Source organism: Musca vetustissima, unplaced genomic scaffold, assembly GCF_032173495.1.
Source record: "Musca vetustissima isolate MV318-11 ecotype Yass unplaced genomic scaffold, APGP_CSIRO_Mvet_v1 utg2722, whole genome shotgun sequence".
Lineage (NCBI taxonomy): Eukaryota > Metazoa > Arthropoda > Insecta > Diptera > Muscidae > Musca > Musca vetustissima.
In genome coordinates, this window is record NW_026874406.1 from 96,634 (window position 1) to 163,850 (window position 67,217).

At 34.4% G+C, this 67,217-nt stretch overlaps 1 protein-coding gene and 1 long non-coding RNA gene across 2 annotated transcripts; both read left to right on the top strand.

Annotated features, from left to right (window-relative positions):
• The first annotated feature begins 35,586 nt into the window (after positions 1 to 35,586).
• Positions 35,587 to 57,826, top strand: LOC133333523 (dual 3',5'-cyclic-AMP and -GMP phosphodiesterase 11-like). The gene is made up of 4 exons (XM_061541843.1): positions 35,587 to 35,747; positions 36,369 to 36,512; positions 57,576 to 57,700; positions 57,744 to 57,826. The coding sequence occupies exons 1-4, from the start codon at positions 35,695 to 35,697 to the stop codon at positions 57,824 to 57,826; spliced, it is 405 nt and encodes a 134-aa protein (XP_061397827.1). The 5' UTR covers positions 35,587 to 35,694.
• A 25-nt stretch (positions 57,827 to 57,851) lies between these two features.
• On the top strand, positions 57,852 to 60,724 carry LOC133333534 (uncharacterized). The gene is made up of 2 exons (XR_009754453.1): positions 57,852 to 57,966; positions 60,672 to 60,724. It is a non-coding gene; the product is annotated as an uncharacterized LOC133333534 (long non-coding RNA).
• Positions 60,725 to 67,217: the final 6,493 nt, after the last annotated feature.

Here is a 67,217-nt window from a genome sequence, read left to right on the forward strand (position 1 = left end):
AATTTTTGAACATGTCAAATTACTGGACAAATCCAATTTCTGCCCTCCTTTTAATACACCCATGACCACTTAACGTTTATCCCAATGGCTAATGTGCATCACACATTAAGGACAACAACTACTCACATTCAATGGGCCGTAAATATTTAAGTGACTTTGGGATGGGTGTGTGCGAGTTCATGTGACTAGCATGGCTCAATAAATGGCCTAAAACTGACAAACGGAGAGAAGAAGCAGGACACAGAGGCAGATAGAAAGTAGAAAAAATACCATTGATAGCTTCATTGCTACGTCGTCATATTGCATCCGTTATTATGAATGTTTTTTCTCTCTCTTCAGAAATTGTTTCCATTTTTATGTTGCCTGTTCGAAAATGCAACATCGATTGCCTGGAAGCTATGGCAATTTTTTTCCTTTGCTTGGAATAAATACTTTCTGATTATGGTACTTTAACAGCCCAGCAATGATGCTTAATGTGCTATGTTGTTGTTGCTGCTGTTTTTTCGTTCTTGTCATATTCTCATTTGAAATTTTATGGCATTTTTTGTTGATTTTTATGCCTTTATGTGGGGTATGTATGTATGTGTGTGTGCATCAACATATGTCGTTGCAAATGCATTTTCAATTAGCGCTCATAGCCATTTAATGTTCGTTCGTAGTTTTTTGTTCTCGCAGCTGCATTTCAAATGGGCAATTTATGTTTTTTTTACGGATTCATGAGAGAGTGGGAGGCTGGAACTTGGGTGGATTTTATGGTTAAATGTTATGAGATTTAAAAATAAAATGATCGGATTTTATGAATATTGAAGGAAGATCTTCCTCTGCACTACTTAAAAAATATGTTCTGGCCTTCTAATTAATACCCGTGAAAGAATATTTTTAATAATCCACGCCATCGATTTTTTTGAAATTCACGCCTATTAATACCCATGAAAAAATATTTTTAGTAATCCACGCCATTGATTTTTTTTTGAAATCCAGGCCATCGTTTTTTTTAAATCCCCGCCTATTAAAAAATATTTTTAATAATGAAAAAAATATTTTTAATAATCCACGTCATCGATTTTTTTTAAATCCACGCCTATTAATAGTCGTGAAAAATATTTTTAATAATCCACGACTATTAATACCCGTGAAAAAAATGTTTTTAATATTCAACGGCTATTAATACCCGCGTCTTCTTAAAGAATACGTTCTGATCTTTAAACCAGTAAGGAAAGTTCAAAAGTCGGATGGGGCCGACTATATGATACCCTTCACCAATATGGGTACATGCAAGACATGTTAATATCTACAATATCCTGTTGATATAGAAATTTCGCAAACATTATTCGGGACCTAATTCGGTACTCTGTGCAAAATGTTGCTTCAATCGGAACAATATTGGGAGTTTAGTGCCAAATTACTTTAAATCGGACGAATCTATATATGGGAGCTATATCTAAATCTGACCCGATTTCAACAAGATTTCACATACATCAGTCGGGACTTAATTCAGTACTCTGTGCAAAATTTTGCTTTAGTCGGACCACTATTGGGAGTTCGGTGCACTATTTACATTAAATCGAACGAAAATATATATCTTAGCTATATCTAAATCGGAACTGATTTTAACAAAACTTAGCATATAACTATCTAGACCTAATTCAATACTCTATGCAAAATTCAATCGGATCACTATTGGGAGTTTGGTAAATCAATAAGTTAAAATAGGACGAAAATATATATGGGAGCTATATCTAAATCTGAACTGATTTTCTCAAATTTCAATAGGGTTCATCCTTGGGCCTATTAAGTGACCTGTGCCAAATTTCATCCAAATCGGATCATAAATTGGACCCGTACATGAACGGACGGACATGTATAAATCGACTCAGAAAGTGATTCTATGCATATTCTCAAAAGGAACCATGGGTCTATCTCGATTTGTTTGCCTGTTACAAACATATGCACAAAGACATATAACCCCCCTTTAATACCCTTCACCACACTGTGGTACAAGGTATTAAAAGGGGGTTATATGGGGACTACCCCTAAAAGGGGGCGAATATTAATAATTTTTGGGAGGGGGGTTTGTATACCACTACAAAAAACCAAATTACAAAGAATTTGGTCGAAAAACGGGTAGATTTGCTACCCAATAAGAACTAAAAGTACCAAATTTCTGTGAATTCGGTCGAAAAATGCGATCAAAACCCCCCAAAATACCGAAAATGGGGGGTACGCTTATATGGGGACTATCCGAAAAAATGGACCTATATATATATAATTTTTAGTAGGGAATTCAGTCAAAACGGACAGACGGACATGCATAAATCGACTCAGGAAGTGATTCTATGCATATTCTCAAAAGGAACCATGGGTCTATCTCGATTCTTTTTGCCTGTTACAAACATATCCACAAAGACATAATACCACAGTGTGGTGAAAGGTCTATATAAAGAAGACGGGAATGTATTCTTTTAGAAAACTTTTCTTATAGGTTGTCTTATTATAGAAAATCAATGGGTCTACTTATAAAAGACCCAGAAAGTCTTGATACTCATCCCTAAAAACGAACGACATTATTCTCGTACCAATGATGAGCATGATATTTGTTAGTGTCCGAAGCCAATGTTCTAAATAAAGAATTTCTTACGTTGCTATTGACAAAAACAAAGAACAAAAAAACAAGAAAAACACAAATTGCCACCATAGATGTGTGTAAAGATAGATATTGGCATTTACATCGAAGACATCGCATTGATGCCAATGATTCTTGATACTTAAAATATTCTGCTGGTGGTGGCAAGTTCATTGCACCATTTGAGATATTTTTGTCAACGAACATCCGCTTTTGTTAGATTTCTATTGGAGAGGAGTTGATGGGAAAAGCAAAAAAAAAAAAAAAAAAATCGAAAAAAGCTAAAAATTTCCATTGAAGTCAATGATACCAAAGTAGTTGGCTTCTGAAATTAAAACTCTTAAATGTATTTCTAGCCAACACCAGCCTTCATCGGAAATAGTATTCAATTTTGAAGTTATGTGCTCTTTTGGGGAATTCTTAAGAACGAATATTCTCAAAATATTATTTCAAATTAAAAAAAGAAAATGACATTCAAAAGCCTAGTCCTCCACAATGCCTTACAATTTAATCCAAAAAACAAAGTGCATTCCTTTTATCCTTAAAATGATGCCTCCTGCACACAATCGAAAGCCTAGAAGCCAAGTCAAGGTTTGTTTATTTTATTTGTGAGTGGGTGTGTGCTTATGTTTGTGGCAGCAATGTCATCACCACCACCACCACCACAAATAAATCCTTCAACAATACTGAAAACAATAAAGGTGAATGCCAAAAAGCCTTGCCATTTGCCTTTGGCAAATTGGAAACACCCAGAAAAAATGTGAATAAACGACACTGAATGCCACCATGCAGTTGAGAGGTCGTATCAGGCAATTAATATTTTTCAAAAGGTCCTCTTTTTTGTGAAAAAAACGTTTTTTTTTTCTTAATGGCATCTCTCTTTTGAAATTGTTCATTTGAATGTTAAGATCTTGAAATGATTTCTTTTGGGAATGGGAAAATAAATGTGTGCCGATTTTTGGAGATTTATGAAAGGCATCCTTAATAATCCTTATATTGAAAATACAGGTATATCAAATAAAGGGCAGAACAATATTCGCGACTTCTATATAACAGGACACCAGTAGGACTTTTGGAGACTTATTGACATTATTCAAACTTTTTCATTGAGTGTGTTTGACGTTTTTGAAGCTTTAGTGATCAGTATAATTCCCCAAAAATATCCTACATCAAATTGGAACCCGCATAAGTAAACTTTGCACACACACTTTACTACCCTCAATGCAAAGAGCGACACAATTTATACTAAACTCTCCATGAAACCGAACACCCATTTACACGTCACTTCTCCAAAAAATGTCTATATAATTGACTGTAAGTGTTCGCCAAACATCAAACACTGAAAGTGGGAGCATGATGTTGCTGCGTGTTCATGCTAGTTAAAGTGACGTCAAACTTCATTGCTGGGCAGGTGGTTTGGGTTTACAAACAAATGAATGGAGTGATGGGGGAGGCCGATTGTCTACAAACAGTGAAGAAAAAAATAAGCACGCCGGCCAAGACATTGTGGAAAATAACTTGTAACTAAAAATAGATGATATTGACCGAACGACAAAAATAATTGTATTTATTTAATTTGACCAACAACAGACATCGAAAAAATTGTCTGTTGATATTTGAAGTTAGGCAGAAATGGTAGACAATTGAATTTCCCTAAAAATAGGTGTTGAAATTAACTTGTAGGTGTATTGAGGCGACTATGTTTATCATATCATTGGCCAAGGTCGATATAAATTTATTCGAAATAAAAAAAGAAAAAATAATCATGGTCCACAGTTATTGATTTGTTAAAAACATACTAAAATATTATTTGGTTTGGCTTATATTTTTCTGAAAAATTTGAAAAAGATTGAGTAAGTTTTACTAAAAATTAGAAATTTAGAATAGAATATAATTTTCTTAGGCTTAACTTTTTCTGAAGAATTTTTCTTTTACTAAAAATTTGATTTTAGGAATAAAATATAATTTTCTAGGCTTAATTTGTTCTGAAAAAAAATACTTTTTTGACTTGCAAAAAATCTCTTGGCCTTCTAAAATAATAAAAATAAAGGAATCTAGAGTTGTACAGTTCACGAACGAACTAGTTCAAATGAACGATTCACTTAAAAGACCTATTGAACTAGTTCGTTAAAATAACGAACTGGAATAATCTTCCTTTTAGTTCAAATGTGAGCGTTTTACTGACCTAGTTCGATTTTTCTCTAAATGGAAGCGGCACCGATCGAGTTTTATTTTGCATGGGATATTAACAGCGATTTCATTTAGTAAACATATAAAATATGTTGTCTATCATTTATGCTCGCAGAAAATTTTCAATTATTCTGAAACTTTTCTTTAAAACTTCACACCTTACAAATCCGCTGAAACTGTTCTAAATTTTTTCTATATAATATACTCACCATAAATAAAACAAAATTGTAAAATTGTTTTTATTCACACATCACAATCTTCCATGAACACACACTATCAACTGAACGAATTGGAGAGCCATGAACTATAAAAAGAACGACCGAAGTAAAACGGCAACTGAATAAAAGAGTTTAATTGTGAACGATTGAACTACTGAACTAGGAGACCGAACTAGTTCAGTCAAAAGAGCTGAACTAAAAAGAGCGATCAGCTAACTGAACTAGATAGAACAACTCTAAAGGAATCCCTTGCTCTTCTATAAGAAACACCGAATGGAAATTTAAATATGAGACGCCCGAGTTGGAATGAGTTACTTCCTAATTCATTTTCCGGAAAATAATATTAAACTAATTTATTTTTAAAGATGTCCCGGCTTTCTAGCAACCTATTCGAAACATTTGCAACATTTTTATAGGAGACCAATATGTCTGCTCATACATGTCCGAACATTATTGCTAACTCATTTTCTTTCATAGAAGACTAACAAATTGAAATATTGTGAAAAATCAAATAAATACCAAGTATACTAAAAAACAGGTGCATACACTGTTGCGTATGACTATTGTCGCTAGTCATACGACACCATGTTCACTTGGAGTTCACATTACTCCAACTCCTAAAAATTTTAAAGTTCTATAAACCTCGAAAAGGATATCCATAAAATGAACACATTTTCACCAAATTCACGCAAATATTAATATGAAACGATATTATTTCTAATAATTTCCCGGGTTTTTAGCAGCTCACTCGTGGTCTTTGGAAAAAGCTTTTGCAAAATTCGAAGTAATTGTTTTAAATACTTTTAAAAAATAGAAATTGATGACCTCTTAAAATTATTTCAAAATCCAATATAATATTATTTTCTTATTAAAAATGCAATCCTATTTCTCCTTTAAATTCATTTTCTGTTGAAAAAATCGTTCGTCTTCAATTCAGTTATCTTTAAATAGATTTGCCATCAACAACATCAATATTCGTGCATTTTTTTATAAAACAAGCACCAAAAAGATTCACTTAAATTGTCGCCATTACAATTTATATTCAAAAAATATTTATTAAAACAAAAAAGTTTCTTTCTTTCCCATTATCGTTCGATAATTTCTTCAGTTCATATACTGCAAACCGCAAATGACAACGACGCATTTTTGATAAGTTGCCAAGAAGTCGTTTAAGTCCCATGAACACATACATACGTACACACATAAAGAAAATTCATATATAAGAAAAGAATCCTGTTCATATATGTGTTCATGTGTGTGCTAGTTGGGGAATCTTATACACTTGAGTGGTAGCGACACCACTACCATTGTCACATAGCGGTTATTATTTTATTTTTTGCAAACTTTTTTTGTTCCAAGGATGTCATCCAAGTCATGCGTAACACACAAAGAATAGCAAGATAAAAAAATAAGAGGACTTAAAAATATTGAAAAAAGAACACAACAACTACAAGATATAAATAAAAATTGATTTTTCTTGTAAACGTTTAAGAATATCATCGATGATGTCCTTAAAAAATCCAAAGGGTTCTCTGAGAATAGACTCACGATTTTCTTACAGAAAACTAAGAAGCCTTCCAAGTAAGGACCATATGATCTACCTACAAGAGATTAAAGAATATTACTCTTGTAGAAGAACGATATATATTCTTATATAAATCCAATAGAATTCTGGGGGTGATCTTATAAAATACCAAAGGGTTATGGTATATCAATTAAAGGATAATTATCGAACACCATAAGGATTTATTTTAGAAAATCTAAATCATTACGGGACCTTCATTTAGAATACCATAAGGTCATTATAATAAGACAAGAATATCTACTGATTTTAAATAATTAGGAGATCTCATAGAAGTCCAGAATGTATTATCATAAAATACCAGGTTTTATCATGAAAGTCCGGTAAGTTTTCTCATAGAAGAACACTTCGTTTTCTCTCACAGTAGTCCCATCTTCATCTACTCTATGAACAAGTTAAAGCCTTCTTATAGAAGACTAAAGGGCCTTTAGGAGGACTTCATAGAAAGCCATCAAGTACTCTAATAGGAACATAGTAGATCTTCGAATTGAAGACGAATAGGTCTCCTTCTTCTAGAATGCCAAAAGGTTTTCTCATAATAGACAATTAGGTCTTTTCATAGAATACCAATACGTTTTCCCATAGAAGACCAGTATATCTTCTCAAGAAAGTCGTAGAATTCCAGTAGGTATTTTCGTAGAAGAATACTAGTAGGTATTTTCGTATAGAAGAGCAGAATATCTTCATAGAAGACCATAAGGTCTACGGATAAATTACCACAAGATGTTTTTAATGAAGACTGTAGGTCTTTTCATAAGAAACCATAAGGTCTTCTCATAGTAGACTATTAGGTCATTTAATTGAAGACCAGTAATTTTTCTCAGTTAATTCAACAGATTAACAGTAAGTCTTCTCATATAATTTTCATAGGAGACCAGTAGGACTTTTCATAGATGACCAGAAGGTCTTCTCATAGAAGACCTGAAGGTATTCTCATAGAAGATTGGAATATCTTCTCATAGATGTTTTCCCATAGAAGACCAGAAGGCCTTCTCAAAGAAGACCAAAATATCTTCTTATAGATGACCAGAAGACCTTCTCATAGATGTCCATAAAGTCATTTAGACCAGAACACTAAAAGTTCTTACCATAGATGGCCAAATGTTGTTTTCATAGAAGACCCATGAAAAGTCCTACTAGTCTCTTACGAGAAGAACTCTTCTCATTGAAGACTTGTAGGTCTTTTCATTGAAGACCAATAGATCTGCTCATAGAAGACTCATATGTCAGTTCACAGAAGGAACGGTGTCCTTATTGAAGACTTAAGCAAGTATCTTCTTATTGCCAAAATAAATGACTTTTCATGACATTCAATTTGATGAAGACCAAAAAAACTTTCAGGAGGACAACAAGTGGTATTTTCTTACAAACCCTTCTTCTTATAGAAACTTTGTATGCCATTTTACAGTAAACTTCAAGGTTCTTTTATAGGAGACCAATAATTCTACTCACAGAAGTTCGAATATTATTGCTATGGTCAAAATTTTTTCAATAGAAGACAAAAGTTATACGCCCATAGGGAAAATATTAAAACAAAATTGGAGAGTCGATAGGCATCAATTGCACGTAAAAACAGTTGCGTTCACTATTGCGTATGACTATTGTCGTTAGTCATACGGCACTATGCTCACTTGGAATTCAGCACTTATTTAATTCGAATTTGCCACACTTTAATTCATGTACATCTGTAATTATGTGCAAATTAAAATTTTGTTTTTTCGGGATTTTCCAACCGATTATAACCAATATAAAGGAATATTTGAATATTCTATAGAGTGGAGTCATTTCTTTCTTTACGCAAAATTATAAAAAATTTTAGTAGTATAACAATAATTTTATATTAATTTATTCCTAAGTGATTATTTATACTCTTTGAGTCGAGCTTAATTATCGAAGTTTTGCAATGAAAAGGAAAGCCAGGAGAAGAACCTACGTACCCACCATTATGCGACGCGTTTCGCCGTTGGTTAAGCGGTTCATCAGGCATATTGGGCTATGTGGCTTTACAAATGTCGTAAGTTGATAACTTGTATTTATTCCGCCCTGATGCGAATTAAATTCAAATTTGTCAAAGTTCGACATTTGTCTTCATTCTAGAAACAGTCCTTTTCAACGCAGATTTTTGTTGTAGCGATGGATAATTAATCCAGACACCTACAATTGCTTCCATGGTATACACATGTTTCTGCTCAACCGTTTTGGAAGTGTGTTGATGGCTCACAACGTTAAGTGGTCTGGCAACGTTTGTGTTCTTCCGAGGACCGTAATTCGAGCCCTAGCCGTGCTCAGCTTGAATTAATTTTTGTTATTTGAATTTTGGCTTGTAAGGGCAGTGATCATTTGAAAGTAATTTTTAAGTGATTATTTATATTCTTTCGAGTCGAGCTTAATGATCGAAGTTTTATAAAATTCCGACAAATGTCTGTAACAATATTCTAATTACACTAAAGTTGTGAAGTTCAATTAACGTCTAAAAGGATAACCAAAAGATGAACAAATTTCCCTCAAAGTTATCGTCAATGCGTATGATATATGTCGTTAGTCATACGACACCAAGTTCACATTGAATTTTACGCTTCTTTTATTAGCGTAAATTGACTTTGGATTTTAAAATGATTTTAGAAACGATAAAATTTTGTATACATATATTGTCATTATTTTCGAAAATATCTATTTTCCCGTTAAATATATTTCCTACAAGGTATATTTCTGAATACTTTTCATTGATTTCTCTATTCACATAATTCTAGAAGAACCTAATTCCAATTGCAACTAAATAATGCACAGTTCAATGAACTCCAACAAGGATACTCAACAAGAAGGAAAAACAAAAAAACTTTCCTTGAAAGATGCCATTGTACACAATTATCTTCAACATGTTAATCCCTTTAAGAACGAAAGATAGAGAAAGAAATCTATTCTTAGCAATATGCTTCTCTACAAATTCTTTATTCAACACATTATGTCCTTGCATCTAGCTTTACTCGTTCGGTGCTTCCTCCTCCTGTGTAATCAACATCAACAATTTATGCATTTTCGTTTTTCTTTTTTTTTTGTTGCTCTGCAAGGAATAAAACTTTTCCGTTGTCATGAAGTAATCTTGAGTTCAAAATGTCTGTTAGACACAACAACATCGTACTCGTCGTCGTCGTTATCATCGGGTTTTCCCACAATTGAGTCTGCATAGTTCGCATAATATTTTTTTTCTTAGGTTGCAAAGTTAAGGAACAGCATTTCTCTGGCAATCATAATGTCAGTATTATATTGTTCATTTGCAGTTCTTTAGTTATTAAATGAGTTTATTTATTTACTTTTAGTTTTTTTTTCACTTCGTTGAATATCCTTGTTGGATTTGCGCTCTTCCATTAACATTTCTTACTTTATTCGCTAATAAACACTAAACGTTAAGATGTTTATGTTTTTCTTGTTATTGTTGTACATTCATTCTTTTCATTTTATTATTATCCTTGAGTAGAATTTAATTTAATTTGGGGATTCTAGGAAATGGGTTGTGTGAACAAATGCAAATAAATGACCTTAAAGGTTGAATATAATTGTGAGAATATTTTGCGGGAAAATTAAGGTTTGCAGCTGTAAGACATCAATCCGAAAAGTTTTCACTATACTTTAATTACCTAAAAAATGTATATGTATGTACTGGAATGACATTAATTTATTAATAGTACTCATACAGCATATCGGCTAATTAGAAATTAATAAAAAAACCAGTAACGAAAGTAGTAAAGTCGGACGGGGCCGACTATATGATACCCTTCACCACTATGGGTATATTAAACAGGGCTATTATCATGAAATCGGATGAAACAAAATATGTGGTATTTACCTAATGTTAAACGACCTAGATCTATCCATAAACATGTCATTCGTTTGTTACAATGGGATAAAAGTATGTAAATCGACATCAAACAAAATTTGATATCAATCTGACAAACATAAGGAGTGTGACGCACACTTTACTTAAAATCGGATGAGAATATATATGGACGTTATATCCAAATATGAACCGATTTCAAGGAAACTTGTAACTTGTTTCTAACAGCCATATATTGGTTCCTTGGTGCTCACTTAAAATCAATCTATAATATAAGGCAGCTATATCTAAATCTCAACCGATTTTCAGGAAACTTGACACACATCATTCTGGATTAAATTCAGTACACTATGCAACATAAGAATTTTGGTACATAATTTACATTAAATCGGACGAATATATATATATATATATATATAGATCTAAACCGATTTTAACGAAACTCAGCACACATCATTCCAGCATCAATTGCAATGCCAAATTTCGTGCAAATCGAAAGATATATGGGGACTTTGGTGCACCAATAACATGAAATCGGAGGAAACTATATATGGGAGCTATATCTAAATCTGGGCCGATTTTCACGAAACTTGGCAGACATCGTTCTAGGCTCTATTCAGTACGTTATACCAAATTTCGTGCAAATCGAAAGATATATAGGGACTTTGGTGGACCATTTGCACGAAATCGGACGAAACTATATATGGGAGCTATAACTAAATCTGGACCTATTTTCTAGAAACTTGACAGACATCATTCTAGGCTCAATTTAGTACGTTATAGCAAATTTCGTGCAAATCGAAAGATATATAGGGACTTTGGTGCGCCAGTAACATGAAATCGGAGGAAACTATATATGGGAGCTATATCTAAATCTGGACCGATTTTCACGAAACTTGGCAGACATCGTTCTAGGCTCGCTTCAGTACGTTATACCAAATTTCGTGCAAATCCAAAAATATATAGGAACTTTGGTGCACCAATAACATGAAATCGGAGGAAACTATATATGGGAGCTATATCTAAATCTGGACCGATTTTCACGAAACTTGGCAGACATCGTTCTAGGGTCAATTAAGTACGTTATACCAAATTTCGTGCCAATCGAAAGATATGTAGGGACTTTGGTGGACCATTTGCACGAAATCGGACGAAACTATATATGGGAGCTATATCTAAATCTGGACCGATTTTCTAGAAACTTGACAGACATCATTCTAGGCTCAATTTAGTACGTTATGGCAAATTTCGTGCAAATCGAAAGATATATAGGAATTTTCGTGCACCAATAACATGAAATCGGAGGAAACTATATATGGGAACTATATCTAAATCTGGACCGATTTTCTCAAAACTTGACAGACATCATTCTAGGCTCAATTTAGTACGTTATGCCAAATTTTGTGCAAATCGAAAGATATATAGGGACTTTGGTGCACCATTTACCTTAAATCAGACGAAAATATATATGGGAGCTATATCTGAATCTGAACCGATTTTTCCCAATTTCAGTATGGTTCATCCTTGGGCCAAACAAATGAGCTGTGCCAAATTTCATCCAGATCGGATTATAAATGCGACCTGTACTTTGTTTACAATTTAACACCAACAGACGGACGGACGGACATGCATACATCAACTCAGAAAGTTATTCTATGCATATTCTCAAAAGGAACCATGTGTCTATCTCGTTTGCTTTTGCCTGTTACAAACATATGCACAAAGACATAATAACCTGTACCACAGTGTGGTGAAGGGTATAATAACAGAATACTTCCTGATGACAGCTCGAATTATAATGCTGTACAATGATTCTTCTATTGTAATTTTCTGGAATTTCCTCTAAGATTTCATGATCAGACCCACCTTTAAGTATATCGATCGTCATACCTCGACTAGCTGAGTCGATATAGACATGTGTGTCCGTCCGTCTGTCCATTATAATTTGTAAACACGATACAGGCCACAGTTATGGACCAATCTTCACGAAATTTTGCATGAAGAAGGGGATCGGGCCAGAGAATAAGCATGCATGTTATGATAAAAATTGGTCAATATTTAGCGGGTCAAATGGACCCTGACAAAATTTGTATTCTATGGCATATATATTCACTTCTGAAGGATGTAGACCCGAGAAGTTGATAGTATATCCAAGAGGAGTGGTTGGCCTTTAAATTGATATCAAATATAGTGATGTATCTACTCAGATGTGGGAGTTACAGTCAAATATTTACAGGTGATTACGTATTCAGATATTATTTAGTAACCCATTACCACATTAGAGGGGGAAATATCGCGCTGATTGCTTTGAAATTTTTCATGAAGTTCCAGTTATGGTCAAGGACAACGCCTACAATTTTCGGTGATGATTATATTAAAACTTTGGGATGAAATGGATCGAAAACTTAATTTTTTGTGTGTTTTCGAGTCGAGTATAATCCGAAAATCAAAACACAACCCATCGTGAAGGTAATCTGGAAAAGTAATTAGAAGGACTGTACTGAATATTCAAAAAAGTAAGGAAGTGGTGCTGTTGACTTCTAATCGGGCAAGAGGGGGCAAATATCACGAAATATTATTCAGACTTGAAATAAACATCCTCAGAAAGTTAGAGTTGGTGGTAGTTGTGTAGGGTATCGTATGGTCGGCCACGTCCGACTGTACTGCTCCGCTCACTGGGTTTTTCTTGTAGTGATGGACTTTTTTCCATACAGACTACAATATTTTTCTTAGGAAGATAAGGAGATGGCTTTGAACGCTAAGGCGCCGGACATTAACAGATGCCAAGGGAACCAGGGTTCAAATCCCAGTTGGGCTCAAGCTGAATTTTTTGAGTTTTGTTTTTATGCCTTTTTAGGGCGAAGGATCATTCATGTAAATGTTTTTTATTAATTTCTCTTTCGAGATGAGCTACACCTAACATTTTTACGAGAAATTCGTAAGTAGTTATAGGTTCAAATGAAATAAAAATGTCTATAGAAAATAAATGCCTGCCTCATAAATAAATGTCATCTAATTAATTGTGGCCAGATTTTTTGCAATTAAGCAATGCCTTATTAACTGAAACTTAATACAAAAATGGTGTATTAACTGGTCTTCTCGGTTTTCTCATAAAAGAGCAGTATGCCATCATGTAGAAAATCAGAGGGCTACATCATAGAAAACACGTAGGTCTTCTTATGTTAAGCCAGTTGTCATAATCATAGATTGTTTTTTCTCTTCTTATAAATGATCAATAGGTCTAATAAAAGACGAATATTTTTTTTAAAAAGATCTCTATAGAGAGGTACTATATTTTAAAAAAATATACAAAGTTGTTGGTTTAATAAGAAATTTAAGAAAATTAATTAATTAAGTCACAATAAAACTCAAAATCAATATTTAAAGTACACTTTTATTTAATTTTTACCTATTTTGGACTCATTATATATACTTGTTAAGAATATTTAAAAATTATTAAAATTATAGCGAAACAATGCCTCATATTGTAAAGTATTTAAATTTATTTAAAATCAATCACATTTTTCTATTGAAAAATACCACACCAAGATATATAACCCCTTAGGCTGTTTCGGTTCACCAATCGGCCTTGTTAATGTCCTAGAATTTCATAAAAAATGTCCTTTGAGTTTGTTTTTTGTGGGTCATGTAGAAACCAATATTTACGAGCACACATGCACACACACAATGCTCCCAAAAGCATTCAATATATGTGTGTGTGTGTGCGCGAGGCATCAATACATTTTCAATAACCTTCATCCCTGTGGGAAATTTCATGCCAATGGCATGCAAATACATTGAGTGGCCATCAGGCATGTGCCACCAACTAACCAACCACTCACCACAAAAATACAATAGCACAGCAGAGGCATCAAAGTTTAAATATTCATGTGAAACCCAAGATTTTTTACACACAAAAAAAAACAAATTTGTTTTCATTTTTATGATTTGTAAATGTAATAAAAAAAATATTTTACAAAACGCAATCACATCAAAAAAAGAATCAAATGTCATTGTTTCAAACTTCTCTTGTTGAGTGCCATAAAATAAATCCTCTGAATATTACCATCAACCACATTTTGCCATCACATTCTAATAATTTGAAAATATATAAAAATAATAGAAAAAACGAATCAAATCTACTTGAAATGTTGCTGTGATTTCGAAAATTCATTTTATGGAATTTTTATGACGGAAATTACAAAACAACAAACATACAGACAATCCAGTAAACTAGATTGCCATTTTGTGTGTGTGTTTGGCCACCACACTCCATAATATCCGTTTAAATTTCCTTAACATTTGTTTGGATATTACTGCTAGATTTTCCCTAGTAAGTCATGATAGAATTTTCATGGAAAAATCACAAATGATGATGATGATTTTTACGATATGAGCCGAAGAAGACGAGGCAGAAAAAAATGTAATTTACTATTCATGATATTTTGCCTCGCTATTAATATTCCTTACAACACCACCACCACCATATTTCTAAGACATGTGCGGATATTTACTTGCACTTGTGTTGGGTAAAGTGTCACGTTCTTTGGTTAGAAGAATGGTCATTGTATTAAAGGAAATTTGATGGAAATGTATCTCTTAGAAGTGCAAGTAAATTACGTTGGAATTCAAAGGGCGTATAGTACAGATTCTGAAAGAGGGACTAAAAATAAATAAAATTCTTAAATATACAGTGGAATTTATCGCCTACTGGAAAATGAAACTTTGTCTTTTGTGTAAACTAGACATATGAGGATCTGTGAAATCTGATTCCCAATTTACTGTCGCTTCGTTTGAAGGTTAAGGGCCTTTAAAATGCCTGAAATGGTCCGGAATCTTCGGAACAAATTACAGATGCTAAGGCTGGCAAATGGATTCTATGTGAAATCAAATATCAATTAAAAAATATTCTACTAGTAGTATTTTATCCTCAAAAAATTCAAAAGAGCTCTGTCATTAAATAGACCTACATAAAACATTTTCGGCTGGAAAGTATGTTTGCCTCAAAGAATTTGGATCGACTAAAAGCTAAGAATTTCGTAACGAATGCAGCTTTGCTCAAGCGAGGGCCGAAATAAGTCCTATTGAGTATAACGTACCGAATTGAGCCCCAGACAAATAATTTTTATTTGTACATTTTATTAACTTGTTTGATTTCCTTGAAAATTACATCTTTAATAAACTTCCTAAATACACGTTTACGACGACATCTTCTCATTTTATTGCACATAAATGTATTTGGCCCTAATCTACAACAATGGGTATCATATGTTCACCCTAAATATTTCCAGCTCTCCTGTGCTTCATATCAGCACCTTCAATAGCTTCCTTTCTTCTCTCCCGCCTCCTCTTTTGTTTCCGTCTCTTCTAAACACTCTTTTGTCAACAACACGAATCGTTGCATATATCCGAATAAACAAATCATTCTATTTCCTTTCTGAACGAAACCACAACAGCAAATACGGCGATGTGATACTCTAAAAAGGAAACACATGTTCGGTAATACCCTTACGTGCAACCACAACGACTATCTATGAGAAGTTAATTTAATCAGAAATAGAAAAAAATCAATGGCACACAACAATATGACATTTATGGATGGTACATGTTTCAACCGTTTTAATCAATTTTCTAGGAATCAAATGGGCGACAGATGTTATGAAAAAAAACCTAGATAAGTTGAGGAATACAAAAAGGGTAGAATGATATTCGACCTATGTCCCCATAGTTTTATATTTAAAATTTCGCTGATTGTCTGAAAATCCAAAATTGTTCCGCTGGGAAATATTTGAAATTGTGTGCACTGAAAGCATTATGTGGAACCATAGACCAATGGTCTTTAAGAAGATTTGCTACTTCTGGGAAATATAAATGGACCCTTAAATGGACGCTATGTCCTAAAATTGATCGATATTTATAATTTTTGGTATTAAGAAGTATAAAGCGGCCTTCTCTAAAAAGTGGACTTATATTTGTACTTTTTGATGGTTGTTGTTGTAGCAACTGAAATACATTGGGAATTTGGAGACAGATGAGTAGGCTATGATGGACAGTTGAATAGGTGCAACGTCTCGTGTAGTCCTAGTCCACATGCTGGGCATTCGTTGTATCATCCTGATTTTATCTGTCTAAGACTACTCGTATCTGTCAAGGCAGCTGTTTCTCCTGTGCTACTATGGATGATGCTGCAATGTGGAAACTTTAAACGCATTTTTCTCTAAACAGCATTTTTGCGAATGGCGGACACGATAACTCAAAAGCTAATAATCCGATCGATTCCAAATTTTGGGACGTTTCTCTGTGAGTGTATAGATATCTTATAAACTAGGATAAATCCAATCGGTCAAGATCTTCCTTATTTTTTAACTTGGTTTGTGGTAAAAAATCATTAAAAAAATCTCCTGGCGTGCTTGGGCTGAAGACATCTGTCATAAGGTCATGACAGGGCGGCATTCTGGAAGGTCCGAATTTTCATCCATTGACCAGCCTATTTTTTTTATAAGAGAAAAGACGGAACTCCTTTCAGCCCATCAGCTGCTGCCTGCCACCTTAGTAGCTTGAGCAGACAATCTGAAAATGCCTCTTAAACCTTATAGCCTTGGGGTAATTGTTTGTCGGAATCTTGTCTCCATATTCATGTCTCCATGGGCAGTGTGCCTGTGGATATCAGATGGATGGAACTATCACAAGATTAGCCCTTGATCAATTTTTTTGAAATGTGTTAGTGTTCGTAGATATACTGTTATTTCAGAAAGGAACGGGTAAAAGTGGAAAAGGGCCAATATCGATTTCTTGTATTTGGAGAGCCTATCCAAAATCTTATAAGTAGCATTTTTATACCCTCATCCTTATGGCTAACGAGGGTATATACACGTTCATGCCTCATCGAAATATTGTTTTTATACCTCATGTCTCTTTCAACCAATCTGTTTCAGACAATTTGGAGTAGATTTACAAATGTTTGGCCTGCCTCATCGAAATATTGTGTTTATACCTCGTGTCTCTTTGAACCAAATCTGTTTCAGATAATTTGGAGAAGATTTACAAATGTTTGGCCGGCTGGGGTACACGAAGCCTCTTGAAGGGGTAACCGATTTCATCCAAACTTTGGACATCGTAATATTTCTTCCAAACTTAGTTTCGAAAATTTGGAGTTTCGGTCCACTCCTTCTGGTACCTTCCCCCCCAAATGGTTAACATTTTGCTAAAAATAATTTCATAATATTATGCGAGCAGATTATCCGATTTTACAACCCATGGTACTGTTATTGTACCATGGTACAACCTAATGTTTTTACCAAGCCTAGAACAAGTCCGAATGTGAGACCTTTTACCTCCAAAGGGGTCAATATTGGACCTCCAAAAAACCAGTCTTGAAGTATTTATTTATCAGGACTCCAGATAGAAGGAGGGAGGATATGTTTTACAAAAATATACCTCATTCAATTTGACTGAAGAAATATTATCTCAAATTGAACTTGCCATAGTCGCGAAGAAAGACACATTTTGCTTCAGGAACCTTACAGTTACCGGCAACAAATACTTTGGGACATAATTCAAAAACGTAAATTGTGGCGAATTTGTACTTCTGGATTCTTTATATAGTCGCCGAGGGTTTTCATTCCTATAATGAATTTTCCACACACAGACCATGAGATAGATTCTGTATCACAGTGTATTTTTGGGGCGTGAAATGAACCAAAAATCGTTTCTTGTTTTTATCACAGCTCTTATGTCCAATATTATGACCTGAACATCACAAAATTATCCATAGAGAAGAAAAATGGGATTTAAGGCATTAGTATGACTTCTTTGGTGATAATCGTTCGGTGGAAAATGGGTCAAAGGGACCATTAATTTTGTGTGGGGACTTTACTAAAATCTTTAGAGTAGAATTTTTTGTAACATAATTTGACATCAATAAATACTTTGTGTGTTTATATTTTTGTTCAAGAAAATAAGGGACCGAAAAGTCACGAGGGCTGGAGAGGATGTATTTTACAAAAACATTCCTCATTCCATTTGAATGAAGGCATGTCATCTCAATAAGGCATGTCATCTTCATGAACTCTAGAAATACCAGTGAATAATAGTTCTAGACATAATTCAGAATTTGGCGAATTTGTCCTTCTGCGTTCTTTATATATTCACCAATGGCTTTCATCGCCATACGGAATTTTCTACCCCAGACCATGAGCTCGATTTTGTGTTACAGTGCATTAAGTGTGTGAAAAACTCATCGCTCTTGACGCTAAAATTATGACCCGAACATCACGAAATATACTTGGAGAAGAAGTATAGGATTCAAGGCCTATGCAAAGTTATTTTGGTGATAATTGTTTGGTACGTAGAAGGTCAAAGGGGCACAATATTTTTTTTTTTTTTTTGTTAAAAACAAGAAAATTTGCACACTATGGTATATATATATTCATTAATGGAAGACACTGTCCGGAAGTCGTCTGTGAATAAAAAGGGATATGTGAGAGATATTGAAATTTGTAAAGGGGTCGACATGATAATTTGCGTACAATAAAATATGAATATAGAGAAATTTGCCAGGGCTTTGAATTTAGTTCTGAAGAAAGTTGAAGTTTAGTGGTAGAAGTGTAGGGCAGTGTAGGTATGTTCCCGTCTGTCTATACTGCTCTTCAAACTTGGTTTTCTTCATTACATCGATGTTGGGAGAGGAAATCGATTGTCTACTAGTCACCAAAATCTATTGTGATAGCCAAGGATATGACCACATTTCCTTTCCTTAACATTAGGGGAAATAAACATCCACAATTTTACACGTGTAGCTGTAATTTTACAATTGTAAACAAATTTGAAGATAAATAAATCTACCTTCCAAAAAAGTTCAAAACAAAATTATAATTTGAAATGTTTTGTCAAAATAAAGGCACAAAGAAAAACATCAAAGCAAAATTTAATAAAAAAAAATTGTCAATTAAAAAACTTTTGGTGTAAAATATCAGAAAAGAATAAAGAAACCAAGACTCAAATAAATAAAGAATAATTAACAAAAAACCAAGAAAGCTCCGTGATATTATGAAAAACTTTAATTCGATACAGCCGCAGCAGAATTTTCAGCAGCGACAACAACAAAACCAAATAAACCACAATTCAAATTCAATGAAATCAAGAATTGTATTACAAACACAAATTACAAAGAAATTTAATTATAATCCAAAGATAAATAATAAGTTCAGTAATTGCTTAACGGTAACAGCACCTGAGGTAACAGCAGCAACAACAAGGAACAAGGGAAAGGAAACCGAAACAGAAACAACAACAATAAGAACAGCAACCACAGCCGTAAAAGCAGCAACATTAAAAATAGTTAAATTATCATTAAAAAGTGGCCAAAAAAGCACAAGGACTAGGAGGATATTAAATACAGCAGGCAAAGGAAAATATCCTGGCAGCAAGAAAACCACAAAAACCTCCTCCGCCGCATACAATAATTGTTCTAACGATAACCATAACAGCTTCATTATTATTCCCCGCCATTTAAAAACAACAACACCACCCCTAGGATTATTTTCCAGAAACCTACAACAAAGAATAACATATACAACAACACCAACAACTACGTTTTACAATAAATCATCAAAATTAAATTCATTAAAACGGAGGGTTTAACATTTGCATTGTTAGCGGGCCCCATGGGCCAGGCTGCCAGTATGTGTCGATTTCGTGGTTGTCGTTACAAAAAGAACAAAAACCAAAAGAATTGTAACCAACAACAACAGCAGCAACAACAACAACATAATCAGCACCAGCAAAATGTAACGCAGCAACAATTGTTACAGCATCATCATAATTCATCATCATCAACCACCTCAATAATAAGTACAACGCCAACGGCTGAGGCGATAACAATACCCCTTACCGCGGCACATCAAACACCACCTCCGCCTCAGTCTGTCAACATCGCAACCTATAATCTCGCAACACCTCAAATAACTTCCCTGCCAAATGTCGAGTATTCAAATTTAAATAATACCGAAGTGTCTACCTATATTCTTAATGGCAATGACATACAAACGGAAGCGACAGCAGCACCAGCAGGTGAGCTAGTAGTAGTACTGACCTCCATAATTGTTGGTTTTTTATTTTACTGCCTCCAATTTCCAACAATCATTGTGATAAGACGATGTTTCTCTTTTTATGTTTCTTTTGTGGAAATAATAAATTATGAAAATTATATAGAGTATATTTATAATTAACCAAATGAAATCCTTGAGATATAATAAAAATAATTTAGACCTAACGGCCGGCTGTCGAAACTCATTGACAAACTGGCAGACACACTGCACGAATATTCGTCACAATAACCATAAGAAAAAATAATAATGAGAGAAGAAATTTCGTGGTATGTTGAGGTATAAAATAAGTGAAATATTTTCAAGTCGCACCTGGTGCGTATACGTAATGTAAACAAATAGTTATTATATATACTCATACACCACTATAAAGTGGTGCATATATGATATATACAATTTTTATATAAAAATGTTCAATGTCGAAAATCACCATACGCACGTTCCTTCAAAGCGAAGTGATTTTTTGTAGCATATGTGTTTGTAATTTGGAATTCCAGGATCTTGTTTGGTAAAAATTAATATATTCGTATATTTTTTCTTAGCCCCTATATAAAGGACACGCGGAATGTTCAATATAAAAAAATTCCCAGCCCTATTTTCCAACCTGAGTGTCCGTCCCTAGGTTGATATTTCGTTTTCTCTTGACACCAATTTCCAAATTCTTGGTAGGGAGACAACTTCCTCACAGAAAATGATCATTATAAGCTCATGCTTCTATGTAACCCCAACACAATGGTTGGTATGTCCCATATCAATATTCCAACAACTGTATTTCGTTTTCCTTGGCAGTAATTCACGAGTTCAGCCCGGCTGAATACTTCTTTTTTATTTTAAAACTAAAAAATATTAAGAAGAACTGCTGGCTTGTGTTGTCATGCACATTACTACTAAGCAAAATTTAGAAAATATTACCTGGCGTAGGCGTAATATAAATTTGAGGAAAAAGAAATCCACTACGGTTATATGAATTATAGGACTTTATTTAACATGTTTCGGAATGTCCGATTTGGACCTAATATGCATCGTTTTGTTGTATGATTTGTTTGTTTGAAAGTCCTGCTGTCTATTTGCAAAAAACTCTAGTAGTCGCTTTTAACAACAATCCTGTCCTGTTGGCCAATTCTGGTCAATTGATATCTTCAAATGGTCCAGTTGTTGACAGTAGAGATCAGAATTTAACGTTTGGCCATATGGAAGCAACTCATAATAAATTATCTCCTTCCAGTCCCACCAAATGCAAAGCAGAACCTTCCTGGAAGTTAGTCCTTGTTTGGCCACCGTTTGAGGTGCCACCGCTCATTGATCACGACCGTTTTCGCATAGGGTTGTCGTATGTGATTTATTTTATTATTATTTTTTTTTCTTAGTAAAAATACACAATTTTTTCCGCCTGTTTAAATCTTCTTCCTTAAGGCTATTGAGGCTAAATAATTCTTTAATACAATTCATACATTTCTAATAAGATGTCATTTAAGTAATACACAAATTTGTACTGTACACATTTTTGCACTTAACCAAAAATTTGAATTTTTTACATTTGTTTTTTAATATGTGTCATTTATAATCAGATCTTAACATATGTAAACAAAAACAATATATATTTGCTGGCAGAGTACAACATTGGGCAACATTGGACCACAAAAACTTAAGAAATATTTCTCCGGACCACTTGACGTATGCGTATTTTAAACAAATTATTATTTTTTAATTCGAATCACGCATACGTTGGTGGTACAGTGGAATTACGAGAAAGCATTCTATGTGTTTATAAAATTTAGCATTTTCAATTCGATACAAATATTTTGTATTATTGTTGTTTTCCTGCTCACACGTAAGATGTGCAGTGGGAAAATAAATTTAATTTATAAAAATCTAGCATCTGCATATATAATTAGCAGATGCACAGTACATTTGTTGGACTACAGTACATAATTTTTCAATCTGCAGATCAGGTATAATCTATTAAAAATAGCGTAACATTTTTAGGAAATATGTACCACATGGACCCATCTGTTACTTCTGTCTTCCTCTGCGAATATGACCACGGGACCGCCAGTCATATACGCAACACACACTCAACTGACGACGCATAAGCAAGCATGTTATTATAGTGTACACACTAATTTAAGGGAAACCCCATTCTCGATTTTAATTTTTCATGATTTTCAATGGGCTGGTAAATCAATACCAATGCTTGTTACGGTTTGTTTCTTTACACATATATAATTGAGGATTTAAAAAGGGAAGAAAAAAAATTACAAAGAAAAATGTTGTTGTTGTTTTTTGTGATCAAAGAAATGTCCTTATTTTTGATGGCGGGCATGATAACTCCTCACTGGAATCGGCAAATTCCAACGGTGTTAGAAAGAGTACATGTCTGGCCTCGCTCTTCGCTCTAAAATTAACAAACTGGCGGACCTTTGAAAAAATATTTTTGGAAAATCGCCGATTTGTTACCAAAACCCAAGTTAAAAAATAAGGAAGATCTTCACCGATTGGCTTTATCCTAGTTCATACGATAGCTATACACTCACAGAGAAACGTGTAGAAATTTGAAATCGATTGGGTTATTAGTTTTTGAGTTATCGAGCCCGCCATTCGCAAAAAAAAAATAGAGAAAAACGCGATTAATGTTTGAGAAGCCCTTCAGCCGTCACTTGATGCTGACACAATAAATCGGCTATATCTTCAAGAGTTCTTGAGATTTTCATTTGAAATTTTGTAGGGACATTCTTTAATTAGTGTAGATTCGAATTATATCAACAACATTTTTGACCCCGAGAATGGGGGGGGGGGGGGGTTCCCCTTAAAAGTGTGCTTTGTTTTATTCTGGTGGATTAATTGTCGGGATTTGGGAAATTAACTTGAGACAATATTCTTCATAGGCCGCGTAAACATTTAGTAACAACTCATGATGTTGCCAGAGAAAATGTGAAATGACTGAAGTTCGATTTCCATGCCGTAATCAAATATCCATGATTTGCTACCGGCACAAAAATGTGTCTTCTTGGAGTGCGTCCAAATTATTCTTATTGAACAAACTACGTTTATTCATTGCACCACTAGGCGTATGAGAAATGTAAATATTGTGTATATGCTACGTTACTCATACGCATGAGGTAAAGCGATAATAGGAATAGATCTTTGGTTCTAAAATGATTTAAAATAAATATATGTTTTCATAATTTAAAAAAAGTGATAACATGCTGCGACTATTTATATTGTATTGCAAACTTGTTAGTGGCCCACCTGGCGTATGCATAATATAAACAAATATAATTTTGTATATGTTACTCATCCGCCGATAGATATTGCGATAGATTAATAATTCTGAAAATTGAAACAAAACAAAAAGTATAATTGAGAATAAAATAGTTTTTTAATTCGATTTATTAATGAGTCTCTAGAAAAAAATGGAGGACTTTACATTGTTATGATATTAAAGATATACAATTACAGAATATATTTCCAGGATCTATGATATAATCCCGGAACTGTACAAGGTAATATATTCTTGTTAAACCTTGTCCATGGCTTCTACCATTATTGGGTTTTAACTCACCAAAGGAGTTTTTTCTTCTTAATTTATATTAAGTTAATTAATCAACAAATATGTCGTTGGAAAATACTACAAATAATATTGACATGAAATAGAGACTTCACCTGAGGATTTAATTTACTATTTATATTCTCCAAAATGCGTTTGTGTGCTGGTATATGATGTGCCGCCGGATGAAATTGCTTTTTATTTTATTTGTTTTTCAATTTATCCATCCACTGTGCTATATTTCTTCTCTAATATTTTGATGATTTAATTTAAAATTTCCCAGAAATTGTTTTACGATGAACACATGTAATAAATATTCACTGGAAATGAGAAACACACACATTTCAATATATAATGCAAAATTTAGGGTCATAATTAATAATTGCTGCAAATAAATTTTAAAAATACACTGTGGCTCATGTAAAATAATTTAATATTGAAATTCGATAGAAAAGCTCTATAAATTATTCGCAAAAGTTATAGCAATATTATTATTTTTTTTTTGGAACAAGTATTGCAGTCAAAAGTCCGATATAGCCGAAATTTTGTAGCAGAAAAAAAAGAATAACAATTATTTTCTAGACACTTCAAGGAGGTCTTCTAGCACTTGATATGGTTAAGGTCGGCTGGCCACCATGATGTGGCTATTCAAAGTACCTGAACTAGAATTACTGGCCGGTGCAAATGAAATACCTACAGACACATAGGTATGGAAATTGGGCTAGGACTTTAAAAATACCGAAAATGGCAGCTGACCTTTTTAGAAATATTGAAAATGGTCTAGAGTGAATTTGTTTATCCATGAAGATTTCAACATTTGTAATTTCTCACACTTCGTAATGCCAAAATACAGTCCCTTCGGTTTGGAAATGGGCGTTGTTGTGTGTTCTATACCCAAAGATCACCGTATATTTATAATGATAACTCACAATATCAAACTCAAACTCATAATTCGGATCTCGCCACTGATCCTTATCACTTCCATTAGTTTTTTGTTGGGATACTCTCCCCAGAAGCTATTTATAGCTTCTTTACAAAAAACTTTTCATACCCAAAAGTCTCTTGTAACAAATCGAAGTTCTTACGTTACCAGCGATACGACCTCAACGAGAAGTTCGTTGGCGCATGACTTCGTAGTAACAAGGCGTTTGCAAAGAAGCTATAAATAGCTAAGGGGGAGAATATCACAACAAAAAAATAAGGGAACTGATGAGGATCTGTGGCGAGATCCGCAACTATAGTTTTCACTGCCTTACCCCTCGGGGAACAATGTCATATATTCGCCACTAATAAATAGTTGTTTTGTAGACCCTTCACCACACTCTGGTACAGAGTATTATGTCTTTGTGCATATGTTTGTAACAGGCAAAAGGAATCGAGATAGACCCATGGTTCCTTTTGAGAATATGCATAGAATCACGTTTTAAGTCGATTTACGCATGGACGGACGGACGTCCATGTATTTTTGTGAACTAAGTACAGGTCGAATTTATAATGCGATTTGGATGAAATTTGGCACAATTCACTTATCCTATTGAAATTGGAGAAAATCGGTTCAGATTTAGATATAGCTCCCATAAAAAGTTTCGTCCGATTTGATGTAAACGATGCACCAAACTCCCAATATTTGCCCGAGTGGTACAAAATTTTGCACAGCGCACTGAATCGGGTCCATACTTATGTATGTGAAGTTTTGTTAGAATCGGCTCAAATTTAGATATAGCTCCCATATATAGTTTACTCGATTTCATACAAATGTTACACCAATGAATCCAAGTCTTCCCGTTTGACATGCAATTTTTCATAGATTTCAGAATGGTTTTTTTTGGTTTTTTCAATTGGTTGAAATATCTATCTATATAGCATATTTGATTTCGCCCGATACCATCTCAATGGTCCTCCAAAGATGCTATGTCTGTTCTATCTTCAGGATTTTGTAGATATTCACATCTGGGTACAAACCCAAAGCGGTTAAGGGTATCATATAGTCGGCCCCGTCCGACTTTTTAACTTTCCTTACTGGTTTTTTATAAAAACAACAAACTGGGATTTAGTCTGACTATTTTGCAAAAACAAAACACAAATGGTATCCCAAATAACCCGCCAGCACTACTGAGGTTTTATGTTACATTTCTATGAAAAAATAGCTAATATTGTTGGAATTTTTTTTTGTCCTAAATTGACGTCTATATATATATATATATATATATATTATGACTTCTCTTGTACAGTGACTTATACTAAAATTTGATGGAGAATATTTTTGTCCTTCTAAAACGACATCTAGTGGGAAAAATTGGTACAAACTCGGAATAAGATTTGTTTGGGCCCTAAAATGAGTTTTCATATTTTTAAGATTTTTGACGTTTAGGCTGATTTTTGAGTTGTGGTCTATTCTGAAACTTATAGAAAAACTCTATGACAAATATGTTCATATAATATTCTGGGCTGCTATAAAACCGTATTAAATGAATTTTTAAACATTTCTGGAAAAGAGGACCGAAAAGACCCCCTCAGAGAGTCGACTGAGGGTTAGCGTATTTAAGAAAAATATTCCTCACATATTTATTATATATACATATATTGCTAGAGACACCATATACCTAAAATGCAGGGATTTCGAAAAATCCTAATTCGAAAAATTTCAAATGTCTTGGAAATGGGAAATATTGTCATGACTTCTTAGATTACCTCACGACGTAAACTTTCAAAATACCGAAACACATGTCTTCTACTTTTAGCTCCTCTGTCATAAATTTTTTTAAATGTCTCAATAATTATTTTTTGTGTTGCACAGTGTAATCTACATAAATCATTTTCAGGTCTCACAGCCTCTAAGAAATATTCACACAAATACACAATATTAAATTTCCTTTTTTCTTCTATGGAAGATGGAAAGAAGAAAATAAAAATATAACGAATATTCATAATAGCCAATTACTTAGAAGGTTTTATTTTGGCCTACACACAGTGCCTTAAGGCTATAACACACCACAAAAATATATGTATAACTAGCATTATCTCATATCACTTAAGGAGGATTCATAACAATTTATCTTATTCTCATGCAGCAGTGTGCCATCAGGAGAAGGACCATGGCTTTTGTCTATGTGTTGGTGCTAGGAAATCTAATATTTTTGCCCATTTCCATAATTATTATTTAAGTCACATGTGTCAAGAAGATGTGTGATGGTGGTGGTGTTGTTGCTGACGCTAATATTGTTGGAGGCATTGTCAGAATCGGAATTATGCCTGACACCTTGGTGTTACTGCTGTCGTTGTCAGCCAGCCACACAATAAGACATTTGTAAACACAATGCTCTTTGGTTGGTTTATTATCAGCAGCAGCAACAACAACATTTGTGGAAGGTAATTTATGCATTTTTGTTAGGTTATATCAAAATTTATGGGCTTTTCTGGTTAAATTAGTCAAAAGACGAATGGCGGGAAGAGATCGACAGAGAGATAAAGGAGAAAACACCAAATGTGTGAGAAATGTGTATTTTCAGGATAATGCAGCATTATGTGGGTGTTGCTACATATCTGTCTACACACACACATATATATGACTGTGTTCGTGTGTGTGTCAGTTTGCAGAAATTAATCCTAAATGTCAAAGTTGTAATTCATGCGACAATAATGCCTTTGCCGTTTCCACTTTTTTTGCCAGTAATAAGGAACTGCCGTCGTTTTTTGAAATATATATTTCCGTCAATATTTGATAAAGTACTTTTTCATGTACACACGCTCGTTTGCAACAAACCCAAAAAACAAGAAACAAAAAATGCCACACAAGATGATGATGATGACAAATGCCTAATGTGTAACCACAACAACAAACAATGTAACATTAATGTGTGGGCTGCCAGTTTTTGAAATAAAGTACTAATTCATGACAGGAATGATTGATGATAATTTATATAAAAGTTTTTTCCTTTAGCACCATGAGTAAGTGAAAGGTGCATTACAACATTTTTAAATTTTCGCTAAAATTTTAAATGGAAGAAAAAAATACATAAGGAGAAAAGTTGAGGGAAATATACATATAAGTCGGTTTAGCTAGGCCCATATTTTGTCAACCTAATCACAGTATTTAAAACAAGACTTTGGTAGCATAACCCTAGGGTGCGGAGTCTAAAATAAATTAATATTTCAATAATCATGAGTACGAACAGGGTTTTTATACCCTACACAACTATGTTGTCAGGGTATTATAGCTTTGTGCAACCCTAAAAGTTTGTAACGCCACGAAATATTGGTCCTGGACCCACCTTTAAGTATACCGATCGTCATATCTCGACTAGCTGAGTCGATCTAGACATGTGTGTCCGTCCTTCCGTCTGTCCATTATAATTTGTAAACACGATACATGCCACATTTATGGACCAATCTTCACGAAATTTTGCACGTAGAATGGGTTCTGGCCTCTATTGTTTTTGGAAAAGATCGTTTAATATTTAGGGGATGAAATGGACCAAAAACTTTATTTTTGTCTGATCTTCTGGTCGCTCCAGAGGCCGCAATTATGGCTCAAACACCGCGAATTTTTGCATGGAGAAGGGGATCGGGCCAAAGAATAAGCATGCCTGTTTTGATAAAGAGCGGTCAATATTTAGCGGGTCAAATGGACCCTGACTTTTGTCTGAAAAATGACAAAATTTGTATTCTATGGCGTATATATTATAAGATGATAATATATTCAAGAGTAGTGGCTGACCTTCAAAATGTATACCAATTATATTATCGTACGTCATCGGATGTGGGATTTACACGTAAATATTTACAGGTGCTTAAGTATTCAGTCATTATTTAGTAACCCAAAACCACACTAGAGGGCGGAAATATAGGCTGATCGCCTTGAAAATTTCAATGAGATTCCAGTTATGGTCAAGGACAACGCCTATAACTTTCGTTGACGATCAGACAATAGTTTTGGGATGAAGGGGACCGAAAACTTAACATCTTGTGTTTTTTTAGTCGATCTATAGGCCACAATTGAAAGCCCAACATCACAACAGAACCCACGGTAAAGAGAATCTGGACAAGTACAGCCCTCGTCTACTGAGTATTAGTAATATATGTTGCCTTTAATCCACTAATGCACAAAATAGTACGATAGCGGTGATGGCTAAACACGTATTCTCTTTTTTTCTCTCTTCGCCAGTCATTTTTGAAAGGGATCTCTCACTTACGCTCTCACACACTTACTCTCACTTTAATTCTGTTCAACTCTGCTTTAATCAGGTTTCAAGAGGGTGTAAATAACGCAAAAATAGTCGTGGAAGTTGTGTAGGGTATTATATGGTCGGCTCCGTCCGACTATACTGCTCCGCTCACTGGTTTTAAAAATAAAATGTATAAAGGATTTTATTTTGTTAGAAAAAAATATATTGGCATTGCAAATATTATATAATTTTAAATACATTCCATTTTAAATATTTCCCAGAAAAAATAATGCATTTTTATTACAATTAACAAAAAATATTTTATATTAAAAAAAATTGCTTTCTCAATGCATTTCTTGTATTTTTATGTATATTTCTACCATTATTTATGTATATATTATTTGTGTGTGTTCATATATATATATATATATTTATGTGTGTGGAATAAGTTTATATGTGAACGTTCTTTTATTCTTGGAATTATTTATTTTTTGAAGGCCTTTGGTTGCCAACGAACCATAAATGCAACCATCCAGTCACACAGCCATCCAACCCATCAAACTGCCAAGCATTCACCCAACCAACCAGCCAGCTATCCAAGCATCAATGAATGCATTCATTTCTCCAGGCTTATATGTGTGACTAACAAACGTCAGCATGTTTTTGCTGTGCATCTTTGCACGTCATATATATAAACGTGTGTAGTTGTAGCACTGTGGTATTAAAAGGACATAACAAATAACAATTCTACTAAGTAAAATAGTAAAATATGAATAGGCCTGAGTGTATAGGCATACAATACCTCAACATGTCGAAGTCAAATTCTATGTATGGGTCTCATTTTTTAGTATAGACCTGATCCTTTTTAAACAAATTGTGATCTATAAAAATATTTTTGAGACACCTAATCTGATATTTTCTAAGGTAAGAACATTTTGAATTATTCAGGGTATTGGAGGGTATGTGAAGTTTATCTGATCTCGATAGTTTATAACACCATGAAATGTTGGTTCTAGGCTCAAAATCTAGTATACCGATCATATCCTGATGATTGATAAATATTATGAGGATAAAATGGATTAAAATGTAATTTGTTAGGCCACTGGAGATGATGTTTTACTAAATTTTGATGATTTTAGGAAAATATGGGTGTTTGAGGCTGTTTCACAGTAAATCGATGCAAGGATAAAATGAAGTAACAATATATAGACACTCAGTTTGGAAAATTGGGGTAAGACCTTGAACACACCAAAAATAACGCGTAAACATTTTATGGATGCTATTTAGAAAGGGAACTTATATTAAAACTGTTCTGAGGGAATTGTTTGCCCACAAAGGCCGTTTTGTTCCAAATTACAGTCACTTCGTAATGCCAAAATACAATTAAAATAAACCCCATCAAAATGCCTAAAAATGGGTTGCACCTTTTGTATTGAGATTATACCCAAAGATTGACATATATTCATAATTTCATTTAAAATTCGGCTTAGAATTGTGCACCAAATCCCAATAATACCTAATTGACCGGTACCGTTGTATGGGGTCTATTACAAAACGGGTTGAAAACCCAATGAAAAATCAAAATATTAAATTCGAAACTTTATGGTTGAGAGGTATCATTATATGAGAGTTACCCAACACATGGGTCAATATTGGTAAATTGAGGTAGGGGAGAACCCCAAAAATATTGTTGAAAAGTAAACTCAATCTCACCACAAACTGAAACTTGGGAGGTGATAGTCCTTCAAAATTTTTTTTACAAACCTTACAAACAGATAATCCTTCCAAAATAATTTTTAAAAATTTCATGAACAGATATTCCTTCAAAAAATTATTTGAAAAAGAACACGCATTGACAGTCCTTCAAAACATTATTTAAAAAAAACACGCATTGAATCTACACAAAATCCTTCACAAAAATAGTTTTTAAAAACTTTACGCCTTGCTAGTCCTTAAAAAAATATTTCTAAAAACTGTACGCCTTTCTAATCCTTTAAAAAATACTTTTAAATCTACACTTTGCTTACTTACTTGTACATAGCTGGCTTGTTACAGAACGGTTGTTCCATAAGCCGAGCTTAAAAATGATTTCCAGGCGCCTCGGTCTTGTGCGCATCTCCTCCAATTTGAAGATGTTGTCTTCTACTTGGTCTTTCCATCTAATTCGTGGCCTTCCCCTTCTGCGTGAACCATCAGTAGGCTAGCTTTTATATGCCTTCTGAGCTGGGTCATTATCATTCCTTCGCACAACATGACCTAGCCATTGTTGTCGCTGCAGCTCAATATGACTGACTATGACGATGTTCGCGTATAAATTGTAAAGCTCGTGGTTCATTCGACGCCGATATTAACCGTCGACGCAGATCGGCCAGTAGATCTTTTGGAGAATTTTTCACACAAACACGCCAAGAGCTGCTTCATCTGTTTGCGCAAGAACCCATGCTTCAGATCCATATAACAGCACTGGTAGTATCAGCGTCTTGTAAAGTGTGAGTTTAGTCTGGCGGGAGGTGTGCCTTATTTCTAAACTGCTTACTTAGATCATAGTAGCATTTGTTGGCCATCACAATCCTTCTAGGAATTTCAAAACTGATGTCATTCGCTTTATTTATGGCGGTACCAAGGTATATATATATATATATATATACATATATATCGATGTCATCGGCGTAGACGAGTAACATGTGTTGCTTGGTGTAAAGAGTGTCATTTCTGTCCACTTTTGCCTCTCGTATGACCTTTTCCAGCAGGATGTTAAAAAGGTCGCACGACAAACTGTCACATTGTCTGAATCCTGGTTCGATATTGAAGGGCTCCGAGAGGTCATTTCGAATTTATTTTGCAGGAATGCCAAACGCAGACATGGCTTTTAATCACCTCTGAACGGATAGGGCTGTTTAACTGCTGACCTTGTGCCAGTTAAAAAACATTTTTAAAAAATCTGCACGCTGATAGTCCTTCAAAAATTATTTTTAAAACCAGTGAGCGGAGCAGTATAGTCGGACTGGCCGACAATATGATACACTAAACAATATTCAGTAGACGAGGGCTTTAATTGTCCAGATTCACTTTACCGTGGGTTATGTTGTGATGTTGGGCTTTCAATTGTGACCTATAGATCGATTCAAAATACACAAAAAAATAAATTTTCGGTCCATTTCATCTACAAAATTATTATCTGATTATAACCGAAAATTATAGGCGTTGTCATTGATCATACCTGGATCCTCATGGAAAATTTCAAAGCGATCAAAGCTATGTTTCTGCCCTCCAGTGTGGTAATGGGTTACTAAATAATATATGAATACGTAAGCACCTGTAAATATTTAAGTGTAACTCCCACATCTGGATATATACGACAATATAATTGGTATCAATTTAATGGTCAACCACTTCTCTTGGATATACCACCAACTTCTCAGGTATATGTCCTTCAGGAGCAAGTATATACGCCCCAGAATAAAAATGTTGTAATTTTTCAAACAAAAGTCAGGGTCCATTTGACCCGCTAAATATTGACCGATCTTTATCAAAACAGACATGCTTATTCTTTGGCCCGATCCCCTTCTCCATGTAAAATTTCACGATGTTCGGACCATAACTGCAGACTCTGGAGCGACCAGAAAAACCAACAAAAATTAAGTATTTGGTCCATTTCATCCCCTAAATATTAACCGATCTTTCTTCGTTGACCAGAACTCATCCTACATGCAAAATTTCGTGAAGATTGGTCCATAACTGTGGCCTGTATCGTGTTTACAAGTTATAATGAACAGACGGACGGACGGACACACATGTCAAGATCGACTCAGCTAGTCGAGATATGACGATCGGTATACATAAAGGTGGGTCTAGGACCAATAATTCGCGGCGTTACAAACTTTTGGGGCTGCACAAAGCTATAATACCCTGACAACGTAGTTGTGTAGGGTATAAAAATCTGGGATAGTACTTCAAAAGATTTCTATTGAACTTAAAAATATTGTATTTTTAAATACAATATTTGCTTCGGTATTTATTTGGAAATCAAATCACTGTTACAACATCTCTACAACATTCCAATTTAAAACCCCTTTTAACTCAATTCCTAGGTAATGACATTTTCCAAGAAGTATCCTTCGCCTGAGAATCTATGCTCCATAGAAAATTTCTCAAAAACCCGTAATACTTTTCCATTGAAAATTGCCAGTGGACATTGTAACTAGATAGTCCTAAGAATATCAGTAACAATTTTTATTAATAATCATATGTATATCTAAACATACTCTCGTTGCGATTCGAGGAACTTCAGGAGAGATATTATCGCATGTTTTACATATATGAAAGAGTTCCTCCCCAAAGTACTTCGAATTGCATAATAAAAATGTAAGGAATGTCCAACAGGAGCCAATGTGTCTGCCAGAATTAAATAGGGTAATTTATATCAAGTTCTTTGCTAACCTTCTGAGAGTCGGAACGAACGAATAACCAACCGAACTAACATCATGTCATATTATGTCTCGAGCACTTATGTTCTGAGTACAAGTGACAACATATCTTTTGCATATGGTGTAATATTTGCCAACAAATACACTTACATATTCCCCAAGCACTTTATACACAACATACACAACATTCCCCAAGCACTTTATACACAACATACACCATGTAAATATTTGTAACATTTCCATTGCAATATTTACCTTTGAATATGAGAACAGATGTGGTTATTATTTTTTTTTTCTCGGAATCGAAAAAAGGGTTGTTGTGTGTTGGTCGGTTTGTGTACCTTTGGCAAATAAGCTTAAAAGCCTGAATAATGGGTTGCATGAGGTTGGATCTATTTAGGAGATTAATTTGTACAAACAAAATATTAAGCACATAGCTAGCTCTTCAGGTGAGAGATTTATAAATCTATGACATTTGGTGACCTTGTAAGAAGGAAGGAAATTCAAAATAAAACACAAATCAAAATTTAACATATAATATAATAATTTAGTCCTTCTAGTCCTTCATAAAAATTCTTTATAAAATCCACTCCTATTGGCCTTTTAGTCCTTCATAAAAATTCTTTATAAAATCCACGCCTATTGGCCTTTTAGTCCTTCATAAAAATTCTTTATAAAATCCACGCCTATTGGCCTTTTAGTCCTTCATAAAAATTCTTTATAAAATCCACTCCCATTGGCCTTTTAGTCCTTCATAAAAATTCTTTATAAAATCCACGCCTATTGGCCTTTTAGTCCTTCATAAAAATTCTTTATAAAATCCACGCCTATTGGCCTTTTAGTCCTTCATAAAAATTCTTTATAAAATCCACGCCTATTGGCCTTTTAGTCCTTCATAAAAATTCTTAATAAAATCCACGCCTATTGGCCTATTAGTCCTTCATAAAAATTCTTTATAAAATCCACGCCTATTGGCCTTTTAGTCCTTCATAAAAATTCTTTATAAAATCCACGCCTATTGGTCTTTTAGTCCCTCATAAAAATTCTTTATAAAATCCACGCCATTTAGTCCTTCATTAAAATTCTTTATAAAATCCACTCCTATTGGCCTTTTAGTCCTTCATAAAAATTCTTTATAAAATCCACTCCCATTGGCCTTTTAGTCCATAATAAAAATTCTTTATAAAATCCACGCCTATTGACCTTTTAGTTGTGCCTTTTAGTCCTTCATAAAAATTCTTTATAAAATCCACTCCCATTGGCCTATTGGCCTTTTAGTCCTTCATAAAAATTCTTTTTAAAATCCACGATGGGTCTTTAAAAAATATTTTTTTTAAATTCTACGCTCTGATGGGTCTTTAAAAAATATTTTTTTTTTAAATCTACTCTCTCATGGGTCTTCAAAAAAAATATTTTTTGAAAACCTACGTTCTGAAGGACCATAAAAAATAATTTTTATCTCTGAAGGATCCGCAACAAAATAATTTAAAAATATCTATGTTATATTAATTTTTAAAAAAACATATTTTTGTATAAGAAAAATTCTACAGATTATTTTGTAAATATAACCTTAAATTTCTAGAAATAATTTTATTAATCTCCCTTCTCCATTTTTTTTTTCTCATTTCAGGTCTACACTTGCGCAGCATTGAAGAACCCACAACAAATTCTGCTCAATTTCAATATAATTCCTACAATTCAAATCCTCACAGTAGTCTAAATTTGTATGTCAGTCCCGGCAGTGGTGGCAGCAGTGCTGCTGGCAGTGGTAGAATGACGACGGAGCTGGGGGGCACAGGCTATGGTTCTGAACAAAATTTATTATTAAATAATCGTACCGGTGTCCCCCTGGCCACATATCAACAACAACAGCAACAATATCACCACCACCAACAGCAGCAACAACAACATAATAGCTACTCACCATCATCCTGCACACAGACAACAACATTAGGTTTAAATCCATTATCACCACAGAGGCACTATGATCCGGAATATGCACGCATGGAGGCGTGGATGGATGAACATCAGGAATTTGTTCAGGATTATTTTATAAGGTAAGTGGGAAAATTCGATATCTATAGGGAAATTATTTTATTTAAAAAAATATCAAACAATTTTCCATTTCGAAGAGAAATAATTTAAAGATCACCTTTTATAAAAATCGAAAAAATTAATTTCGATAACATTTTTAAGATCACCTTTCATAAAATAGATTTTTTGAAATGAAAAAATCGATTCCAAATTTTCATTTTCCTAATTCAAGATGGCTTATTTATCTTTAACCACCCAATTTTTCTTCTACAGACTTATGTTTCATTATTAAATTTTTATTTTCAAATCCTGCCTTTTGACCTAACCTTTCTCAAGAAAATCCACCCACATATCTGCAATTAAAAAAAAAACTTCAACAAAGATAAATCGTCCACATTTGTGTACTCGTAATAAGAAAAATTATGAAATCTCACAATAAAAATTGTATTGATGTGTTACGTTTTATTATGGCCCACGCTAAAAACAAAAAAAGTCCTATTACATATTTGCACGATAACCCATATCATTGCTTCCATTCTCTTCCCCTTCTCAACCTTGGTGATTGACATCGTTATTTTTCCCATTTAATTGCTTTCGTTTTATTTCAACTTTATTTTTGTTGTTGTTCTTTTCTTGCATTACAGAAAAGCCACACGCCAGGTTGTGGATGCCTGGTTGGTATCGCATGCAACATCAGCCGGCAATGACACATCCAATACATCACCCACACATCCAAATGGACAAAATTGCTCATCACGTGGTGGTTCGGGAGCCACAACACCAGTTAGGTAAGTTTTGCACGAAAATAATAAAAATATAAAAATCTGGTGTACTATAAAAAATATATTGCACATAATCACGATCATAAAGATCATTGACTTGCAAAAATCGGAAAAAATATTTACAATAGATATTACGCTGTGCTGGGTCTTCAAAAATTTATTTTTAACAGATCGACGACCTTCAAAAAAAACATATTTTTAAAAATTTAAAATGGTTCCTAAAACATATCTATTTTTTTTCATATTTAGGCTTTGATGGGTCGTCAAAAAATATTTTTATTAAAGACTACATTCAGATGAGCCTTAAAAAATACATTTATTAAGAGATCTATGCTCTGATGGACCTAAAAATTGTTTTTAGAAAACCTATGTTTTGATAGGCCTCCAAAAATTAATGATTTATAAGACATCTTCTCTCTGCTGAGCTTTGAAACTTTTTTTTAGAAAATCTACATTTTAATGGGTCTTCAGGAAAATAATTTTTAGAAAATCTACATTCTGATGGGCGTTGAAGAAATATTTTTTAAGAAAACTATGTTCTGGTGGGATTCCAAAAAATAATTTCTAGAAAACCTTTCTTAAGAAATATTTTCTCAGCTGGGCTTTGAAAAATAGTTTTTAGAAAATTTACGCATCAGTGGGTCTTCAAAAACTTATTTTTAGAAAATCTACATTATGATTTCAACCTGATTTTAACAAACAGAATTTAGACTGATAAAGAATATACCTACATTGGGAGTTCCTGGTGAATATTTTGAGGTGTTGCAATCGGAATGACAAATACCTTCATGAAATTTTCTGCTTCTTGAGGATTTCTATAGGAAAAAAAAAACATCTTAAGACCATCTAAAAATGAGAAGGCTATAGGAAATGCCCTCCTGTAACCTGGTGAAAGGACATAGGCAGATGATGAGGCCCTTAAGGCCTTCATATAAAAGTAAGATCTTGAAATCCGTTAAAAAAATAGGATCTTATTCAGGCCTTTTCCGTAAAGAAGATTTTTTGCACCTTTTTAGCTCTATTTTATCCTCCTGAAATTTATTCGAAGTAGAAACTCCCCCTTTTTGATAGCTTCTATGAGAAGAAGAAGACCCCCTTGAAGTCTTCTATAATAAGTCCTTGGGGCCTTCAAATACATATAAGTAAGAAGTCCCTTAAAAAATTAGAAATCCACGCCTTGATTTGGCCCTTAAAAAAATTAGAAAACCATGCCTTGACTTGGCCCTTAAAAAAATTAGAAATCCACGCCTTGATTTGGCCCTTAAAAAATTAGAAAAAAATGGCATTTAAAAAAAATTCTTTAAAAATTCACGCCTTGTTGGATGGCCCTTGAAAAAATATTCCTTAAAAAAATTAACGCCCCTGAAAAATATCGATTGAATCTTTCTTTGAGTCATCCACAATCATGACTCCTTTTTTGTCTATATAGAACCCATGGAACGCCTTCAAGTATACCGATCGTCATATCTCGACTAGCTGAGTCGATCTGGACATGTGTGTGTCGGTCCGTCTGTCCATTATAATTTGTAAACACGATACAGGCCACAGTTATGGAGCAATCTTCACGAAATTCTGCATGTAGAAAGGGTTCTGGCCAATGAAAACCCCTGTTGTTTTTGGGAAAGATCGGTTAATATTTAGGGGATGAAATGGACCAAATACAAATTTTTGTCTGTTTTTTGGTCGCTCCAGAGGCCGCAATTATGGCCTAAACACCGTGAAATTTTGCATGGAGAAGGGGATCGGGCCAAAGAATAAGCATGCATGTTTTGATAAAGATCGGTCAATATTTAGCGGGTCAAATGGACCCTGACTTTTGTGTGAAAAATGACAAAAATGTTATTCTATAGTATATATATTTACCACTGAATTACATAAACCCGAGAAGTTGATATTATATCCAAGAGGAGTGGTCGACCTTTAAATTAAGACCAATTATATTGTTGTATGTGCTCGGATGTGGGAGTTACACCTAAATATGTACAGGCATCTCCGTATTCGTATATTATTTAGTAACCCATTATCACTCTAGGGAGCGAAACTATATCGCTGATCGCTTTGAAATGTTCCATGAGGTTCCGGGTATGGTCAAGGACAACGCCAATAAATTTCGGTGATGATCAGATAATAATTTTGGAATGAAGTGGACCGAAAACTTAATTTTTTGTGTTATTTTCGAGGCGATCTATAGACCAGAAATGAAAGCCGAACATCACAACACAACCCACGGTGAAGGAAATCTGGACAATAGCTGTAATGAATACTCGTAATATTCGGAAAATATGCCAGTGTGAGGAAGAGGTGCTGTTTACCTCTATCGGGCAAGAGGGTGCAAATATCACGAAATATTGCCCAGGCTCGGAATAAACATCCGCAGAAAATTTGAGTTCCGTGGTAGTTGTGTAGGGTATCGTATGGTCGGCCCCGTCCGACTATACTGCTCCGCTCACTGGTTTTAATCTACACTTAGGTGGGTATTCAAAAAAATATAAATTTCTTAAGAAATCTATGCTCTGATGGGTCTGCAAAAAAATTTCTTTTTTTAAAAAATAATTTTTAGAAAATCATCTTTCAGCTGGGCTTTAAAAACTAATTTCTACATACTCAACGCTGTACTGGGTCTTAAAAAACAATTTTTGAAAATCTACGCTCTGATGGACTTCATCCTATAAAAACAAGGAAATTATTTCTGCATGACAGAATCTCCTTTTAAATAAAATGCGTTTTTTTGTTTGCCGGCCTGCAGCCTGGGTCTGGGTGACAGGCCTTCGGCAGAAATCCACCATTTTGGAAAGGGCAAATTGTGTTCTATCATTGTAGTCAGGATTGGAGGGGGACCATAATGGATCCAGGTTCGACTTTTAGGGAGTCCAAAACCCAGTTTTTTTGACTGTATCTCCAAAACGGTTTTAGATAACCCCATCATATCACCACTCAATGGAAAGATATAAGCTTTAAAATTATACCTATTTTATATTAAACGGATCCGTAGAACCGGCTATAACTGGGTACCGGTGCCCAAACTTCCGGTTAAAATAACCGGGTAAAAAATATAACTCCATAATTAGGAAAAAAATATAACTCCATAATTAGGGTAAAAATACTTACCTCGGAAAAATATCAGAAAAAACTGATCGTTTTTACTAAACTAGAGTTATGGCGAAATCGGTTACTTCCTTTGGGAGACAGATGGACAGACATTTGTAAATCGTCTCCAAAGTGTATGAAACGGATTGATTCAAAGAAACATGGCGTCTAAAATCCATATTTTGATTAGGCACATTTTTCCCGTATTAATGTTTATATACCCTCAACAGCCATAAGGCTGAGTGTATAAAATCCACCCTCTTATGAGTCATTAAAAATATTTGAAAGCAGAGAGCGGAGTAGTATAGTTGGACGAGGCCGACCATATGATACCCTACATAACTACCAGTCTGAAGTCTAAGTTTCTTCGGAACTATATTCTGAACAAGGACAATATTTTGCAATATTTATATTCCCATGTCCAATTATATGTCAACAGCTCCTCTTTCTAACCCTGACATATTTTCCAAATATTGTTTTCCCGAGGCAAATATCTATATCATAAAAAAAGTATATGGTCTGATCCTCTGCTCCGTGTAAAATATGCGATGGCATATCTGACAAAAATTATGTTTTCGGCTCATTGTACCCCCTAAATATCATCTCAACATCACCGAAGATTATAGGCGCCGTCCTTGACCATAAAAGAAATTTAATAAAATTTAATGCGATCATCTTGTTATACCCTTCACCACACTGTGGTACAGGGTATTATGTCTTTGTGCATATGTTTGTAACAGGCAAAAGGAAACGAGATAGACACATGGTTCCTTTTGAGAATATGCATAGAATCACTTTTTAAATCGATTTATGCATGTCCGTCTGTCCGTCTGTCTGTCCATGTTAAATTGTAAACAAAGTACAGGTCGCATTTATTATCCGATTTGGATGAAATTTGACACAGCTCACTTTTTTGGCCCAAGGACGAACCCTATTGAAATTGGGAAAAATCGGTTTATATTTAGATATAGCTCCCATACATAATGTAAATGGTGCACCAAAGTCCCTGTATATCTCACGATTTGCAGGAAATTTGACATAGCGTACTGAATTAGTTCCAGAATTATGTGTGCCAATTTTCGAGAAAATCGGTTCAGATTTAGATATAGCTCCCATATATAGTTTCGTCCGATTTAAGGTAAACGGTGCACCAAAGTCCCTATATATCCTTAGATTTGCCCGAAATTTGGCACAGCTTACTAAATTAGGTCTAGGAAGATGTGTGTTAAGTTTCCGGAAAATCGGTCCAGATTTAGATATAGCTCCCATATATATTTTCGTCCGATTTAATGTAAATGGTCCTCCAAAAACCCTATATATTTTTCGATTTGCACGAAATTTGGCACAGCGTAATGAATTAAGTCTAGAATGATATGTGTTAAGTTTCCTGAAAATCGGTCCAGATTTAGATATAGCTCCCATATATATTTTCGTCCGATTTAATGTAAATGGTCCACCAAATACCCTATATAACTTTCGATTTGTACGAAATCTGGTATAGTGTACTGAATTAGGTCTAGAATGATGTGTGTCCAGTTTTGTGAAAATCGGCTGAGATTTAAATATAGCTCCCATATATATTTTCGTCCGATTTAATGTAAATGGTGTACCAAAGTCCCTATATATCTTTCAATTTGCACGAAATTTGGCATATCGTAATAAATTAGGTTCAGAATGATGTGTGTTAAGTTTCCTGAAAATCGGTCCAGATTTAGATATAGCTCCGGTATATATTTTCGTCCGATTTAATGTAAATGGTCCACCAAATTCCCTATATATCTTTCGATTTGTACGAAATCTTGTATAGTGTACTGAATTAGGTCTAGAATGATGTGTGTTCAGTTTCGGGAAATCGGTTGAGATTTAAATATAGCTCCCATATATATTTTCGTCCGATTTAATGTAAATGTTGCACCAAAGTCCCTATATATCTTTCGATTTGCACGAAATTTGGTATAGCGTAATGAATTAAGTCTAGAATTATGTGTGTTAAGTTTCGTGAAATTCTGTTCAGATTTGGATAGAGCTCCTATATATACTTTTTCCCCGATTTTAAGTGCATAATGCATATAACTTAACTTGTCACTGGTTTCAATGAAATCGGTTTAGATTTCGATATATATATATATATATATATATATCCTTTACATTGCTTTATATAGTTTTGTCCCATTGAAAGAAGCAACAGCAAGCAATTTAGTGTAGGTTGCAGAATGACATGTTTATGGGTCCATTTTCATGCTAATGGTCCTTCAAAAATTTGACTTCTGTTAGGATTTATCTGTTGAGTGTATCCAAAGTGATGAAGGGTATCATATAGTCGGCCCCTTCCGACTTTACTACTTACTGGTTTTTTTTAAGTCCACGCTAAAAGCTTAGATGTCCATATAAAAACATGATGTAAAAAATCCATCCTCACTGCTCTGCTGGTCCCTGAATACATTCTTTAAAAAATCAATGCTTAAACTTCAGTTGTCCAGTAAAAACATATATAAAAATAATTCAAGATTAGGACTTAGCTTGACCAGTATAAATATTAGTATATGAGAAAATATTTAAAAATATTCACAAGCTATGCACATACATTTTTCAAAAATGTCAATCTATGGCCTGTTGATCCTTAAACATATTCTGTGACAATTAAAGTTTAATATTTACTACATTCACACAAACACTTCATGTATACTCTTAAGTATTTTATTGGTTAAAATATTTTATTTGTTAAAATATTTTATTTGTTTTTGTTTCGCCGGAAATGATGGGAATTAAAAATTTAAATATTATTGTTGAAATGTTTTCATACAAACATTTCGATTCCGTTAATTTAGTTATTAGCTTAGGTCCTGAACCATGAAAAACAAAAACAAGTGCACAACGTGTTTATGTATAATTTAGTAATTTGTATATTGGCTAAGTTTTATGTTCTACTATCACCAGCTTCAGTTTCAGTTTTATTTCCATGAACTCGTTATAAGCCACTTTCTAAGCAACACACACATTCATATATCCACACACTCTGTGGTAACCCATTTAGATTGCTTTGTTTTATATCAAATGGATATGTATATGTGTGTGAGTGTGATAGTGGTAATGTTGGCTTGTGGCATTTATGGGAGGATATGTGTGCGCGAGTGCAATAAATGGCTTTGTTATTGTTTATTTGCCAATGAAAACGAAACATCAAATAAATATAAAACTAACACGCAGCACATACATATGTGTATATGGTTATGTGTGTATGAAGGTGGTTTAATAGGGGGTATATATCTACACCTTTTAGCATTAGTTGGTTAACATTTTTGTAAATCTTCAAAGTAGTGATGTTAAATCTCGTAAAGTGTCCGCACCGACGTCCGTCTGCAGTAATACCACCTTTATTAGAAAGGGATACCACTCCCACGGTTTATGCTTGTTAAAATAAATAAATAATTTTATTGCTCTCTAGAAATGTATGTTTCCCGGTTAAATGTTTATAACAATTGTTTGTCTAATGATTTTCAAGTACTGATATGTGGTTCTGAACCAAACACACACACAATAATAACACTATATTTGAACATTGTCCAACACTATATTTGAACATGACAAGGAAAAACTACAAACAAAAAACCTCAACAACAACACATGACTAAAACCAATTTACTTCCTCAGCAACGAAAACAGCACTCACACACATACACACAATCAAATACACCGGAAACGAAATTTTATAGAGCTTGACTTTTGTTTGTTTTCAAATGTCAGTAACAGCAAACAAACAAATACTCCAATGGTTGGATACAATAAAATGTGAATGGAATGGTTAAGTCCTCGACGTCAAGGAAGGGATAGTATCCTTCACTGATTGTTACAACATCATTTATGCTCAATGGTGATTATGTTCCTGCTGCCACTACTAACCACTGCTGATGATGATGAATCCATTGTGGGATTTTTTGGAATTTGTATACCCTTCAACACACTGTGCATATGTTTGTAACAGACAAAATAAAACGAAATCGACACATGATTACTTTTAAGAATATGCATAGAAGCACTTTCTGAGTTGATGTATGTATATCCGTCCGTCCATATATGCTTGTGAAGAGAGTACAGGTCGCATTTATGATCCGATTTGGATAAAATTTGGCAAAAGTCACTTATTTGACCTAAGGACGAACCCTATTGAAATGGGAGAGAATCCGCAAAGATTGAAATATAGCTCTCACATATAAATTCGTCCGATTTTATCTAAATGGTGCACCAAACACCCAATATTTGTTCGATCAAGACAAAATTTTTCACAGCGTACTGAATTAAATCCAGTTTAATCTCTATGAAGTTTTCTTGAAATCGGTTAAGATTTAGATATAGCTCCCATATATAGTTTCGCCGATTATATGCAAAATGGTGCACCAAACTCCCAAGGATTGTTCGATTGAGACAACATTTGCACAGTGTACTAAAATATGTCCATATTTATGTATGTGAAGATTTGTGGAAATCGGTTCAGATTTAGATATAGCTCCTATATTTAGTTTCGTTCGATTTCATGTAAAGGGTGCATCAAACTCCCAAGGATTGTTAGATTGAGAAAACATTTTGCACAGTGACGAACCCTAGTGAAACTGGAGAAAATCAGTACATATTTACATATAGCTGTCACATATATATTTGCGTCTGATTTTATCTAAATGGCACACCAAACACCCAATTTTTGTTCGATCGAGACAAAATTTTGCACAGCGTACTGAAATAAGTCCGTATTAATGTATGCGAAGTTTTGTGGAAATCGTTCGATTTTATTTAAATGTTTCCGATTAAGACGCAAGCGCACTTAATTAAGTCCAGTTTCATGTCTGTGAAGTTTTGTTGAAATCGGTTTAGATTTAGAAATAACTTCCATGTATACCATCTACAGTATATAGTATATATTAGACGGTCCGTACGACTATTGGAATTTCCTTACTGATTTGCGCTTGCCTTGTTCTAAATTAAGTTATCTATTTTTATACCCTTCACTACATTGTGGTACAGGGTATTATGTCTTTGTGCATATGTTAGTAACAAGCAAAAGGAATCGAGATATACCCATGGTTCCTTTTGAGAATATGCATAGAATCACATTCTGCGTCGATTTATGCATGTCCGTCTGTCCGTCCGTCTGTTTTGATTTGCACGAATTTTGGCATAGCGTAATGAATTAAGTGTAGAATGACGTGCACTAAATATCGTGCTAGTCGGTTCAGATTTAGATATAGTTCTCATATATAGCTCCTATATATAGTTTCGCCCGATTTTAGGTAAATAGTGCACCAAAGTCCCTGAAAATCATTCGATTTGCACGGTTCAGATTTTCGATATAGCTCCCTTATTGATTTGCACGAATTGACACAACGTACTGAAGTCAATATAAATCTCTGGCAAGTTTCCTTGAAATCGGTTCAGATATAGATATAGCATAGCTTCCATATATAATTTCGTCTTATTCATGTTTATGCACACCAAATAATCAATGGGTGTTTGATTGAGATTAAATTTTAAACAGTGCAGCATACCGAATAGCGTGTGTCAATTTTGCTTCAAATCGATTTGCGACATTTAGGATAGGTTGCAGAATGATATGTGTAGGGATTGATGTTAGTCGGTTTAGATATAGATAAAGATCACATATTTAAGTTCGTTCAATTTCATTCGAAAAGTCGACGTCTTTTAGGATAGTCGGCCCAGTCCGACTTTACTGGTTTTCCTTTCGTTCTGGTTCTGTTTTGGAACTATTTTGAAATGCAATAGAATATATATTATAATGATTGGCCTGCTATGATATGATTGTTTCATTGGTACTGCTTGTCCTGTGGTAGTTTTGGAAAATTTTGGGACTTCCATGAATACTTGATTATGATGTGCAATGTTTAGGTTACAATTTGGAACTCATTTGAATTTATTTTCATATTTTGTAAATATCTTCCTATGAGTAGAACAAATCTTCGCAAATTGGTTTGATCGCATGAAAAAAAATTATAAATTATGCTGTAGACTACTTTCAAAAACAATAGAATGATTTTTGATTGTAGGTATCCCTTTTTTCATTATTTAGTCAGGAAAGCATGTTGCCTATAGTTGTCAGGTACCTCTTTTAGTCATAGCAAACAATTTGCTTGTAACTCTTGCAGGACTTAAATATTTATTTGTTGACCATGAGATAATTTTTTTTTAAATTACATTCTCTTAGGAATTTCGAGGCAAGAATTTTTATTTGCCTTATCAATGAATTTCGATTAATGTTTGCCCTGGAATCCATTTTACTCCTTCTCTTAAAAACAAAAACTTTAAAATGTCTTAACCAAAATCAAGTTAATTTCACATTGTAACCTAATAATTGCACATAATCAGGCATTCATAGAAAGTACACGTCATTTTCCAAAGCTACACACAAAACAAACAATACCCATGAAACAATCATATCATAGCAGGCCAATCATCATAATACCCATTCAATTGCATTTCACAATAGTTCCAAAGAACTAGAACGAAAGAAAAAACTTAATTTAGAACAAAGCAAGTACACAAAATTCCAAAAAATACCACAAAGAAAACGAACCAAAAAAAACCCCAATTCGAACAAACAAGAAAGAATACACAATTGAGCCATCATCATCAGCATTGGTTAGTAGTGGCAGCAGGAACATCATCACCATCACCATTGAGTATAAATGATGCTATAACATCCACTGGAGGGATATTACCCCTTCCTTTTGAATTCCATCAAGGACCATTCCATTGTATCCGACAAATTGAGTATTTGTTTGTTTGCTGGTACTGACATTTGAAAACAAGCAAACAAGAATAAAGCTCTATGAAATTCTGATTCCGGTGTATTTCAGTGTGTGTGTGTGTATGAATGCGTGAGTGCTGTTTTCGTTTCAGAGGAAGTAAATTGGTTTTAGTTATGTGTTGTTGTTGAGGTTTTTGTGGTTTTGCTGTTTTCATTCAGTGGTCAATGTTTAAAAATAGTAACATGATTGTGTGTGTTGCAGAATCACATATATCAGCATTTGAAAATCATTAGACCAAAAATTATTGCAAACATTTGACTGGGAAACATAACTACCTTTCTAGAGAACCATAATATGTTTGTTGTTGTTTGAAAACAATAAAAATAAGAGGAAGGTACCCCCCTTGGGAAGTAAAAGTGAAATAAATGTAGACGACAGACATACAGATATCAATGTCGAACGTGAGGACAGATTTAACATTATTACCATGAAGCAATGACAGACTTAATAAACTATCCAACTAATGTCAAGAGGTGTAAACATATAATCCCCCACAAAAATCACCTTTACACTCTCATAAGCACACATACATATATTTGAGTGTTAGTTAGTTCTGTAATATTTATTTTATGTTTCATTTTCATTGGCAATCTAAACATTAACATTGCCATTGAATTTATCACAGACGCACACACACATATATTCTACCATAAATGCCACAAGCCAACATTACTACTATCGCACTCTCACACACACTCATATACATGTGCGTTACTATCTATTTGATAGAAAACAAACCAAACTAAATGAATTATCACAGAGTGTGGATATGTGTTTGTGTGTGTCCGTTTATATGAGAAAGTAACTTATTTGAAAAAATAGAGTGCGTGGAAATAAAACTGAAACGACAAACTAAAACCAATATACAAATTTACTAAATTATACATAAATATGGTGTGCTCTTTTTTCGTAGTTCAGAAATTAAAGCAAATATCTTAATTAGGGGAATAGGAGAACTTGTAAAAACATTAAAACGATAATATTAAAATTTTTAATTGCCATAATTTCTAGGGAAATAAAAACAAATTAAATACTCTCAGTGGGGTGGAATTAAGCGGCTATGTATGTGGACTATTCTAACCACTATACAGATTTAGAGGTGGATTATGAACGTGGGAAAAATTAAAGAATTTTAAAGAGTTTTTTTAAGACCAAGAGATTTTTAAGGACGCCACAAGAGTGGATTTGTATACCCTACACAACTATGTTGTGAGGGTATTATAGAGTTTGTAACGCCGCGAAATATTGGTCCTAGACCCACCTTTAAGTATACCGATCGTCATATCTCGACTAGCTGTCTAGCCGTCTGTCCATTATAATTTGTAAACACGATACAGGCCACAGTTATGGACTCTTAATCTTCACCAAAAATTGCATGTAGGAAGGGGTTGGCCCAATGAAGACTCCTATTGTTTTTGGTAAATATCGGTTAATATTTAGGGGATGAAATGGACCAAATACTTATTTTTTGTCGGTTTTTCTGGTCGCTCCAGAGGCCTCAATTATTGCCCAAACATCTCGATTTTTTACATGGAGAAGGGGATTGGACCAAAGAATAAGATCGGTCAATATTTAGAGGTTCAAATGGACCTTGACTTTTGTGTGAAAAATTAAAAAAATTGTATTATATAGCGTATATATTTACTCTTGAAGAACATAGAGCCGAAAAGATGATAGTTTATCCAAGAGGAGTGGTTGGCCTTTAAATTGATACCAATTATATTGTCGTATGTACTCGGATGTGGGAGTTACACGTAAATATTTACAGGTGGTTACGTATTAATATATTATTTAGTAACCCATTACCACACCAGAGGGCGGAAATATAGCGCTGATCGCTTTGAAATGTTCCATGAGGTTCCAGTTATGGTCATGTACAACGCCTATAATGATGTGATGATCAGATAATAATTTTTGGATGAAGTGAACCGAAAACTTATTTTTTTGTGTTTGTTCGAGTCGATCTATAGGCCACATTGAAAGTCGAACATCACAACACAACCCACGATGAAAGGAATCAGGACAAGTAATTAGAAGTGCTTTACTGAATATTACTAATATTTGGTAAAAATATCTCGAAATAGTGCCAAAGCTCAGAATATAGATTTTCCTGGAAGTTGTGTAGGGTATCATATGGTCGGCCGCGTCCGACTATACTGCTCCGCTCACTGGTTAAACAATATTTTTATAAGGACCCTAAGACTAACATACTTGGTACAGAATATTTTTTCAATATTATAATCCGGATTAAAGGGCATTTGATCCCTTAATCCGGATTAAGGGCCACTTAAGGGCCACTTAATCCGGATTAAGGTTTAAGGCTTAATCCGGATTAAGGGCCACTTAATCCGGATTAAGGGACACATAATCTGTATTAAGGGACACTTAATCCGGATTAAGGGTCCTTGATCCAAGATTAAGGCTTAATCTGGATTAAGGGACACTTGATCCAGGATTAAGGCTTAATCTGGATTAAGGGTTCTTGACCCAGATTTAAGGCTTAATCCGGATTAAGGTATAATCCGGATTAAGGGCCACTTAATCCGGATTAAGGGACACATAATCCGGATTAAGGGACACTTAATCCGGATTAAGGGACACTTAATCCGGATTAAGGGTCCTTGACCCAGGTTTAAGGCTTAATCCGGATTAAGGGCCACTTAATCCAGATTAAGGGACAGTTAATCCGGATTAAGGTCTTTGACCCGGGTTTAAGGCTTAATCCGGATTAAGTGACCCTTAATCCGGATTATGTGTCCCTTAATCCGGATTAAGTGGCCCTTAATCCGGATTATACCTTAATCCGGATTAAGCCTTAAATCTGGGTCAAGAACCCTTAATCCAGATTAAGCCTTAATCCTGGATCAAGTGTCCCTTAATCCAGATTAAGCCTTAATCTTGGATCAAGGACCCTTAATCCGGATTAAGTGTCCCTTAATCCGGATTAAGTGTCCCTTAATCCGGATTAAGTGTCCCTTAATCCGGGACCTTGACCCAGGTTTAATCCGGATTAAGGCATAATCCGGATTAAGGACCACTTAATCCGGATTAAGGGTCACATAATCCGGACTAAGGGATACTTAATCCGGATTAAGGGTCCTTGACCCAGAATTAAGGTTTAATCCGATTTAAGAGAGGGATGGAAAGTTAGAAGGATGTAGATGCTCTATTTTAGAAATTCGTACTTATGTCTATGAAAAGTACTAAATTTGGTACTATCTGCATTTAGTTGAGCGTAAAGAGATTGAATACTTAAAAATAGGAGTTAGGATTACTATTGGAGTACAGGATTGAGGTACTTATGTGTACTAAATGGTACTATGTTTGGTACAACTTGATTATGTGCAAACGGATAGGCTGGACTCCAGACTTAAGGAATTAAAATTACTGTTGGATTGGGGTAGTTTAGGAAATGCGTAATTTTGGGAACATAAAGTACTAAATTGTACTAAATAGTCATAGTCCGTTTTGAGAATATGCATAGAATCACTTTATCCGAATTGGGAGAAGTTTGGCCCAAGGGCGAACCGTATTGAAATTGGGGAACTCGGTTCATGCTTAGATATAGCTCAATATATAGTTTCGTCCGATTTAAAGTAAATGGAGCACCAAAATCCTTATATATCTTTTGATTAGAACGAAATTTGGCATGGTGTACTGAATTAAGTCTAGAATGTTGTGTGCTACGTTTCTTGAAAATAGGTTCAGATTTATATATATTTTCACCCGATTTTAAGTAAATTGTGTACTAAAGACTCAAAGTTTGTAAGACTGAAACACAATTAATCTCATATATATGATCCGAATAGGGAGATGTTTGGACCGGGATTAATATTTAATCCGGATTAAGGGTTATAGACCCAGGATTAGGCTTAATCGGGATTAAGGGTCACTGACCCAGGTTCAAGGCTTAATCCGGATTAAAGCATAATCCGGATTAAGGGCCACTTAATCCAGATTAAGGGACAGTTGATCCGGATTAAGGGACACATAATCCGGATTAAGTGGCCCTTAATCCGGATTAAGGGCCCTTGACCCAGGTTTAAGGCTTAATCCGAATTAAGGCATAATCCGGATTAAGGGCCACTTAATCCGGATTAAGGGACACTTAATCCGGATTAAGGGTCCTTGACCCAGGTTTAAGGCTTAATCCGGATTAAGGCATAATCCGGATTAAGGGAAACATAATTCGGATTAAGGGACACTTAATCCGGATTAAGGGTCCTTGACCCAGAATTAAGGCTTAATCCGGATTAAGAGCCACTTAATCCGGATTAAGGGACATTTAATCCGGTTTAAGGATCCTTGACCCCGGATTAAGGCCTAATACGGATTAAGAGTCATTGACCCCGGATTAAAGGCCATCATTTAACCCGAATTAAAGGTCATTGACCCCGAATCGAGGGTAGACAAAGGGGAAGAGCTAGAATTCTAAAATTTTGGATGTGGTTCACTGATGGAAAGTTAGAAGGATGTAGATGCTCCATTTTAGAAATTCGTACTTATGTCTATGAAAAGTACTAAATTTGGTACTATCTGCACTTAGTTAAGCGTAAAGAGATTGAATACTTAAAAATAGGAGTTAGGATTACTATTGGAGTACAGGATTGAGGTACTTATGTGTACTAAATGGTACTATGTTTGGTACAACTTGATTATGTGCAAACGGATAGGCTGGACTCCAGACTTAAGGAATTAAAATTACTGTTGGATTGAGGTAGTTTAGGAAATGCGTAATTTTGGGAACATAAAGTACTAAATTGTACTAAATAGTCATGGTCCGTTTTGAGAATATGCATAGAATCACTTTCTGAGTCGATTTATGCATGTCCGTCCGGCTGTCCATGTTAAATTGTAAGCAAAGTACAGGTCGTATTTATGATCCGAATTGAATGAAGTTTGGTCCAAGAAAATTGAGAAATATTGGTTCAGATTTAGATATAGCTCCCATATACTTTTCTCCTGATTTAATGTAAGTTGTACACCAAAAACATTTCGATTTGCACGAAATTTGGCACAGCGTGCTGAATTAAGTCTAGAATGGAGTGATATAGCTCTCATATATAGTTTCGTCCAATTTAATGTAAAAGGTGTTGTAATGTTTTTTTTTTACTCAAATATTACGATTTCGTGAATTTAGTTATTTACTTAGTTTCTGAATCACGAAAAAATCGAGTACACTCCATAGTTATATATAATTTAGTAATTTGTATCTTACTTAAGTTTTATGTTATACTATCACCAGCTTCAGTTTCGGTTTTATTTCCTCGAACTCTCTTTTACTCGGTATAAGTCACTTTCTAACACACATACATACATATATCCACACACTCTGTTTTAATTCATTTAGATTGGTTTACTTTCTATCAAATGGATATGCATATGTGCGTAGTGAGTGTAATAGTGGTAATGTTGGCTTGTGACATTTATGAGAAGGTGTGTGTGTGTGAGTGCAATAAATTCAATGGCTTTGTTAATGTTTATTTTGCCAATGAAAATGAAACATCAAATAAATATAAAAGTAACACGCAACACATATGTGTATGTGGTTATATGTGTACTCGTGTATAGGTGGTTTAGTGAGGGATTATATCGTTACACCTTTTAACATTAGTCGGCCGATATTACTTTTTGAAATCTACGATGTAATAATGTAAAATCTCGTAAGGTGTTTTCACGTTTGATATCGACGTCCGTGTATGTTCGCCTTCTGTAGTAATACCACTCTTACTTAGAAAGGGATGTCTCCTACACGTTTTATGATTGTTAAAAAAAGTAATAATAATAACTAATAAATAATTTTTTGATCTCCAGAAATGTAGTTATGTTTCCCGTTTAAATATTTGCAACAATTGTTGGTCTAATGATTGATTTAAATGCTGATATATGTGGTTCTGCAACACACACAATCATGTTACTATTTTTAAACATTGACCACTGAATGAAAACGAAAAACCTCAACAACACACATAACTAAAACCAATTTACTTCCTCTGCAATAAAAACAGCTCACACATACACACACACACTTAAATACATCGAAAACAGAATTTCATAGAGCTTTATTTTTGTTTGCTTTCAAATGTCAGTACCAGCAAACAAACAAATAACTTCATTTGTTTGATACAATGAAATGTACATGGAATGGTCAAGTCCTTGTTGCCAAGGAAGGGGTAAAATCCTCAACTAGTTGTTACAACATCATTTATGCTCAATGGTGATGATGTTCCTGCTGCCACTACTAACCAATGCTAATGATGATGGCTCAATTGTGTATTCTTTCTTATTTGTGGGATTGATTGTTTCTTCGGTTTCTTTGTGGGTTTTTTGGAATTTTGTGTGCTTGCTTTGTTCTAAATTAAATTTATGTTTTTTCTTTACGTTCTGGTTCTTTGGAACTATTTTAAAATGCAAGTGAATGGGTATTATGATGATTGGCTTGCTATGATATGATTCCTTCAATGCTATTGTTTGCTCTGTGATAAATTTGGAAAATTTTCTAGGATTCCATGTATTCCTGATAATGATGTACAATGATTAGGTTACAATGTGGAACTAACTTTCTTGAATTCAATTTTGGTGAATTTGAAAAAAATTAAGAAGTTTGGGAATGATAGAAACTTTTCAAAAAATGAATTTAGAATACCATTTGAACGAAGATTTAAAAAATATTTTAAAAGAACAATCAATGTGTAGATAATATTTATATACTGGATTATGATAGCCTAGAAACAACGGCTATTGCTCAATATTGCCCTACGATTCGGAGCTGCGCCGATACGACGGTTTCCCCATTATTCAGTATTTTGAGGATTTTGGGCACGTTGTCAACCGAACTGACTAAAATTTAATATTTCTAATTATGTGGAAAATAATTAAGTGGCCTACAAAGATATATTCCAAATTTTGTTTAATTATTGGCTAAAGTTTCGGGGTTAACGCCCATATAACGGTATCTCTAACTATTCGGTATTATTGGCATTTAAAACACCTTTTTCAATCAAATTTGCTGTAATTGTAAATTTTTGGTTGTCATATTTCGTAATAAAACTTAAAGTTTTTTAGTATCGGTATATGATCGCGAACATTCCCCATATAATGATACAAATAATTTTCGTTATTTGGAGGACTACGGACATGTTTCTCTAAAGAAATTGCCAAAATTAATAATTTGGGTCGAACTTTGGGATAAGCTCGCATATAAAGGGCATCCATTTAATCGATATTTTTATGGTCATAAGCGCATTCTACAACCGATTTGACTCCATTTTAACATTACGAAGTGACTTTGATCAAGTTTTTAGATGGGTAATATCGTTCCACTACTTCAAGTACCATCCCCACAAAAATATTTTTTTGAAAAGCGTAGATTTAAAAAAAAAAATATTTTTTTTGTTTGAAAGATTTTTAAAACGTCGATTTTTATACCCTTTATCACACTGTGGTACATATCTTTGTAACAGGCAAAAAAAATCGAGATAGACCCACGGTTCCTTTTTGAAAATATGGATATAATAATTTTCTAAGTCGATTTATGCATTTGTGATCCGATTTGGATGAAATTTGGCACAGATCACTTATTTGAACCAATAGAAATTGGAGAAAATTGGTCCAGATTTAGATATAGCTCCCATATATAGTTTCCTTCGATTTTATGTAAATGGTGAATCAAACTCCGATTGAGACAATATTGGTCCGATTACACAGATTACTGAATTAGGTCCTGATTGATGTACGCGAAGTGGAATCGGTTCAGATTTGGATATAGTTCCCATATATAGTTGCGTAGCGTGTTGAATTTACTACAGGTTGACGTCCGAGGAGTTTTGTTGAAATTGGTTCAGATTTAGATATAGCTCCCATATATAGTTTCGTCCGATTTTATGAGACATAATTTTCCACAGAGTATGGAATAAGATCCTGATTGAATGTTTGTCCGATTGAGACAAAATGTTGCAAAGCGTATTGAAGTTACTTCTTCGTTTCAGGTTTTCATATATATTTTCATGCGATTTTACCTAATGTTGTATCAAACAACTGAAGTCCGATTAGGACGATATAGTGCTCAATTTACCAAATGGAACCTAGAATAACGTGTATTGTATTCTGTGTAAAGATTGTGCTGCAGTATACGCTCAAATACGTCCATACATATTTTGCTCGATTTCATACAAATATTGACATTCAATTGTTCATAAATTTTTAGAATGGTGTATCTATGGTTTGTTTCAATATAGTTCAAATATCTATATACTTCACACAGTTAATTTCGTCCGATTCCATTTCAATGGCCCCCCAAAGATGATATTTTCTATCTAGGGGTTATTGTACATATAAGCATTCCTTTATGTACCCAAAGTGGTAAAGGGTATCATATAATCGGTCCCGTCCGACTTTTGAACTTTCCTTACTGGTTTAAAAACAATTTTTTGGAAGGTTATATTTTTATAATATATATTTAATTACCATCAAAGAGGTGATTTTTATACCCTACACAACTATGTTGTCAGGGTATTATATCTTTGTGTAGGCCCAAAAGTTTGTAACGCCGCGAAATATTGGTCCTATACCCACCTTTAAGTATTCCGATCGTCATATCTCGACTAGCTAAGTCGATCTAGACATGTGTGTCCGTCCGTCCGTCTGTCCATTATAATTTGTAAACACGATACAGGCCACAGTTATGGACCAATCTTTACGAAATTTTGCATGTATGATGGATTCTGCCCAATGAAGGCCCCTATTGTTTTTGGTAAATATCGCTTAATATTTAGGGGATGAAATGGACCAAAAACTTAATTTTTGTCTGATTTTCTGGCCGCTCTGGAGGCCGTAATTATGGCCCGAACATCGCGAATTTTTACATGGAGAAGGGGATCGGGCCCAAGAATAAGCATGCCTTTTTTGATAAAGTTCGGTCAATATTTAGCGGATCGAATGGGCCCTGACTTTTGTGTGAAAATGACAAAATTTGTATTGTATGGCGTATATATTTAGTCCTGAAGGACATAGACCCGAGAAGTTGATAATATATCCAAGAGGAGTGGTTGACCTTTACATTGATACCAATAATATTGTCGTTACAGGTGCTTGCGAACTCAGATATTATTTAGTAACCCATTAACATACGGGAGGGCGGAAATATAGCGTGGATCGCTCTGAAATTTTCCATGAGGATCCAGGTATGGTCAAGGACAACGCCTATAATTTTCGATGATAATCAGATAATAATATTGGGATGAGGTGGACACAATTGAAAGCCGAACATCATAACACAACCCACGGTGAAGGGAATCTGGACAACTAATTAGAAGGGTTGTACTGAATATTAGTAATGTTTGTTGACCTCTAGTCTATCAAGAGGGTGCAAATATAGGGAAATATTTTCCATGCTTAGAATATATAACCACAGAAAGTTAAATTTTCGTGGAAGTTGTGTAGGGTATCATATGGTCGGCCCCGTCTGATTATACTGCTCCGCTCACTGGTTTTATAATATATTTTTAATTAACATCAAAGAGGTGATTTTTAAAAAATAATTTTTGTGTGATATTTCGATAGTTGTCGATTTTTCCATAAATCCGTAAATATTTAAAAATATTTTTCGAAAGACCACCAAATGGTTAACGTAGATTTTTTGAAAATATTTGTTTATTGAATATCAAAGCGTAGATTTAAAAATATAAAAGTTGAGCGTTGATTTCTTAAAAATAATATTTAGAGATCATCAAAATGTGGATTTGTATGAAGCCATGTTTTGGAAATTTAATTTTAGGAACTATGAACGTGTAGTCTTTACTTTCAAAGCGTATTTTTTAAAATACAAATTTTGAGTACTATCCGAGTGCAACTATTTTAAAACTTATTTTTTGAAGGACTACCTGAGTGCAGTTTAAAACAAATATTATTTTCTATCAATGTACATATTTCTCAAAAAACTGTTAAGAGTTTTTAATATTAATTTCCTGGAAGTCACAATTTATTACTTGAATCAATTTATTTTTCTTTTTCTTGTTACATTTTTCCCCGAAGTAAATTCCTTGAAAATTAATTTTCATTTTAAAATGAAATATTATCTCTTTCTGCAAAAACCACTCCTGTGAAATTTCTTTAAAACATCCTCGATTGTTATCTGATAAATGGGTACAAAGCTCTTTTATTTATTTTGTCCTTTTTTTTAAAACTCAATTTTCTACCAAAACATAAAAGCATAAAGCAAATGCCACATAATATGACACTCTATTTGTAAGGATGTTACAAATTTTCTTTATTTGAAGTTGGTTCGTTTTTATTTCTCCCTGGTCAGTATAATCCTTTTTATTTTTTTCATCTCATTTTATTTCCTTTCAGCAAAGATATGGCAATTTATTTTTACTTTCTATGAAATCCATTTTAATGCCAAACATTTTTTTGTTGAGATTCTATTATTTTTTTCTTGTTTTCTTTTTGTTTGTAATGTATTTAGAAAAAGTAAATGTAGAGATTTTTGTTTTTTTTTTTTTTTTGGTGACAAAAAAGATTTTCTGTTTTCTTACATCCTGATTTTTGTAGGGATATATTTTTAATACAGTAATGTGAAACAATATATCCTTTAAGTAAGGGGAAAATAAAAAAAGAATAGCCGAATTAAAAAGTATTTAATTTAAAATACAAGCAGACTAAACATTGAGCCCATGTAGACCTCTTTCCGAATTTATTGCTTTTATAATCCCAACCATGTCGAAAGAGACATTTTCGTCAGCCTGTCTGTTGAAATCACCGTAGAGCAATATTTATAAAAAGCATTGACATTTTACCCATAGATTGCTAAAACTCTACGGATGTTGGGTATTAAAAATTTATATATCGGCCCAAGTTTTGGTACAGCGCCCTTGATAATAAAGACTATGAGTTCAAGGATCTGAAAATATCTTGGGCTGTAAATCCTTATAGTGGATATGGTTCAAAATTTATATATATTTTTTTTAAATATAAAAAGCATCCTGTCACATTTTACCACCACACCATTGTCCTTCATATTTTCATGCATACAATGCCAAAATTCTGATCTGAGTATTCGTATCATTTTTTTCTATTACACCAAACATACTTTTTTCAATTTCCTTTTTTTAGTCCATTGTTGTAACAACTTTTCTTATTCTGTTTTTTTTTTCTATTCTATTTTTAGAAAAATATCTGCACATGAATTTGAACGTGGCGGTTTGTTAAAACCTATCGTCAATACTATCGATGGCACCCCCACCTTCCTGAGTATAGGGACGACAAATGATTGTTCCATGGCCACAACATCTGGCACGAGTACAAATAACAGTAACGGCAGTATGGGTAACAACAGCTTACTGTCATCGGGTGGTGGTAATACCAGCGGTTCGGCGGGTGGCAATGGCCTTGGTAGCGGTGGATGTTCCAGTGGCGTAGGCCAAAATAATTCTGGCCATAATAATCATTATTATCCGCAGACGGGACATCATCATCACCATCATAATCATTATCGACCGCAGCGGCTGTCCCGCAATGAACTGAAGCAGTTGGACGAGAAGGAGTTAATATTTGAACTGGTAAGGTATTGTCTAATAAGATGGAAAAAAATTAAGGGAAGAGGGGATAATTGTATAAAGGATTATCAAGTTTTTAAAAAATAATTTTTTGGAAGGACTAGCAAGGCGTAGATTTTTAAAAATAATTTTTTGGAAGGACTAGCAAGGCGTAGATTTTTAAAAAGAATTTTTTGAAAGGATTAGCAAGGCGTAGATTTTTAAAAAGAATTTTTTGGAAGGACTAGCAAGGCGTAGATTTTTAAAAAGAATTTTTTGGAAGGACTAGCAAGGCGTAGATTTTTAAAAAGAATTTTTTGGAAGGACTAGCAAGGCGTAGATTTTTAAAAATAATTTTTTGGAAGGACTAGCAAGGTGTAGATTTTTAAAAATAATTTTTTGGAAGGACTAGCAAGGCGTAGATTTTTAAAAATAATTTTTTGGAGGGACTAGCAAGGCGTAGATTTTTAAAAATAATTTTTTGGAGGGACTAGCAAGGCGTAGATTTTTAAAAATAATTTTTTGGAGGGACTAGCAAGGCGCAGATTTTTAAAAATAATTTTTTGGAAGGACCAGCAATTTTTTGAAAGGACTAGCATGGCGTAAATTTTTAAAAAAAGTTTTTTTTTTAAAGGACTAGCAATTTTTTGGAAGGACTAACAAGACGTAGATTTTTATACCCTTCACCACTCTGTGGTACAGGGTATTATGTCTTTGTGCATATGTTTGTAACAAGCAAAAGGAAACGAGATAGACACATGGTTCATTTTGAGAATATACATAGAATCACCTTTTCAGTCGATTTATGCATGTAAGTCCGTCCGTCTGTCTGTCGATGTTAAATTGTAAACAAAGTACAGGTCGCATTTATGATCCAAATTGGATGAAATTTGGCATAGGTCACTTATTTGGACCAAGGACGAACCCTATTGAAATTGGGAAAAATCGGTTCAGATTTAGATATAGCTCCCATATATATTTTTGTCCGATTTAATGCAAATGGTCCCCATATATCTTTCGATTTGGACGAAATTTGGTAAAGCGTAATGAATTAGGTCTAGAATGATGTGTGCAAAGTTTCGTGAAAATCGGTTTAGATTTGGATATAGCTCCCATATATATTTTCGTCCGATTTAAGGTAAATGGTGTACCAAAGTCCCTATATATCTTTCGATTTGTACAAAATTTGGCACAGCGTACTGAATTAGGTCCAGAAAGATGTGTGTTAAATTTTCTGGAAATCGGTTCAGATTTAAATATAGCTCCCAAGTATATTTTCGTCCGATTTTAGGTACATAGTGCCCCAAAGACACTGAAAATCGTACGTATTTTGGCATAGCGTACTGAATTAAGTCTAAAATGATGTGTGCTAAGTTTCGTGAAAATCGGTCCAGATTTAGATATATCTCCCATATATATTTTCGTCCTATTTAACGTAATTGGTCCACCAAAGTCTCTATATATTTCTCGATTTGCACGGATTTTGGTATAGCGTACTAAACTAAGTCTAGAATGATGTGTACACCTCCTATATATATTTTCGTCCGATTTGAAGTTAATGTTGCTCTAAAGATACATAGCTAGGCCGATTGACACAAATAAAAAAGGTGTCTGACTGAGATTAAATTTTAAACAGTGCAGCATACCGAATAGCCTGTGTCAAGTTTGCTTTAAATCGATTTGCAAAATTTAGCATAGGTTACAGAATGACATGTGTAGGGATTGGTGTTAGTCGGGTTAGATATAGATAAAAATCACATATTTAATTTCGTTCAATTTCAAGCCAAAATTCATTCAAAAAGGCGACATCTTTTAGGATACATATGTAGAATATACCCAAAGTGTGTAAAGGGTATCATATAGTCGGTCAAATCCGACTTTACTACTTTCCTTACTGTTTTTAACATCCTTTTGTCATTATTTGTTCGTATGTGACCTTCCCTTCGGTCTCCAATACCACTGACGTATACGTAACATAATAAATCACTTAATTAACATCAATCATACGCACCATTGCATCAGTTTATCATAATTAATGCTCTGCGTCGTATTATAGGAAGAAAAGAACAATAGCAATTATTCTGTAATTATTGTCTATAAAATACATTAATTATATGAATGTATACTACAACACAATACATACACACACGCACATACATATTGCCATGGTATCAGTTAATAATATCACTGTTGTTATTTTATCTTTTTCTTTGCATTTCCCTCTCTCGCACGGAATGGATGTATTTTTCTGGATATTTCTGACACTCCTTGGTATATATGCGGCGTATCTCCTACGTACATACATACATGGATGTCGATGGATGTCATTGACGTTTGGTGTTTCTCCATTAAAACTACAACCAAATAACTGGACAATACCCTACATGTACCCACACACACACCCACCCACATGTATATATCTGACGATGTCAATGCTGATGATGCTGTCATTTTATTTACAACGAACAATGGTGCAAAATAATGTTCGCACTCTTTATATCTCATTCTCTTGGAAACCTCGAAAACATGCTACAACAAAAACAACATGTACAACAACATCTCTGCACATGATTGTGTGGATAATGTCCATTGATGTTTGCCAAATGGTGTCATTTGATATCTTTGGCCAACGACAATTGTTCTCGTAATGTTGTTTGCTGGCCATTGTCGTGCAACAACGATATGTCTGATGTTATGTTCGCCCTCACACCCACTTCACCCATTTGTAGGTAAAGGACATCTGCAATGAATTGGAAGTTCGCAGCTTATGCCATAAGATTCTGCAAAATGTCTCAATATTGCTGAATGCCGATCGGGGTTCATTGTTTTTGGTACAAGGTCGTTGCAGTGGCAGTGCCGATGGTCCCAAGAAGTAAGTACACAAACATTTATACATATTTATATACAACATTTACGAAAATATAAAATGCCAGTGTGTATGTTATAAATAATATATTTAATGTGACAGCTTCGATTTTATTGACTATGATATGTGACTGTAGTCACCATTGGCAGCACATTGACTTTTTGGGTAATGGTTTTGTATGTTAACTTATTTTATTCTACTATTAAATTTGTTATATTTATAACAAATATGAACCTCACTTTTATGGTTCGATTGCTTTTAATGCAAGAGTATTTGGTTATAGTAGATCAAATCGAAAATAACTTATCTGGGACATCATTACTCGAATTTTGACTATTAAGTTTAATAACCTCTCGAAGCTGTTGTAAATCAATATTATCTTTATAAATTAAATAAGTAAAGTAAAAACGTTGTTAAGTAAGGCCGGGCCGAACTATTTATTTCCTTAACCATGATGGGGACGTCAAAATACCTAGTACCCGCCATGGTAAATTCCTACCAGAAGAATACTCTTGGTTCATAGCGGGATAGAAAAAACCTCAGAACTTCGTTATGTTGCGTCTGTCAGAACAACATCTACCACAGATCCATCTCGGTAATATTTAATTGATGTATTGTTGTTCAAAGTTAACTCGGATACAGGACTACTGCGTGTCTCCCAGTGTGTCACAGTCATCGTCGTCTTTGAAATACACCCCTACAGTTTCCCCAACGGCATTTAACACAACATCTTGCTGTCTTACGCCTTGGTAATGTATCATTTTTGTTATTTAACTGAGACCACTGCAACCATATCAGTGAAATTGTGGAGTTTATGGGTCTAAGATGTATTATGGTCGCTGCAATACAGAAACCAAGCATTCCGTGAAGGAGTTTGACAGATGGGTAAAGCGCTGACCGAGCAAATTGATAGCTCCACATTTTGCACGGTGGATGAAGATGCTCCCACTACAATAAAGAGAAATAGTCACAGCTCGTCAAAGACATAACATACGTAGTCCGGTCCGATAAATGGACTAATCTCGTGATCCGTCAATTCCTTCGGATCAGACCCACTTACTATCATCGTCTCCGTAAGTAGACAATCCTACTTCACCTACGTTGGTTTCCAGTCAACATTTCATAGGGCTGCCGATCTCCTTACATCCTCAGGTAACTGAGAGGAATTTCTAGAAAAGCAGTCACTATTGCTATAAAGATCAAACTTGCCAGCAGATGCCACGGGATTTACTAATGATCCTGAAGATCAAAGGGTAACAGAACATTATCTTAAAGTACAAACAAAAAAGTAGATAAACCTTAGGTGCAACATTGTGACGAGAATAAGTTAATTGAGGGCGCTCTGGACCCCGGAAGGACGAAAGGGAGCCTGTAACACAAAACGATGTTAATATGATAGATCAGAAAAGGTGCACGTTTTATTAGGTTAGGAAAAAAGGCCGGTAGTCGAAAATGTTGATAAAATCGGAGAAATGATCGAAGTTGACCGGCATGTTAGCAGTCGTAACAATGGTCAGGAGCTAAAAATCAACTATTAAAGTGTTTTAAACCATTTACACAAAGCTGGATTAAAAAAGAAGCTCGATGTTTGAGTGCCAAACTAATTAACAGAAAAAATAGGATGGATCGAATTTCCATTCTGATCTCTACTGTCAACAACTGGACCGTTTGAATATAGCAATTGAACAGAAACGGCCAGAATTGGCCAACAGGACAGGTGTCGTGTTCTACCAGGACAACACTAGGCCACACAAATCTACTCGCTAGAAACTTCGAGAGCTCGTTTTAATGCATCCGCAATACAGTCAAAACCAAACAATTGTCATATTTTTCTTGCATTGCAAAATTTCTTTAATAATAAAAAATTGGTATCTAGGGAGGATTGGGAAAATCGACTACTAGAGTTTTTTGCAGAGACTTCTATGAGAGAGGCATTATGAAGTTACCTTCAAAATTAAAACAAATCATTCATACAAAGGTAAATGTCCGGAAAGAATTTCCATGGTAATGCTTAAGCAAGGGGATGAACCTGCAGTACTCAACATCAACCCTCAATTTGTCGTTAGCAACCCATAGCTACTGAAGCCTGACAAGGATGTCGGCAGAGGTGAATGGTACAGGACGATTTCACTTCTGTCGGCAGTAGCTTAGACTACCGAGGCGCTACTTCTGCCATCGATGAGAAGCATTTTCTAGTTTTCATACACGAACAAGGATTCCGTAAAATACAAAGCACAGCACCATCAGTCATTTTCACACATATTAGAGAGTTCATAGAATCATTGCAATTGAACATTCATGATCAATACTGCCAATCATGCCAAACTGTTAGAGGACATAGAGAAGACCAGCCTTCGGGCGTTTTTAAAAAGTTTGATGATCAAATATATGTATGGCATGCAGTATTGGAATTCAGAAATCGGGCGGCATTGCGATCATAATGTATGCGGGTATTTTACGATCATAGCGTCAGAACTAGTTATTGATGACATATATAAGAGGAAAAATCGTCTACATATGAAAAAAATGAGGGCCGAAATGAAGCTTCCATAGTACATAATGGTCGATGCATAACAGATTCTGACATGCCCCAGGTTATTAGATTTATCGTTCCACTGCCACTGCTATTTGCAATAGGCTGACAAGTAGGAACACGGTCCTCAAATCGCTGGCCGGCAGACTTTGCTGATGGCGCTGACTAGAAGATCTTGTTGATCTGCTATAATACAATAGGCCGGTCAGATAATCACAAAACCATGTGTCCCCAGTTTAGTGTGCGAATGTAAGTAATACGCAATAGAAGAAGATACACTTATGTCAGTATGCTGCCCTGGGAACTGCATATTTTGGTTTCTTCATGACACACCAGTGGACCAACTACATTAAAAGACGATGACGTTACCCATTCTTTGGTAATCAAATAAAATGTTGTCGATGCAGTTCCAGCTTGGTTATATTGTGGAATACATCCCTGCCATAGTCAATGCCTGCCATATTGAATTTGGATACAGAGCAGTCAGAATCGAACAACACATAATAAATTAGTTTTCTAATGGACTAAATTATTCAATTCGACCAAATCCACTAAATACCGAATAAGATTTGACCCTACAATTTGAACCAATATTGATAATTTTTGGTAGGAATATTTGCCACCCAATGAGAACTAAAAGGATCTGACCAAGGAAGAATGATGGGTCAATACTTAGCGGCCAAATGAACTAAGACTTTTGTGTGAAAATGGTAAAATTTGCTATCTATGGTTTATATGTCTACCCCAGAAGTACATAGATTAGATAATTTGACTATCACATTGAAGGGTAGTGGTCGACCTTTACATTGATACAAATTATATTGCTGTAGTCAGCCGGGTGTGGGATATGTTATGATTTTATGTAGTATTACTATCACCTCACTAGAAGTTGAAATTGGCGCTGATTTTTGTGGTGATCAGATGATATTTAGATGAGGAAATGGGCCGAAAACATTATTATTGTTTGATTTTCTAGTCCCTCTAGACGCCACAATTATATGTCGAACATCGCAAATTTTCTATGGGCAAGGCGATCGTGAACGTTCAATAACGGGTCAACTAAACCAAAACTTACTTTGTATAAATAACACAATTTTAAAATTATGTAGAAAATTATTACTCCGGGTAATGTTGATTTGAAAACATCAAGACAGTGCTAATATCGGTTCAGAATATAGATCCGCAGAAACTTATAGCTCACTGGTAGTTATGTAGGGTATCATATGGTCGGCCCCGTCCGACAATACTGCTCCGCTTAATGGTTCATGACTATAAATTATGTGGATTATACATTTTTATACCCTTCACCACACTGTGGTACAGGGTATTATGTCTTTGTGCATATGTTTGTAACAGGCAAAAGGAAACGAGATAGACACATGGTTCCTTTTGAGAATATGCATAGAATCACTTTCTGAGTCGATTTATGCATGTCCGTCCGTCCGTCCGTCCGTCCGTCCGTCTGTCCGTCTGTCCATGTTAAATTGTAAACAAAGTACAGGTCGCATTTATGATCCGAATTGGATGAAATTTGGCATAGGTCACTTATTCGGCCCAAGGACGAACCCTATTGAAATTGGGAAAAATCGGTTCAGATTTAGATAAAGCTCCCATATATATATTTAACCGATTTAATGTAAACGGTCCCTATATATCTTTCGATTTGCACGAAATTTGGTACAGCCTAATCATTTAGGTCTAGAATGATGTCTGCCAAGTTTCGTGAAAATCGGTCCAGATTTAGATATAGCTCCCATATATAGTTTCGTCCGATTTCATGTAAATGGTGCCCCAAAGTCCCTATATATCTTTTGATTTGCACGAAATTTGGTATAACGTGCTGAATTAAGCCTTGAGTGATGTATGCCAAGTTTGGAGAAAATCGGTCCAGATTTAGATATAGCTCCCATATATAGTTTCGTCCGATTTCATGTAAATGGTGCCCCAAAGTCCCTATATATCTTTCGATTTGCACGAAATTTGGTACAGCCTAATCATTTAGGTCTAGAATGATGTCTGCCAAGTTTCGTGAAAATCGGTCCAGATTTAGATATAGCTCCCATATATAGTTTCGTCCGATTTCATGTAAATAGTGCCCAAAGTCCCTATATATCTTCTCATTTGCACGAAATTTGGCATAACGTACTGAATTAAGCCTAGAGGGATGTCTGCCAAGTTTGGAGAAAATCGGTCCAGATTTAGATATAGCTCCCATATATAGTTTCGTCCGATTTGATGTAAATGGTCCACCAAAGTCGCTAAATATCTTCCGATTTGCACGAATTTTGGCATAACGTACTGAATTGAGTCTAGAATGATGTCTGCCAAGTTTCGTGAAAATAGGTCCTGATTTAGATATAGCTCCCATATATAGTTTCGTCCGATTTCATGTAAATGGTGCACCAAAGTCCCTATATATCCTTCGATTTGCACGAAATTTGGCATAACGTACTTAATTGAGCCTAGAATGATGTCTGCCAAGTTTCGTGAAAATCGGTCCAGATTTAGATATAGCTCCCTTTTATTTTAGATTGATTTTAAGTAATTGACGTACTAAGGAACCAATTGGAATAAAACGTTCTGAAAGTTGTATAACCTAACCTGTGACAAGTTTGTTTGAAATCGCTCAATATTTGGATAGAGCTTCCATATATATTTTCGCCCGATTTCTAGTAAATTGGGCATCAAACTCCTCATGTTAGTCAGATTGACATCAAATTTTGCACAACTTAAAAAATTGAGCATAGAATTACGTAGTTGCGTTTTCTAGAAGTGCAGACATAGCCCAACGGATGACCTATTTATATTTGTTTGAAGTCGATTGACATACTTTATGGATAGATCTAGGTAGATTCACATTTAGATAAATATCACATTTTTTTCATCCAATTTTATGTTATAGTCCTGCTTAATATACCCATAGTGGTGAAGGGTATCATATAGTCGGCCCCGTCCGACTTTACTACTTTCCTTACTGGTTATTATTGACACAGGATTGGACTTGAATTTTTTTTCAATGACCAATAGAGTGGATTATTAAATTTTCATGGACCACAATAACAGTGGAATTATTGAAGGATATTTTTTCATGCATAATGCGAGCATATTTTAAAGACTATTTTTCGAAGAGTGTTTTATATAATTTTTCAGGAACCACAATTAGTCATGAATTTTTAAATAATAATTTTTAAGTACCAATACTACCGGAGATAATTTAAAGCGCCAAACAAAAATATTTTTCTTCTTAAAAATATTTTAAATTTTCTCATTCGAAGTTCTCCTCTATGGCTCTCATTATGCCTGCATGCATACATGTGTGCCGGACATATTCTAAGCAAACATGGAAAACATATTAGATCCATGTATTCTCATTAAGTAGGGAGAAACAACAATAAAACCAACTCAAAATAAAAGAAAAAATATTACTACACACATGTATGTGTGGATGTGCATATTCCCAATTGAAATCAAACAATATGTAGTCGAATCTCTAATATATTGGGATCCACACCTCAGTTGGCCCTTGAAAAATATTCTTTAATAAATCCACGCCTCAGTTGGCCCTTGAAAAATATTCTTTAATAAATCCACGCCTCAGTTGGCCCTTGAAAAATATTCTTTAATAAATCCACGCCTCAGTTGGCCCTTGAAAAATATTCTTTAATAAATCCACGCCTCAGTTGGCCCTTGAAAAATATTCTTTAATAAATCCACGCCTCAGTTGGCCCTTGAAAAATATTCTTTAATAAATCCACGCCTCAGTTGGCCCTTGAAAAATATTCTTTAATAAATCCACGCCTCAGTTGGCCCTTGAAAAATATTCTTTAATAAATCCACGCCTCAGTTGGCCCTTGAAAAATATACTTTAATAAATCC

What these genes read in the sequence shown, in the direction of transcription:
- LOC133333523 (XM_061541843.1), top strand. Translation starts at nt 35,695, where the DNA reads ATGGAGGCGTGGATGGATGAACATCAGGAATTTGTTCAGGATTATTTT. An exon ending in GTTCAGGATTATTTTATAAG is followed by an intron (nt 35,748 to 36,368) that starts GTAAGTGGGAAA and finishes CTTGCATTACAG; the next exon opens with AAAAGCCACACGCCAGGTTG. An exon ending in TTCCATGGCCACAACATCTG is followed by an intron (nt 57,701 to 57,743) that starts GCACGAGTACAA and finishes GGGTAACAACAG; the next exon opens with CTTACTGTCATCGGGTGGTG.